Source organism: Cyphomyrmex costatus, unplaced genomic scaffold (genome assembly GCF_001594065.2).
Source record: "Cyphomyrmex costatus isolate MS0001 unplaced genomic scaffold, Ccosl1.0 scaffold193, whole genome shotgun sequence".
NCBI classification, from domain to species: domain Eukaryota; kingdom Metazoa; phylum Arthropoda; class Insecta; order Hymenoptera; family Formicidae; genus Cyphomyrmex; species Cyphomyrmex costatus.
Genome location: NW_017275965.1, coordinates 4,635,529 through 4,696,456, shown reverse-complemented (window position 1 = coordinate 4,696,456; position 60,928 = coordinate 4,635,529). Strand labels below are relative to the sequence as shown.

The window sequence follows — 60,928 nt, the reverse complement described above, 5'->3', positions numbered from 1 at the left end:
ATTATATATAATTATATATTGTATTATTATATAAGATATATTATTATACCGATAATTAGATAATATATACTGTGATTTTATTTCGCGGAAATATGATACTAATTTCATTCTCGCATAATAATGACAAAACTAAAGATACAGAACCAAATATCTCATTTTATAGTAAATTTAAAAATAAAGCTTGATTGCCTAGATCGAAATATTAAAGTAAGCATCACATATATAATTTCTGATCTAAAATAATCAGAAATTGAATCACATAATTTCAACGAGTGGAATTGCGAGTCGCACTAATTATACCGATTTTCATCTTTAAGGATATTACTCGTTTTTTTTAATAACAAAAAAAATAATGATTTTTCTACATTATATTTGAAGGTAATACAAAAGACAATTTAGAACCTGGATAAAAAATAAGATTTCAATAAGTACATGATATTTAAAAAAAAATAATTAAAATAAAATGAGAAATTTTTCATTTGAATTATAAAATTGTATTGTTAAATATAAATATTGGCCTTTTTTTTTATTAAACCGTTTCCATATGTATATATAATACATTAATTTTTCAGAAAGTAAATTTCCAATCATTTTTTTTTGTAGAATGATGATGACTATACACCCGATACATCTTTAAGCGTGAGACTGGACATTTCGTATCACCTGCATTACTCGACCAACGATCCAAGATTCAGAACACCAAAGGCTTATATTATAATTTATAAAGATGCGCAGTTTTTACGGGACTAGTGGTTGCAGTGGTGTTCTTCGTTCTGCCAGCTAACTTTGTAGCGTCAGATATCGAGCAATGTAAACGAATTAGCGAGTTATTTAATACCGTGCCTCTAATCTGTACAACTCGGCGATTTCAGGATAAAATAATTAGTCTCTTTAAAAATACGATTTATATACAAATTTTTTGTTCCTTTATATTTATTTATATTTATTATATATTAAAGCTAAATTTTACTTATATACGTTCGGAAGTTATGTTCGATATTTGAATATTTATTGATTATTGAATTTCTAGGACTTTTAGAGTGAAACTCTTAAAGATCTCTTTAAAGAACTCTTTAAAGATCTCGAGCTCGAAGGAAGTTCGCAGCACACGATTCAGAACAAAATTATTGTCCGAGACGATTAACAATCATTCAAGCAAACAGTGACAACTTTCGGCTATTGTCTACCCTTTTCGTTCGCATTGCTCAATAACAAATATTCGATAATTCATTTAATACGATATATAGAGGGCTCATAATTGCTCGCAACGCGCTGTCTGCTTCGATTTTCCATCTTGCTCCGATGCATCGCTACAAACACCTTTTACATAGACTATTATTATCGATATTTAATGTTGCCGATGCTGTACATGTATGTATGGGCAATAACGCGTGCTTAAGACCGCAAAATTAATAAATTCAATAATCATGTACGACACACGTTATCAGGTTGATAATTATACTCAAAATTTACTCATTCGACATTCATAAATATATGTCATATATTTCGTACACAATATATATTTATTTTTATACATATATATATACATATATATATATTATATATGTATATGTATATATATATATCTTACACTTAATATTAATCCATTTTGATGAGGCATGATGAATAGTCCAACAGATATAATTTAAGTTTATACTTTCAGGGCGCGGTCAGTTGGGAAAACTTTCAGTATTTCGACGACTTTCGGTGTTTCATAGCATTCCCTCGCTCCTTAACAAGTATCTATCCATCTAGACTTACGAGTCTAGATTTTAATTAATTAATTATTATCGACAGTGCTTCTCGATACTTAGCTATAATCACTTACTTCTCTTCGTGCTCTCTTTCTATCTTTCTCTTTCGCTCTCTCGCTCGCTCTCGCTCTAATTCTCTCTTTTAGAATTTCGAAAGTCATACTTGTGTTCAACATTATTATTTGCAGACGTCAAATACGCGCGGACGAAGCGCCAGGCACTTGTATGTAGATACAGAAAGTCTAAGTATATGTATAATGAGTTTCTTCTTATAACGGTGGGATATTGTGATTTCTAGTGCATTGATATTGCATATTCTCTGAATTAACAAATCGTAGCTATAAACATTAGCGAAATTCAACTGGAGATAATATTCAGTTTTCGAAGGACTCGAGAGCTGCGAGTAGAAATTAATCTAAATGGAATTCTCTTTAAAAGATTATCTTAATATAGAAGATCTTCGCGTTAAAAGAATCGTGTGGATACAATTTTTCCAGAATTCTAATTTATAAAGATAAGTTATATTAGATATTATTTTTTAGTCTTATAATTATACGTACAAATTTGATTTTTTAAATTCTTAAAAGAGAATGCATCTAGGTCTAATTTTCTGTCTCTTTCGCCTTATGAAACTTCAGTTATTTCTCGCTAAGTTTATAGAAACGATTTCATGACTTCTTCGCTCTTGTCGCAAGTAAATATATTGAGGTGAAATTTTTTACTCTTTCTCACTCTCTCGCTTGCTTTCGATTCGAAGAAAAATAACAAGATATCAATCATCCAACTTGGATGTCAAATGTTGGAATACAATGTTAATCCACGATATTATATATTGCATCTCGCAGAAGAGAAATGTTTATTCCTGATGTTTATTTTACACTATCAGAAGATACTTTTATTCAAGAAACTGAACTTTCACAGAAACAACTTAAATGTGATAAGCTATCTTCCGTTTTCACATTTAAAAAATATGAATATTTTATCTTGATACTGACAATATCTGTGAAATAGACATCTTAAAAAATAAGTAGAAATATTAACAATAAAACACGTGACAAAATTCCACTGCATGTCAACGTGAAAAAAAAGAGCCAAGTCTCTTTTTTTTTAATACAGAATGATAATACTCGACAGTTTCATCATAATTCTCTTACACATATGCGACAATAAAAATAAATCACATTTCTCAATAAAGATTCAACTTTCTCTGCTATTATTTAAATTGAAATTACAAGTTGTATATCAAACGTAATCGTGGATTAACAGTTGATATAATCGCAATGGAAATTCAAACATTCGAATTAGATTTACGAAAAGAAATCCCATTAAGATGCCCTCAATTACATTTTCGACAGAGCGACAAGAGCTATCGTGTTAATCCCCATTTTGTTCGTTTAAAAAAAAAGATGCTACCTATTTGCGGAAAATCTCTTTTTTTCGATCTACGGAATTAAATATAAACATGAAATACAAATCGTCCCTCTTTTATTTTCCTAATTAAACGTCAATTAAACGTTAAACAGAAGTAAAGCGCGCAGCCCCCGGATTGAGAGTATTAAGACGCTCGAAATTCGACCAAAATCGTTTCTCATAGTCGACTGTGGTCTATAAAGCGTTATTTTTATAACGTTAAACTATTTATTAAGTCGTGTTCTGATTCGGTTTTGCTGTGCATTCTCGCGAAGTCTTTCTCCTCAGAGTGACATTCGTCGTACAGTGTGCAGTATACATACTTAATTAGGGCAATATTCACACTTACAAATTAGAAGACAAATCTAGAGCTCCTAAGGACTTATATATCTAAAAGATTTTATCTAGTATCGCTCCCTGTCGTCTAGTTCGCTAGAACCGTGAAACGCCACTATTGATCCTCTTAAAGCACTCTTAAAGCTGACACTTTGAAATCTGCACTTTCGCACATGCCTTAAGTAGTAACGATCTTAAAATATAACGATGCATATCCTTAAGAAGCTAAGAATTTCTTATACGCTTTAATGAGCTAAAATTTAGCTGGAAAGTTTGAAAAGTTTTGGTATCTTCCACTCTCAATGCACACATCTCCCAAACTAAATGAAAATTTTAAAAAGAGGACACTTTCGGTATTCAGTCTATCCATCTCAATACATCGTATCAATTTCTTACAAATAAACAAAATTTGTCATACATGAGATAAGATTAAAATAACTTTGCAGATTTATATTCTTCAATTATATTTTGAAAGGTTTTATGCATTAATACAATCGTAATTCGTTAACTGTTGCTCTATGCGCGTATCTTCTTGCATTTTATGTCCGCGAGTTTGGGAGACTGAGATCTCGAAAGTAGACGTACTCAACTTTTCAAGACAAAGTGGCTTACTATTTTAATGTAATGTAGTGAGACATATAGATTTTTACAAGGTACTATAATTATATTATAATTTGTGTGTGTGTGTGTGATTGATGTATAAATATAAATTATCGCAAGACACGATCATGTTTCGATAAGGTGGAACTAGATCCTCCAACAGCAAGGCGGACCATGTATCTACAGGAGGCCCATTCAATATCGTCATCGAGTATCTCATTTATCTTACATTAAACTTTGCATCTTGTAATTTGGCGCTACGATTCTTTTCTAGACGTTAACTTCTTTCTCTCACTTCGGCCCCAATGTTGCCTCCAAGTTTTTTATATACTTCAGTTTGGCATACACAAAGAATGCAAATATAATAACCGTTACAAATAGCGAATTCTCTAGCAAATCTGAAGTTGGCTTTTCCTTGACCAAAGGCTTTCGCTAAGGCTTACAGAGTTTTATGAACTTTGAAAACTAAAAACTTACAACAAATCAAACTACAAAAGCATAAATGAATAATAAAAAATCTTTCTTATGTTTGGCAGAGCAATTGAAAACATCGAGTTATAAAATATTGGCCTCCTAATACAATATCCGTTAAAAAAATGAACCTTATATTCGTCGATCTGTTTTTAAGAAAAAAAAATTATGACACACCTTGCACAATAATATGTTCTTATTTCATTAATCTCGCATTTTACTATAAAATGTATCATTTATATTGCCGAGAAAAGGAGATCATCTACAGAATAAATTACCGTAATATATTTACAAATGAAAGGGACTAGTCTTCTAGTCCTGTGTCTATATTCTGTACACATCTACCGACAGTTGTCGGTAGACGTGTACAAAATATGGGCTCTGTTTTTGTTCAGATGCAAGAAAATATCGAGCGGGTGTTCTCGCTCACGCAAAAACGCGAAGAGACAAAAACACAGAAATACATACATACATGAAGAATGTTATAGAAAAAGAGTGCGTTAATAATGTCTAGTATACCTGCGCTTGTGTTGCAATACGTTCCTTTTCGTTCTCTATAGACGAAACAATATATCAATTAATTAAACGGATATAAATACGTGTCAAAAGTTAAATGAAACGCCGATATAAAGTGATGGACGTATTACTTCGAACGCTGTAATGCAGGTTTGTCCATTGGTTATTAACGCATTCGACTAAAACTTCGAGACAATTAATTCTTGCGACAGACTCAGTCTCGTTTTGGTATTCATTGGAATATTATCGATAATATTACCGCGATTAACTTATTCTTTCATGATTTGTCTTAAAATCTAATTCCCCCGTAAATGGCCTTATAATCTGTCTATTCCGTCATATCACTTAATTACAGTTACGTAAGATGACAAACCATAAATATATTACGTTGGCATTTCATTCGCGTATAAGATACATTTTCAACAATGCGAATAATAAGCTTTTCTTTTTTTTTTTTAGGTTTTACTTTTCTCCTTATTTCTATATGAAACATATGTTGCTTTACCCGGCTAATCAGTTCTCCTGACTACGCTCTCCCAACTATGCCTACGACCTCCAAACAGATTTTTTAGACAATAAAAGCCCATTATTATAGATTTCTTATACGGCGCTGATGCTCGCATTTGAGTGCGCCGGAAAGAAAATCTTTAATTTTCCGTCCTTTACTTTAACAACTAGAATAAATATTACTAATTTAGATCAAAGGGATCCTCTCTTTCCATACTTTCCGATATAATGCTAACATTCCTTGTAAACCTAACATTAGAATCATTAATAGTCAAAAATAGCACTTCCGCTTTTTTGTCCAATCGACGGTTTGGAAAAAATTTTCCAAGCATATTCTCTCTTCAAGTATTGTTGTATTGTTAATACTGATTTACAAATGTGGATCATGACTGACTGATTGTAGGAATTCGATTCTTACGCGAGCGCTCACATAATTATAGTAAAGAGATCTTGATATATTAATGATTCTAATAATACACAATACTTTAACGCGACAATTGATACATAATTATATGTCTATATTAATATATACGATTTCTATTCATATATTAATAGAATAAGAATTCTATTAATATACGATCCTAACCACATACAGGTTGGATTATAGATTAAAAGTTGCTTTTTCAAGGCTATTATTGATTATATTGTGTATCCAAAGGCTGCAGAATGAGATTATGTTGCTTTCACCATAAGGCTTGGAGTAGGGAGTTATGTTGCTTTCAAGGCTTATTTAATATTACTAGAATTATTGTGCCAACAAACGACATAGATTTGCACAAGAGTCGCGATTATTACAGTAAAAATACAAAACTTCTAAAGTTTGGCATTATCAAGCAAAAACAATTACTTTTTTTAAAACTAATAAAAAAATCTTACTCTTATAATACTCCTAAAACTAATTTTACACGTTACTTCACTGCTGAAGCATAATTAATGCTATAATTGAATAAGCTTTGAGGTTTGTATAATTTCGTATTATATCGACGTTCGAATAATTTCGTATTATATAGACATGTTCGATTTATTTTTATCTCGTATCTTCACATGCTCTAATGAGACATTGTCCTGTATCTAACGCCACATGAATTCGACTTGCTCATAGCCTTTTATTTAATTGTAAGTAGATAACATCCCGGCTTATTTCGGACACCAGACACGGGCATCCATTTACTTTCATCCCCGGCATTTTCGTGTGACGTATTTAACACAGATCTTTTTTTTCTTAATAGACTTTCAACTATTATGATCATCACGGTTTTTTAAAGGGAGAGCATTTAACACAGATAAAGTTGCTTTATGGGATAAAGTTGTATCCTAGTTTATCGATTCATTAATTAGTAGTAAGCATAAATTATGAGCTGTGCAACGTGCAGACAATAACGGTCTAATGAGAAATTAAAATGAAACGAATCAAATGTACATCCTAAAGATTAGCAACAGTAAAATAACGATTATTAATTTAATTACTTACACTAAATTTGGATCCTAAAGCTTAGTGTCTATCTGAGAGTCATTCTCAGAATTGAAGAATAATATAAGAATAAGTAAATTCTTCAGTATTTTTCTATGATACGTCATATTGCTTAGTCAAAGCATGCGATTCTTAACAGTATTTCTCTCAAATGGACACTAGCCATTATTAAACCACGTATAGAAGTCATATAAATAACGCATGTGTTCTACATAACACTCCTCGACTACCTCTACTACATATAGCTGTCTTTATGTACTGAAAGTTAATTTATGTACTGAAGTTCTTATCTTCTACTATGCTGCTCAGCCGAAGTGTACACATGAGTTATTCCATCGGTTTTCAAGAATAATTTAAAATGATTTCATGAAATTTTCAGAATAGTTAAAAATATGTTATATAAAAGATAGTATTATTTAATGTGGACATTATCTTTTGGTGTTGTAATTTAATAGATATGAGACACGACATGATTCGCAATTGATTCTTAAAGATATTACAATTTGCAATATTAATCGATTCACTTTTTGTGCCAATGACTTCAGCACGATTATTCAGCACAATTAGATGTCTAAAATTTACAGAATATACAGAATGGAGTTTCACTCCTTGCAAAATGAAAGCTATACATACATGCAACAAGATAACAGTCTCGTAAATAGCGATTTATATAATTAATGTTTTTCCAGGCATTTTGTTTCTTTATCCTATCTTTTTTTTCACACAAATGCTAAGGAAAATTTATTTCCTAAAAAAATAAGCGTAATATGCCACACAAATTTCATTGAATCAAAAAGTGCTATTGTATCCCAGTAATATAACAAAAACTCGTGTTTAGTTTGTTAGTTAATTTGAGAATGCAAAATTCTTTACATTAATCTAAGCATAATTTTTACAAAGTAAGAATTCGGTTAGCTTACTTTTCATCTAGGGATGCATCGTATATCCGAAAAATATCCGGTATCTGACATATCTGATACTTTATCATCTAGTCAAATGGTCAGATCAGTATCCAATAATATACCAGCTGAAATTTTATATTGAAAGTTTATGTCATTAATGCAGAATTTTATTCTTTTCAGTTAAACTTCTTTCACGGTTCATCTTTTCCTTTTCACGTTAAGAAAATAAAAAAAATTATTTTTTAACACTATTTTTTCCCTTACTTTAAAAGCCCTGTTCGAAAGGTATCCGACCGGATAAACGGGGAAATATCCGGCATCCGATCGAATAATTGTCCTACCGGATATATGACTAAATATCAAATATCCGAAAAGAACATGACATCCGAGATCCGGTTATTTTACGATCCAGTGCATTCCTATTTTCAATTATTCCTGCAGATGATTTTCCATCCAAACGTGCAAAATATTCTTAATCTGACTTACAAACTGCATTAAAAGCACCTCTCATAAAAACTTATTCTATAAGTTTATAAAATCAATCGAAATTCGTTTTTCCGTAAATAAAACATACAGTGCCACGCATACAAAAAAGCTATCGTATAGACTTACGATAAAGAAAAAAGCAAAGAAGATGAAGTACAGGAAAGAAAAAATGAAGAAAAGATACGTAAGAAAATTTATCAGTTAAATTGTCCTAATTGTTAAAGAATTTGTGACGCAACGTGCTGCGATCCCGGCTGCCTGATGAAACTCCTTACACTTGTGTCACGAAGTCGCAATTATGTACAGTTTCTTCATAGAGATAACAACACTGATCTGGGTGATAGTTCAACTCGACATAAGAATTATGCAAAGTACATAACTCGTTTCGTGTCGGCATGAACTGTGATTGCTCGCGCCATTGCACCCGGTGTCCTATCCTCACTACAACCCGACTGATGAGATCCTTCTCCGCTATAAAGTTAAAACACAATAAGATTCCTGCATATATATCATACTTGGGTATCTCACAACAATACGACAAAGAAAGAGATAACTTGACGCACCTATCGTGCTCTTTCTCGACCAGATGATATCTAGCCCGAAATGCTACGAGATGAGCATAATACGCAGGCGCTGGTATACTAACGGATCTCGTACATCTGACATAAGTGTGACATAATTGATACGTGAGACACTGTAATTCATCGCTTTCAAAGTGATTATCATCCCATAAAACGTGATAATGTGACGGTCTCGATGTACCCTAAAATAATACACTTATTATTAGAACACATGTGCAATGGAAGCTCTCATTAGAGAATTATTATTAAAGAACTCACTCTCACTCGCTCTCTCTCTCTTGCGCGCGCGCGCGCGCACACACACACACACACACACACATAAAATCATATGGGAAAAGTGGCTTGGATTGGCTGACATACCTGAATACCCTGATGACTGCAGAGGTAAAAGTCGAATTCCGTCGGATGAGTTATACATACGTCGACAGTCGTACCCGCTGGAATATTTCCACTTTTACCACTTTGCTCTTTTTTATCCGCACAGAACAGACGCGTATGATGTCTCTTCTGCACTACGATAAACGTTATGCCGGGTCTATAATCGATCTCGAGTTTGAGACATGCTTCACGAATAGCAGTCAATTCGTGTTGCAGAACGGTGAGAAATTGGCCTTCGGAGACGCCGTCGCGATATAGAATTATTCTATGCGGCTTGTACCCGCCTGTGCTCTTATAAAACATTATAAGCAATTCCCTTAAAGAAAAAAGATAATATTTAGAACAAGATAAAAGAAGTAATCAGGACAAATTATAAAAAATTAAAAGAATTGTGACAATTTTGTACAACACAATAATTTCCTTAATATATAGTTTAATAATATTTATTAAGAAGTCACTTCATTCTTTAACAGAGTTTGAGAATCTAAAAAATCCAAGATTTCTTTTTAAGTTAATAATTACCTAGAATTAATATTTATTTTAGAGATATATTATATGACATTTATATATGTATATAAAATATACAAATTTGCCAAAAAATATTGAAGATTTTAAATAAAATATAAGCTGTAGAACATATTTCCCCCCCCCTATCGCAGACGGGTAATAAATTTTCAAAGATAAGGATTTGAAATTATCAAATCAAAAATTTTAAATATTTTCTTTTGTGTGTGTGTGTGTGTGTAAATAAAAATGTAGAGATTAATATATTAATTTATTAAAATAAACTTCGTTATTTACAAAATTTTTGTTTCGAATTAGTATACCTTTTCCCAAAATTTTCAACGAAAAAAATCTTGCGTTACATTTTAGATATTTTTATCTATTTCCAAGAAAATATTTTTTACTTTTTGATTTCAGACCATCTTTACTTCTGAAAACTTGTCACTTATTCACCATATCGCGGCAGAAGGATTGTTCTACAACATACATTTTTTTTATATATATTAAAAACCTTTAATAAATTTATAAATTTATAATATATATATATATATATATATATATATATATTATGATATATATATACATATATTACAATCTGCTATATACTACAGATTTAAAACATAATCTGAAATTTCTTTAACGTTTGTTGTGAAATTTCATACCATAAATTAATTTAGGTATCTCACCTAACCATGGAACTCAATTCCTGGATAATTTCTTGCCTGTGCTGCTGAACTCTAACAGTTGCTGCATATCGAGATGGATGGGCATCCATGCTGCCTACTACAGCAGCTATACTGGGTTTTTTGTTATCTCCCGCCGGCGGGTGAGTTACATCAGCTCCAAGAAATATAACCGGCTCGTTAAACACTTTTGGTCTTATGCTAGGTACTAAAATGCTATTGATGCCTCCTAATTTGACATTTATTTTAAGACAGAGATTAGATAATGTCTGCGGTGATGTTTTATTTACGTTTTTTGCTTGTACACACTGAGTTGCCATGCCTAATAATGTATCTCCTACTCTTTTCACTTCAGCTAAATAAGAAAAAAAAGAACAAATTATTTATCTCAATTTATAAAAATTATACAATATTTCAGAATAATCCATAGATTAAAGATAATTGATGTCTACCAATGTAAATTAACTCTTTAAAATTTTTATTTTAATTCAATTAACTCTTTATCTTTTTCTAATGATAAAATCTAAAAAAAAAAAAGTTAAACCAAGATAAAAATTATACATTGATAGACATAAACATTAATCTATATTCACACACATACGTACGCATGAATACGCACATGTGTGATACATATATACATATATATGTATATAGCATATTTATATAGCATATACAATTACCATATACAGGAGTTTTGCCTGGTAATACAACACAAACTAGCTGCAGTTGCGAAAAAGTCGATTTCAAGTATCGAAACATTGGTTCGACTTGATCTGGTCCAGTAGCATATTTACAAAAACATGGTTGTCCAATGATGGGCATACCAGCATCATTGCTAATTTTCTGTAGTTGTGTTGTGAATGAACGTAACGCATCTTCACGTACTGTTCTTTGAGGCGCAAAACAAGCAATTGCCCACACTCTTATCTCCACTCCAGTGAAGAACTGTTTGCCACGCATATCCCATACACCTTGATTGGGCATCGCCTGCTGCTTTGTCTTTAGGAAGAAATATAACATTATTGAATATTTCAACAGTATGTTTAAATAATATAAAATTATATCACAGTAGATGTATCAGTGTTTCCTTACGTAAACGTATCTTGTTTATTTCATTTTATCTAATACAATTTGATTATATTATATAGTAAAAATAAACAAATAGAATTGTTTCTAAAGAGCAAAGAATTGTTTTGTCAGCATGGAACAAATAGTGATAGCATCAAACTTTTGCACGTGATATCGAACTGCAAATGTAACATTAGTTACATTTGTAAACCGTAAATTACGTCTACAATATAATAAAAATGATACTTATTACATTTATCATTTACAATTTATTATAACAATTTGAATATTCGTTACACTAACAGCCCAGATATCAAATCAACCAGGTCTAGAACCTATGCATTCATTTGACAACTTTTGGCCACATGTGTAGAGATATATCAAATATGATCTTATAATCACTAAATATATACATACGTTAACAATATTAACATCTTGCAATATAAATTAATTTACAAAATATGTTATAAGTATCATGAACACTATTATATGCAAAACAAAATAAAGATTAAGTAAATAAAAAATAAGAATAAAAAAACTAGCACAAACGTATTTTATATTCTTTTCAGCTAAAAGCTTTAACAGATTACATATAAGAACTATGATATTTAATAATCATGATGACAATTTGAATATTCGCGCTACAAAAATTTATATCTGTTAAAAATAATTAAAATTATTAGCTTCTGCAAATGTGATTTGGCTATACCTGACTGATTTAGTTGAAAGTTTCTCACCTGTCCACTGAGGGAACTTACGCGCCCTCCATACTGCAGTTTGGGCGGAGGTAGTACACGACCCCTGACTTCCATCATACTGTTTGATATAGTCAATCCGAATTCTTGTACATAAGAATCATTGTTAAAGTCAGCCCTTCTAACTAAATTGTTAATTTCTCGTTCACGATCTGGTGCAGAACGCGCTGTCGCTTTGATCATAGTCGAGGTCTGCATATCAGTTAACTTTTTAATGCAGCGTTGTCCAGCAACAATATTGCAAACCTAATATCAAATAAAATTAAATTACACTTTATTCGTTAATAAAATGCAATACACTGTAAGTTAAATCCAAAATTTTTGCATACCTCAAGCGGTAAATATGTGTGTTTATGTTCTTGACCGACTTGCAAGCAAGGAAGGTGTGGGTGACGCAATTTCATTTTGTATTTATCTAAGAAGTATTTGGCAACTGTACACTCAACTGTTTGTCCATTTTCCAGTTGCAATGGAAATCTATAATTAAATTAAATTATATTATAATTACATTAGCTGTAGTGCATAATTGATGACATTTCTCTGTTTCATATTCAATAATATTATAATTTCATTGTACACTTACGATTGCATTTGAGCTGGTTTACGTGTAACATTACACACTCGATATTTTCGCTTCATAGCTCCGCAGTGAGTTATTTCAATCTTGAGACCCTTGATTTCTTTGGTAAATTTCACTCTTTGAGAATCCGTGAGCGGCTTTCTTTGTTCATTGATATCTCGAATATCCAACACTTCACACATAAATTCTATAACTGGTTGCGCTTTGTAGAAAGCAGTGGCGGAGACTAGAATACAAATAAAAGTAGATGAATAGGTCATAATAAAGCATGATGTAAATCGGTAATCTTTCTTTCGCTCACCATCGATATTTAACATCATTTTCCATTGCGACGGTCTCACCGACTGATGGAATCCAAACCATACTTCCCTACCTCCACCTAATGGATGATAATATCCTTCTGGCGTACTAAAGAACGATCTACCTACTGGAGTGTATGTCATAGATGGTAAATGCCTCATTACGACATCTAAAGCAAGAACAGCGTCATATGGAATTTGTCTAGTTCGCCCTTCTAAAGCCTCTTCTAAAGCAAATAGCGAAACCTGTGCCAACCATTTTATGACCACTCGAAAAACTCTGTCTTTTCCCTCACCAGGCAGTGTGACCTATAAAGACAATTATAAATGCAATTATAAATCATTGTTTTAAGTTACGTTTTAAACCTTTAAAAGATAGTAACTTACCTCTAATTCTACTTTATCATGCCCAATAGGCAAGGGGTCCCTTGTGTACAAGTTATTTCTGCCATCAAACACAGGCTTACGAGATTGAAATATTTTAGTATATGCATGAACCATTGTTTCTACAATTTCTCTATTAACTTTCCGAGGGCATTTATCAGGTTGTATGCTAATGTCATAGTGATGTACATAGCCACGTGGCATACTAATTTGAAAATGATTAGCTCTCAAACCGATCGGTCTACCTTCTCGTCCTATGTTTGGTCTTCGAGGGCACGTAAACACTATAACAAAATATTAATTAATTGTAGAAAACAAACTTTTCATCAATTTGTTATTTATATATTGGAGTTAGAATTAAATATACTTACTTGGCAGTTCTGTAGGTTGAGGAGGAGTGTGTGCTTGTTGTGCAGGAACAAGCCCCATATTGCTAGGAGCCGCGACACTACTCGCCGCTACTCCTGCTGTCCCAACAGAACCGCCACTAGTTGAAGGTCCAGGTGGGGGGGCTAAGGAAATAATATATAGTATTTCTCAAAAAATCAATATCACTTTTATATATCTTATTTATATAAAATTGGAAAAAAATATTGCATATTGCACTTTTTATTTTATTTCCATTTATGTTCCTACATTTATATTTTTATCCTTAATTATTACTAGAATATATGGCAAAAATTTTGATATGCAATTTTGTTTATTGTTTGTAAAGTATTGTATTAAACAATTATTCAAAGGAGTTATAAGTATTAATACTTAAGAAGAAACTTCAAAGTTAACAGATTACAGTATCTTCCATTTCTTTTTTTATGTCAGTGATTGTAACAAAATGCAGAAAAACATCTTTGATATATTTAACAAGATAATTAACAAACGATATACTTCCAACAATATTACATTATTGAACAAATAATATACTGAAGTAATCATAAAGATGTTATATATATATATATATGTAAAATTTGCTTCTATATATTTACATATCACAATAGAATATAACATAATTAAATGATAGAATTTAAATTAATGTTAAATTGTTTCTCCATATTAGACTCACATATATAGGGTAACCCTGACGATATATAGTTTTCAATATCTGTTTTTGATAACATATTTATCGATTTGTTTATAAACTTATAAAAAAAAATTTCTTGCAATTATAAATTTTCCAAAAATTGCGATATTTACAGCTTTTACAAGCATTTCATTAAAAAAAAAATATATATTATATATTATATCATATGTTCCATTATTATTCTTGCTTTGAGTATTTTAACAATTATTTTTAAAAAAACGTTCTTTTTTTCTAACTCATTATTAACAAAATTAATTCTTTCATAATAATTCCTACATCTTATGTTGGTAATTATAAATTTTACATATAATAACTTTTACACATTTTAAATTAGTAAGGTGCTGATAACTGTATTGTTTTAAAACAGGATTTTAACATTTATTATCAGTACTAAAACTCTACAGTATATGTTGCTGCGTGTTATAGATTTTCAGCACTGACAATGAATCAGAACGTAAACTAATAGTAAGATTGAAGGATTAATGTTCCTGTGATTAAGCCAAAGTTAAGCCAAACTGCCACCATATATGGCCAAATTAACATTGGTGACATTCACTTTATCTTATTTAGGTTGAATATTACTACTAAATGCCTAGTATCATATTTGACGTCAAAGATATACGAAATACAAGACTAAATACTGATTCAATATGTCAATCATAATGAAGGATAATGAGTCTCCAGAAATTCTCTATCCTATGGCCTTTTAATTCAGTATTCGAATTGCCATTCACAGAAAAGATACACACTTCAATATATTGTAGAGTTCAATGAATGAAATAGTATTCTTTAGTTAATATTGCATCTCTCGCACGATAATTTTTCAGACGTACTGGTTAGTTATCGAAGAAAATGGTCAAGTCTAGAAATTTTCTATTCTATAGATATTTAACAGGAAAATTCTATTTCCTTCGTCAACTAATGATTGTGATGATTTATATTAGTTTTGTATTTTATTTATATTGTATGGCAAATAAAATAATATTCTAATAATTATAAAGACAGCTCATATTAAAAAAAAAAAACCATCATTTTTAATGCTTGTTTCTACCAATGTAGTTTAAAATTTCTATCTTAATTCCATTTTTCATCTTTTTCTAGTTTTAAAGCTGATATTTATAATCAATTTTTATATTTAAATAATGTTTTACAAGATGCTAATATGGCCCTATGATTAGTTCGTAACTTCAGACTTGAAATAAGAACGGTCTAAGAATATCGGTTTAAGATGATAAAAAGATGAAGAATAAGTTGAATCAAGATTAAAATCAATCTATGTTAATAAAAACAAGTATAAATGTTTATTTCTGATTGAAATAAATCAATGTAGATCATCAAAGAATTATAATAATTGTATACATTGTTACCAAAGCATAACAAGCTATATCCGCCTTGATCATAACTTTCATAATTTTTGAAGTTTATACATTATATATTCTTTTTAATGTTCTGATGCTTAATAAACTTTCCAATAATGCTCCTAGCTTGAAACAGTCTTCTAGTAATGTGATTCATGTCGGAAACATGTGACACAGCTGGTTTGTAAAACTCGGGACAAATTTTCCACATGGATTTCGGATGCAGATACAAGCAGAGGAACAGTGACAACGAATTGTCAATTTTCTAACAGAGTATAAAAGGTCAGTAGGCCTTTCCCATCACCATTTGCTCCAACACCTAAACGTTGCATTCTTTCACGGTAGATAAGACCATAATCTAGAAAGAGACGCTAGATACCAGAATTAGCTAACGCGTGGAGGCCGTCGTGTCGCGGGTGAGTGACGACACGCGTGCCTGTTGAACGAGGTTCATCCGAGGTCATTCGGCGTGTCTTCACGCACAGGCGTCGCAACGTTTCTTCACGGAGTTTTCCGGGTCGGAGGAACAATCAAGGAGAAGGAAGGCGGACGTTCTGAAAGCCGTAAGCAAGCATGCAAGCATGCGTGCGTGCACCGTGAGCGGGACGAACGAGCCCGCGAGCTCGCTTGCAAGGAACATCCGTAGGGATGGCTCGAACGTGTTTACGAGGATTTCCGTAGACTCTAGCGGGGATACGACGGCGTAATGGCACTCACGTTGTCCTGCGGGGTACATTCTCGCTGCTGTCGAGTGTAAAAGACCAGATAACCACTAATAAATAAGTAAAAAAATTCAACACAAGACCCCACTGGCCACACCACACACTTCCCCACAACACACACTGCGAACGACACCACCAAACGAGACTGTCCCTCCGCAATGGCGTCCGCTAACGCGGCGCCTATTGGCCATAGCGCGGCCAATTGGCGCACAGCGAACGACACTCGCGGTCGACAATCCGCGGCGCTTCGCTCGTTCGCACGTTGTTGCGCGCGGTATTCGCGAATCATTTGAACTATTCCGATCAGTCTCGAAAATTTCTGTCTGATCTTCAGAAAACTTCCATTAGTAATGTTTGTCACGTGCGTCATCTCTTTCTAGAAAAAAAAAAAAAAATCGAACACCTGCCGATATTGATGAGACTACAATATATCATGACTTTTCTATAGTATGCCTGTTCGATTAACGAGAATAACGGATAAAAATAGCGATGAGCACCAATCCGGAAGATTCAATCGACGCGTCACTGTTCTCCTTATCATTCCTCATCTTTGCTATTAACGAGATATCGCTGTCGTAATCGTGTAATCTAGCACGCATCATAAAAAGACCTGGAAGAACTGTACCTACGACTAAACCATTATTAACTATGCTCACGTTTCTATGAATGTACATTAACTAATTTTATAATTAATTAATATATAAAATTATAAAATTAAGTAATTTCATAAATATTAAAATAATATAAATACTGCTAGAAAAGAAAGTTTGATGGGTTTGACTCTACTGTACTTTAATAAGTACAATAAACAAGTATAATAAAAAAAATCCTTTTTTATTGAGTGCAATGATTTAACTATTTAAATAATAGAAAAATCACAAAAATCAAGTTTTTAATGATTGTAAACGAAGTTTGCAGCTAGTATGCTGACTTTAATGACTTGAGATATAAATTAATAAAAACAAATAATTTCCATATTACATCACATATTGCACAGGATGCACAAGTAAAAGTAAATATTGATAATTTAATATGCTGCTTGCATATTAAATTATCAATTTTTTATCGCATCATCAGTACTATGTTTTTTTATTTAATAATTGTAATACATTTCATAAACTCACATGATATCCCTATATTGATAGCAAATACTATTACACGAATAAAGTCCTTTACATTATCATTTGTAAATAAAAAACTTTTACAAATAATAATCGATAAAATAAGAAAAAAAAAGAAAAAAAAATATCAGAATACATCGATGATCACGACGGGCGTTCGGCGTTGTGCAAGATCGATCCGTTGCCAACCTGCCGAATCTGCCGCAGAGTTCGGCCGCAATGGTGGCAACATTGGCGCGGCAAGTTCCGGGCAGTGACGCCGCGAGCGCCACTGCGTCAAGTATTGTGTGTCGCGTTTACGAGTATCGTATTCACGTCGCGACTTCAAGATGTCGATTAGTTTTTCCGGGGCCATCAAACGCCCCGGCGGGATAACGAGCTTGATCGTAAAGCAGCTGCGGCGCGTCAATCTAATGCCCGTTAACAAGATTGACATCCGTTTCGATCCGTTCGACCGTCAGTCCAAGCAGACGAGGTTAGTCTCCTGAAGTTGGCCGCGCGGCGGACGCGCATCACGATTCTTACGATTGCGCGGGAATTATCGAAACGGGGTTCCGCGCGCGAGACATGTGTCTACTTATTTTTTTTTTAATTTTCAGGAAAACACGTTTGCATAATTTCTTTGTAAAAAGTCGAGCGGGAAGTTTGTAAATATAATCGAGTTTTTCGTATAACTGGCTGCGTTTATTCTGCAACTTTTGGAAGTTTATTTCGCTGAGGTCTGTTCCTCTAAATCTAAAAATACAATTCCATAAGCACGAAGGAAACTTTCAATAATTGCAAAATAAACATTGTACTAAACGCTGCCGTTGTACCATTTTTTATGCAATATACTTTGATACGGTTGGATGCACGAAATTTCGAAAATAAAAATAAGAAAGTTTTGCGAGTTATATATTGATCTTTTCAAATAACATTTTATTCTAATCGCGAAGAATAGGAATAAATGTACAGTTTCGAGCAGGATCATGTCTTCTTTCCCAGAGACATACATACATATTTTCTATTAATATAATTTAATTTTAATTTAATTTACTCTTCACCTTTTTTGATTCTTAGAAGAAAAGGATGAAATAAGAATAAAAAATAAACTAAACCGAAATTGTACATTAATAGAAATAGATTCATTAAGCCGATTTTGGCGACAGTTCGATTAATTTAACTGACAGTATTGCTATTCCGTGTGTCGAAACAAAAAATTCAATAATTTTCCTCATGATAACAAAACGGTACCGTTTGATAAGTTAATCAGAAATGACGAAGATTAGTCGAAGTCACCCTTCGATATCCCAATAACGATTAAAGAGGATTAGATAGAACGAAAGGTCCTCATAAATGAAATATATTTTCGCGTACCCTACTATCAGCGCTATCTTGTGAGTCTATAATGCCACATTTATCAATATAACAGTTTTGCCAAAATATCTAAAAATTTATAACTAGAAATCTTTCTATGAAAAAAAAAAAACCAAGTTACTTTTATATCTGCCCTTTAGCGAAATTTTCAAATATTTCAGCAAAATTGTTCTTTGCATGAAATGTAGTTCATGCTATATATATACTGCAAAATATACACGTATATATACCGCTTTACAGATTGTAGCCAATGTAACACATTCTTATTAATTACATTTAAGTATATTAAAATGACATTTTATTTTAAACATATATTTTTATGAAAAAAATAGAAACGTAATGAGGCATCAGATTCGACATATAGTTTTGATCGCACGCGCACCTCCACTCTATCCAATCCTCTTCAATAACGATCAACCACCACCAACCCGCGAGTCAGGTTGGTACTCGACGACGTCATCCCCACGCACGCGCACCCCTCGGCGCCAGGTTAGCAGACGATATGCGCAGCCCTCCCTATTTATAGAAGCGTGTCTCGATCGTGTGTGCGTTGCTAGTCAAGAACGTTGCTAGAAGCAGTTCCAAAGATTCACGAGGTCTTTCTAGCTGCCCTGTTGTCGCTCGGATAATCCGCGTTAACAGGTAATAAAGAATAGGAGAAAACGAAAACCTTCCTCCTCTCCCTTCTCCGTCCTACCCCATCATGATTCCGCAATAGCGACTTTGACGTTTGCCTACAATCATGGCGTTTGGTGCGTTCGACACTGACACGATGTTTGCGCGATGACGTGAATTCCCATTTCATATATTGAATCACGAGAAAAACCCGCCTTTTAGACGATCTATCTATAATTCCAGTCGAACTTCGGAAGAAGGTAGAATCAAATAGAATCCTATCCACAATTTATAATAGTATGTTTTGATCACGTGTATATTTTAAATATTTTATATTATGTCTTGTTTTGTCTTTAAACGCTTGTCACGTGCATATATACACATAAATTTAATTTCATTAATATTAAATTACGTAAGTAACATAAAAAAATTTAATTATACAATAATAAATATTAATTTTATTATAAAATGAAATAATCAATAATTTATTGTAATTGAATATTTTAAATGTTAGTATTTAGTATTTTAAATATTTTGAGTTCTTTTTCAAATACTTTTCGCGTATATATACGAATTTAATTTCATTAATATTAAATTACATTTATGTAATAAATGTAGTAAATAATTAAGTATTAAATCAAATTAATCTATTATAATTTTAAAATAATTTTATTATATTAAATAAAATTATCTTCTAAATTTTACGCAAATTGCAGGTCGTCTAAATAAAGCTTTGAGTTACTTTGATTACAATGTGCGAATACAATGCTCCTATATTTATTTCAACTATCTTACGCGCTCGTGTATGCATCTATTCTTTTTAATTAGACTAGTTTACATCGATTTTGATTGATAATTAAATCAAATTGCTGATACACAATCCATAAACATAAGCATCGGAATATATCTACGAGACATCATATTTAATTTTAAGAGAGCTTTTAATTGATTTAGTCACTTTTGCGAAAATTGAGAAAAATGAATAATCTATTGTTATCTCCCTCTTGTCATACAGATTTGTGTACAATCAGAAACATATTTTTAAAAAATGAATATACGCGGACTTTTCTCCCGCTTCATAATAATGTTTCTCTTTTAATTATTCATTTAAAACGAATGTAACTTACCATTACATTGGCCACATCCATATGCTTTGCCGAGCATGGAAACGGCTGTAGTTATACGAAGGGTACTTAAATCTGGCATTGGAAGCGGTAATTGCTGCTCCATTTGTGCCATTTTGCCTGTGAAAGAAACGGTACACACATTGAGACACACAACGGGGAAGTAATATCAGCAAATCATGTTTTACTATGAAATTGCGAAACAAGATTGCCAAAAAGGAAAAATAAGAGAAAAAAAAAACAAAACGTAGATTAAGCGATGAAAAATTTAATTTCTACAACCTTAAAAAGCATTGTACAGATTAGACTTTCTTACAGATCAACACGTGAAATAATAACATGCATAATGTTTTTATTTGCAGAGATTTTCTATTTTACATTAGCGCTCCGAAAATTCGTGCAACGAACCCGCAGTGCTCATTAAAAACAGATGTGTGTGATCGTTCCGAGCCAATCATCACGTTCAATCTTCGTGAGTATAATAACAAAAATATGGAGAATTGTTCACGTCATTGTTTACGTTTCAGTGCATATCGCTATAGCTCAATTCATTCATGTGAGTGTTCGTATCGTACAAAGCGGAAAAATATTAAAAAAGGAATACGAAAAGAAAGATGCATAAGATGTGTGATTAAATTGCTTTCTTATTCAATAAGGCCCAGTTTTACAACTCACAGTTAACTCTTAACCGGGGTTCAACTTATTTCTCGTCTCTTTCTAATTGTAATTGTAAAATTAGAAAGAGATAAAGAATAAGTTAAATCTCGGTTAAGAATTAACCATAAGTTGTGAAACTGGACCTAAATCTTTATGAAATCGTCCGTATACTCAAAGTTCTATTCCGCGCTAATAAATCGGAGTTAATATCGCAGTTATTTATCTAAATTATTTCGTCTAGATTTTTTCTTTTATATATATCTTTTCCCCATAATTTCGCACAGATACAAACAAGTAGGTCACACCTGGCTTGTTTATTTTTTCAGAGTCAGGTGAAAAAGTGGTGTTAAAAACGGCCCTTTTAACAAGCCTGAACATTTTACAACTTTACAACAAGCACATCACTAGCCTGATTCCGCCCGATCCGGCTGAGCTTGAGGCTAAACAAGCACTCCTGGAAGAGAGGAAAAAGAAGAAAACGCGGCCGCATCATAAACAAAAATTATATAAGAAGCATAGAGGAGTGTATCATTTACTTTAATTTCATTGGCGACTTATTGGACCGCTTATTGGTAATAAATGAAATATCAAATTATGTTTACACGATGTACAAGTTTTTCCAGAAGTCTACTCAAACAAAATATTTCTAAATAATGTATTCGATACGTAGCCGTGATTTTCATCCTATTTTATGACATCGCAATTAATCTTCTGTAGCGTAAATTATTTTTTTTGTCTGAATTACATTTAATACTTGTTTAAATATTGTAAAAAAGCCTATATAGATATTAATAATTATAGTTTATATTCTTGCAGGATTTTACTAAACACCAAAAGGTGTCAGATTTATATTAAATAATAAAGAAATTTATTTCGTGCAATCAAAATATTAGATTGCAGTAAACCGATTGTAAAAAATGAAAACGCTAATTTTATTAATTTAAAATGCACGGGAAGGAAGTTAGCGTAACGACGAATGAAATGATAGGAAACAGTAGAAATTACCATTTAAAACTTCTCGATATGTTCTACAATCATGTTCCAGCCTTCACCGACGTGTTTGACGAAGACTCTTGGTATGTTTTCGTCATTTGTTTTGTAGCAGGTACTTTTCTGGTGGCATTTATTCTTTCGAGATTCATAACTATAAAACCTGTTGAGTAAGATCGTGTATAGCGAATTCAGTTTGCAAGATGTTTTGTATTTCCCGTCAAATTACATTTCTTCATGATTTTTTTCGCGCACCGCAATCATGTAAACCTTTCAATAAAAGGTATAATATATAAATTTAATATAAACTCACACCATATAATAAGAATGAAAAAATTCTTTGCTAATTACTATTGTAAGAACAGGTACAACTTCCAAAAAAATGTAATATGTCATAAATCGTTTGTGCTGATAATAAAATGTTATTAAAAAAATATTGTCTGGTCGTTTAAGTTAGGAATTATATATTTAGCTAGTCTAACAACTTGTCTTGTTTCTTAACAAAACTTATTTAAAAACTTAAAGAACTGGTCAGCAACTGACTATGATTTTTGAATGATGAATTTTAGGTTATTTTTTATTTATTTACAGTGACAATTTAAAGAAAGTTATTCTTTTTGTATATTACTTATTAGTTCCCAGTACAATTATTTCTGTAGAAATTTAATATTTTTACTCAATCACACACATGAATATTTTTAATTCTTATACGAATTTTTATTCTCATTACTACTAATATCTAGTATATTGGACAAATATGAATTTTATATTGCTCTGAAACGTTCTCGTGTGATTAATAGCAAAATTAAAAATTAACGCAAAAAATATTGCTCAAACAAACTACGAGCAGTTTCGGCAGACTCGTGCAAATCTCGTTTCTCAAGTTTGCCAAGTAGTTTTGCTTCTCCTTTCTTCTGCCCACCTCTCTTCTCTTTCTCTATCTCTTCTGCCTTGTGTTTCCTTCTATCTCGTCCATGTGTGTGCATTTGGTTCCTTTCATTCTTTGTCTGTTCTGACTGTACCCCGCTATCGTCTTTACGGACATATATTCTTTCTACAACATAGATCTTTTTCTTTTTCTCTTTCATCTCTAAATTTCAAACCGGACTTAAAAGTAAGAAATCAGCACGTATGTGAAAAATAATCGCTGGAATATAAAGATTTGTGTTCGCTCGTGCGATTTTACTTAAACAAATTTACTTCGCAATTAACTCGCACAGAGTTAGACGTGTCGAGGCGCGACATGTTTTATGCTTGCGATAATAAAATCGTAATGTAATATGATTTTATTGCGAACGGAAATATTAAAACATACCGGCTTCCATTTTCGCTTCCATTTTAACAATCCTATAAACTGTACGTATACGTCAGACTCGACATTCCATAATCCCAAAGTGATTCTTTATCATTCTTAGTAACATTTGGTTCATTCCTGATTTGTATTCTCAACCTCTATTTCAACTCAATTAGCATTAAATAAGTTAATTGTCTTTAATTAACAATTTATGAAGGATGCCGAATTCAGAATTTGGAAGAGTATAATTTTCAAATAGCTATTTCAAGCAACCCGTATGGTGTCTAAAAGAAGAATAGATACAAAGAAAATCAAGCAATATATCAAAATATAAATTAATAAAGCATCAAAGTGCGTGGAGATTAAAGCTGCGCAAACAAGGCAATCTGTGCTGCAAATGCACAAAGTAACTTTAACTCTTTCAAGGCAATCTTTTAGTCACATAAACAGAACAAAATCCTTAGTAAGAGGAAAAAATTCTTTAACTTTTCAACTTACATTTTTTCTATAAGTTTCAATTTTGAGAAATGCTATTTAAATAAATTTAGCAAATAAATTTATAAACATTATAAATCGAACCGTTGATTCTATGCAAAACAAGCAGATAGAATTGCTATTTAATTTTCCAGAAATATCAAACATTTTTCGAAATAAACCATCATCAGTGTCTTGAAAGGGTTAATAGTGAGGCGATGAGAGAAAAGATGTAGGATTGAAACTGTGACATTCTCGACGAGTTCAATTTCCGTCTACGATAAAGGAATCTTGTGATTCGGTACATGAAAACATTTGCAAGAGATCACTCTCGCGCGTCTCATAGTCTAGGGAACTTATCGAACTCGGCGAAATTCTGTCGAGGTTTCAAATCCAACGATGAGAGACTCTTCTTATTTAAGGACTCGGCACGCTCACCTCGTTTCTGCGTGTATCCTCGGGGTGATAGATAAAATTTACGACATGTAAGGATTGTAAAGCGTTTTTCGTAAAGCTTGTAGTTCTTCACTTCACACCGGCATTCTCGGTGGTCGGTTCGCACGCAACGGAGCGACGACAACGAAGACGGTGATGACGATGCACTGACGATATACTGTTCTGTCCTGCGTGCGTGCACGCGAGACTACGTGGTCGCGGCAGCCGTGCTGCCGCGGCTATCACTCGCGAACACGGGAAATTGCATCCCTCGTTGCTGCTCCGACGTCAATGTCCGCACACGTGACCACGATTCTCTGCAAGAACATTCGCACATCAAGACTTGTCACCGAGCATTCATCGAAATACGGTGCACTTGCGAGATTAGTCGCGAGATCCGGAAAGACGCGGGCAGGTAGTGGCGATTCTTTAAACCCATTTTCTTTTTTCTCCCTGTAAATATCTCAATTTTCATATAGAAAATTTAATTTTTATTTAAAATAACGAAAAGCTCTCTAATATATAGAGCATTATTTATTAATCTTCTGCTTTCTTCACATGAGCGAAACTTCAAACTTAAATTATTTTTGCTCAAATTTCAATTTTTATTATTATAAATAAATATTTTAACATTTGAGTTAAAAAATTATTTGGTAATATAACAGAGACGTTGAAAACTTTGATTTTTTTTAGAGCCTAAATCAGTAAAAAAACTGGTGCTGAATAAAAAATTGCAAACAGAGGAAGTAAAAATATGTTGCAAACGGAAGATTAAATATTTGTTTAAAATAATGTAAAGCTCTATATTTATATACAGAGTATTATTTAAATATTTAAAAGAACATAAATTCAATATTTATAGCTTACGTACAAATCTAAAGAAGATTATGAAAAATAAAGGAGATTTATTTTTAATCCTTGGGAATGCAAATGAGAGAATCTGAATCTAATTTCAGATATAACAACGCTCGTGATATTTCTTTCATAACTTTAATTTGACTCCGTCTAATCATACTGTTGTCACATATCTGTGATAATATTTAATATCAAAGAGATAATAACGACAGATAAGATAATCGTATTTTTTTTTGTGAAAAAAATGCAATCCTCCTTTTTTGCAAAAAAGTAACACTCTAACAGACAAGATATTCGTAAAGAAACATCTGTATATGTATGTGTATATATACATATATATACATACAGGGTGTCCAGAAATTTGAGAGTAATATTACTGTAGTGTGAAACTTCGTGCAAAATTATGTAATAAAAGTGCAAACCACTTTTTTCCATAAGATAAGTTTTTTAAATATAAACGTTTAAAATTTGACTAATCATAAGCGTTGATCAAAAAGTTATTTGTCGTGTGACGTACGTGCAATGATGTTAGGTATTAAACAAAACATTGTCACTGCATGCACATTGTGTGTCACATGGACGGATAATTTTTCGACCAACACTTATCACTACTCAAACTTTAAACGTTTATACTTAAAAGACTACTTTACGAGAAAAAGATGGCTTGCATTTTTATTACTTAATTTTTCACGAAGTTTTACGCTGCAGTAAGATTACTCTCAAAGTTCTAGACACCTGTGATATTATATATATGTATATGTATGTATATAATGATTACGCCTAAATATATGTATTTATATAAATTATTATATATTTATATAAAATAATAAAATATACTTAGGCATGAAATAATCATCGACTGTCAACGGACAGTAATGACATTTCTCCACGCTATTTTCACCACGCTACTGGCGATAACATTATGAATGAAGACAAAAGCCGAGAGCACCGTTCATCAATAATCCGTGCGTTTGAACAAGTAGTGATGCGCTTCTCCATTTACTTGCCGACTTACACGGATTATTCGATGCACAATTTAGTTCCTCTCGTTCAAAATATTCATTTACGATCAATTTCACTTTAGTAAACTGGACCTTTTTATCGTGATACACTTTATACAGTACGAAAACGAGTTCCAGCTATAGAATAAGAAAATTGCGGTATATACATTAGACAAGATGTTTCGTAACAGATTGCATCATGTTACTCCAAACATAGTATAATCGATATACACCTAATGTGTATGTACTGTACATATATAACGCAATACTATGCTATGCAACACATGTGGTTCAAATGTAGAAATGTGAGAATCAACGTCAAACGTCGAAATAAGAAGAAAATGTTAAATTCTCATGTGTCTACATAGGTAACCAAGTCGTTTTGATTTTAGTGAATCGAATGGTTCCTCGCAATAGACAAACTCCATATCATGTGCTAGTTTGAACGTATGTTGCCCTTGAAACGGATACGGAAGTTTAATGAGACGAAACGTCGCGACGCAGCGATACTTTTGCGGCCGTTGTTCGTATATCGCAGAGCTTTATCCACCGCCTGGACACACATAAAAAAATATCATTCTATCGCTGAGAAATGTGATTATGCAATTTATTTTTTCCTTGTAAGTAAATGGTTATCTTTAACACAGAATATTTTCTTGATAATGATCTTAAAATATTTATAATAAATATTATAAATTTTAGAAAAATTTATATGTATTCAAAACAAGAATTTATTTTGTTTTAAAAAATATAAAATTTATCGAAGAAACGACTTTATATAATAAATAGATCGAATTTGTTTTAATGTAATAATCTTCATTGAAATATTACAAACTTACTCTAGAGGATTCAAAATGAACTTAAAAATTTGCAAATAGAAAATATACATAAACTTCTAAGATACTCGAAATGAGTAATTATTTGCGTACATAATATTTTTCTATGTGGATAAAATATATACAAATAAGATTGTCGTTTCTCATGAATCGCTGCTGGTGACAAATTAGCAATCTAAAGGCAAATGATAGATAGTGAAAATAATTCTGTAATTCATACTTGATTGTTGCAGGATCTTCGCAAAATTATTTTTAATGAATTCGGTCATTCACACTACAATGGATTAATACATATTAAAGACTGTATGTATTTTATATAAAATATCATATCTAAATGCAGTAGAGCATAATATAATCAACTTTGACAATAGAATAATATATGTGCATTCTGTTAATTAACGTGACAACATTATTGGATATTTAATTATGTAAATATTTCGAATATTTATATTTCACATTTAAGTTTGTTAGTTTCATATTAGTTTTATAGCAGCTTTTATAATAGTACACACTAATTTAGCGTAATGACCGAACTCGCTATTTGATTGAACTTCTTAAATATTTTAAGTATCAATGATGGAATAATTTACTTCTTCTTTGGAGTAAAATCTTATTCTGAAGAATGAAAATTAAACCAATCTTGAAAGAGTGACTCAATTTTTAATCTTTAAAAATAAGATTTCACTTTTCAGAATGAGATTTTCACTCTGAAAATTTCTGAGGATAAATATTCAAGGACAATTACAGCGTTATTCCTTCAGACTTTGAAAAGTGCAAGTGTATTGGCATTTAAAGATACGGCTCCGATTCTCTTATTGTCGCTAAAGAATATGGATGTTTCAAAATCGCGTTTCATCTCCTCCCTCAAGATCAATCCTTAGCGTCGTGCGTGACGCGTACGCACCACTACATGCAGACGGAAGAGACGCGGCTTCCGCGTGCGTTCGCGCACACGCGGAACCGCGTACCACGCGCGTTAGCTACGGCTCACACTCCGCGTATGCAGTTCCGTATCTTTTTTTTTTTTCTTTTCCGTCGAACCGCCAGCGATGAGACAAGAAATTGGGTCGTTCGACCGGTCGCACGAATGACGTTTCTTCGCGTTAATGTTTCACCGAGCGATAATAAGCGACAAGCCGGGAAAACGCGTTCGTACGAGCTCATAAAATGTCCAATAAAATTCACGAAAGTCCACATCGCCACGATTTTGTTCAACATCGAAGCCAGATGTTTTGTGCATAATTAATTTTAAATCTTTTCTAATGGCAATCATATAAATGTGGCAAAGGTTTACTTGCTCACAAATTTCAAAGAAGTAATTAACTTTTACAGAAAAAAGCCACTTTAGTGGTATTGAAAATATGTATATATATCGTATTTTAAGACAAAAAAATACAATAAAATATATATAACGAATAATGATAACGAATCTTACTCAAGGAAAAACTGAGATTAAAAAACCTCCGTTCTCTAAAAGTTAATTAATTAACACAGTTAAGAAATAAAAAAAAAATTTAAATTGAATACAATTTATCATCATTCATATTTGTATATATACATATACACGACATGTATACATAAAATATATATTTATGTACACATGTATACGCCGTGTAATCCCGTAATCAAACGACATATGCACGCGACATATGTATACTTGTAATGTATACGCGCAAGTCTAAAGTTTCATTTAATAGGGGAGACTGACTAACTTCAAAGTTATCACAATTTTATCGCTTCACACACGGACGACGCATTGCTGCAACAGCAACGATCATGACGACACCAAGTTAATCATGTACGAGAACGATGATTCATACTGTTTGCACAGAACGTACATTGACACTTGTCACTCTCTCGTCTAACCTTCAAATTCAACCCTTTTTTTAACTTTCGTGGACGACACGACGGTCTCGCTCGCCGCGGTCGGCGTATCGGAATGCCGCGCGCGACGCAACGCGCGGCGCGGCGCGGCACGGCGTGACGTGACGTGATGTGACGCGCGACACGACGCAGCACGATGCGCAACCACGCTCGCTCCGAGGACGACGGTCTGGGACGCGAGGACCAAAACAAAGGGACGCGTCGCTAGAGAGAGAGAGAGACACGCGGACTCTACATCGAGAATAACGAGTAGCAATTTCGAACCGTCGAGTCGTCGCGATGTCCACGTACGCAGCACTCCCGCGTCTTTCGGCACCACTCGTCTTCTCCTACTTCTCTCTTTTTCTTTCTCCTTCTTCTGATATTGTTGCTCGAGGCGTGCCTGCTCTGCCCGTCGTCGTCGCTTTCACTCGCGACGCGATGCCGCCGGACGCGCGATCTCCTCGGCGCGGAGCCGCCAAAAACGATCACCAAGTGTCAAGGTTGCCATTGTGCACACGTACGTGGACTACGCGCGAGAGTATTACGCTCACGCACACCATCTTACATCATTCCACGTCACCCCTCTTACTCCCCCACGTTCCCTTTAAGCCACTACCTGCCCGCCCGCTCTCTTCTTTCCCCCACCGTCTTGGCACCCGTCGCGGCCGCCGCGGTACCGCTATCACAACAATGGCATTGGAAAGAAATTACGATACCCGCAGCTTATTTCACGATGACACTGGCCACGACACGTCGCGGCTCACCGCAACGGTTAATCGGATTCACACGCAGACAGGAAACTGGGCTCCTTCACGCGTCCGACCCGATGCGTTATTCGCCGCGGCTTTTGTCAGCGAAATTTCGCCGTGGCGCATTCAGCGATCAGCGTTTCGCGAGGGAGTTCCCCCACTACTTGTACGATTCACGCGGCTGCGCGCCAGCAGAGCGCAGGGCCGGCCTGAGTCGCCTGAGCCGCCTCAGCGGGCACCCCGTCATACGACCGTGTTTACAAACAAACGCTCCGGCCGGGACGCCGCTGCTTCGATCGCTATGGACGCGTTGCGTCGCGGCGACTAGACGACCGACAATTCCAATTCACGATTATATCGCGCGTATCTCGGTTAATTCAGTGAATTTCTTGTCTGGTTATTAATTACTTTTGTCTCTATTAAATGGAAGTCTAAAAATATATGCATGTTTCACGCCTAAATACCTTTTGGTCAACTAAAATAGAAATTCATACACTCGATTAGGTTCAAATAGACTTTGATTTGCTCTTTAAATATTAAATAAAATTGTTAGATAAAGAAATGTATTTTACAAAATATCAAATATAAAAAAATCAAACCAAAGTTAAGGAATACATAATTTTATGTATTTTACTCTTATTAGTAATTGCTAATAACTGAGATTATTTTATTCAATTTAAAGACTTTTGTAAATGGTATTACAATTTTATTAATATTTTGGAATTGATTATTGCGTCAATCTATTATTTTTAAATAATTCGTTTTCTACAGAAATTCTGTTGAAAATGTTTGCGCTTCTCGCGCTACAGCCGTACCTGCATGATGTCATGATCAAGCAGCCAATCAGAAATCACCGCGATTAAACGTACAAACACCTGACGACACATTTACGGCGTCACTTTGAGCAATCTTTGCCTTTCTGACCTAACCTTTTTTGTCTGAGAAAATCAAACCAAATAATTATGCTATTTATGTCGTAACTTATATATTTTATTAATAGTAACTTGATGATATGATATAGCACTAATTTATTTTTTTTTGTCAATCAAGAAATTGATAAAAAAAACACAGCTGACGCCATATATCGATTATCATGTAGGTCCAATAAAACGCTTGTGCGTCGTAAACAAAGGCGCATGATTGGACCGTTTTTTCCCGCCATTCCGTTTCTTACTATTTAAATTCTACATTTGATTTTTTCATCAATAAAATGTTTTTTTTACGGAATTACTTATTTTTAACTTGTTATGAATAAAATTTGAAAATTAAAAAAAAATTCTTTAATACAAAGCGTAACAATGTCTCTTTACTCGTTAAAAGGATCGAGTAAATAAATTAGGAAAATAAAGTGACCGAATATTTCACAACAAAGGACGTAATTGAGTGAAAAAACTTTATAATCTTATCTTTTATATAAGAGAAATATGGTATTAATTTAAAAAATAGAAACATGTGATAATTGGCTACTCGGTATTTCAACCATTTAAATAATTTCAAACACAAAACTTTGAGACATTTGAATACTTATATAATACACGAATTTGGTACATATATTCGATTTTATTAAATTATTTTATTTAAGTGTTAGTAGTTTAATAAATCCAATAAATGTATACAAAAGACCCAATATATCAATTTTCGTACATGTGTAATTTTGATAGAATAATGAAATTCCTTGTTTCTATATTTTAATCGATGTGTTTGCTAATCTCTTATTAATATACAAAATTAACATTGCGGATTTTTGACGGCTTGGAGAAACGTTTACATATACATCCAAAAGTGTTACTAAAATTATATATATAGGTATATCTAAATTATTTCGAAGAAAAATATATCCAGCAAGATTTTTTATTGCGTATTCATTGCAACATAATAATAATGTAACGCATAATTTCGAAATAAAAAAAGGCAACGCCTGAAATTAAGGATGCATACAAATTACATCCTTAATCTAAAGCCATGCCTTCGTCGTCATCGTCCTTTTTATCAGGACTAGCAGCCGATGATTGCTTCTTATTCTTGTCATCTTGTCCCTGTTGAGCTTGTTGTCCCTGATCGCTCTTCGCTTCGGACTCCAGAGCGCTGACGAATTCTTCGATGTTTCCACTGGCTGCGGCACTGACGGCGTCCGGTCCCAAGCCGAATTGACGGATGACAGGGCCCGCCTGGCCCGACTGCAAAGCAGACCAGAACATTGATAGCGCCTGGGAGAACTGGGGAGACGATAGCGTGGTAGACAGGCTGTCCCCAGGTGGCAAGTGCACGTTCATAGCACTCTCCAAGTTCTCCGTCGCAGAAATCGCCTCCGATGAGATAGTGCTGGTCAGCTCTGTCGCTACGCCCCTCTGCCGGACAATAAGCTGCGCTGTAGCTGGATGAAAACAACAGACATACCCAGAGAAACTTCCCCAACTGCTCAGCAGAGCCACAGTCTCCGACAGCCAGGAAAAGTTCAGACAAAGGATAGTATTGCATAGTGAGAAAACCATGCCTCTGTCTTTTCTCTAATCTTGCTCTATCACAAATTTGCAGGTTAACTAATTAGTTTGACAACCAAATTAACATAGTCGAATTAAAAAAATTGTTACATGTTTTCTTTTTTTTAACTTTGCCTCAAAATGCTTTGAATCAAAATACTTTGTATTCAGTAACTTAACAGTAAAGTGTTAATAACATAATTTCATAGTATTGTAGAAAATATTATATATGTTTAACAGTCTTTCAAAGAAATAATACTACATAAAATTGTATTGGACTATGTAACATTGAAACTTCACTTATAGATTATTAAAACTTTACCGAGTTTCAAAAGTAAAAAAAAGCAAACACAGTATTGTAAAACATATTAATTAGGACTTATAAATTATGTCACTTTTGTACTGATATTATTATCTACGAGCATATAAACTAACACATAAACACGGCTATATTAAAATATAATACCAATTCAATTTAGAGACATTAAATATGAAGTCCGTTATTTCATCACAAATTTTTTTTGTAATGGTTTTGTTGGTTTAAGTTTACATATAATATTTTTAATGTTAATTTTCTAGCATTGCACTATATTATAGACAATTACTAATTATTCTCAAATAATGAAGCTACAAAATTCGCTTTTACTCAAAGAAAACCATTTTAAACTTGTAAAATATTGAATAAGCTTGAAAGCTATTCTGCAACTTCTGTTATCAAGAATGGCACTTTATATATCCCTGACATTGATAGTAGCTGTAAAAAATATACAATTAGTATTATACGATAAGATAATCTATTTTATGATAAGCTATTCTTTGAATTTTCTACATTACACTTTGATGACGTATTAATAACTTCCACATAGAATTTATTCGATTTATGGTTGCTTGGTTCCATCATTTTACTTATTGTGTTTTCAGAATACTATATATTTTTTTATATGTAAACTATGTAAAAAAAATACTGTTATCCTTCTGCACTTTTGATTTTATTCTTGTATATTAATTTTACATAAATATTAATTTAAAATATATAATAAGTGATTTTAAGATAAATATTTGATATCTTTTATCTCTTCATTTGATTTAATCTTTTCATATTTGAAAAAAAAAAGTTATCTGTGTATAAACTAAATCATAAAGATTGAGTTTATCCAGTAAATATTATTATTAATTAAATTGATTTATCTTCGATAAAAAAATTTTTTATTTCAAATTATTTATAGAAATATCGTAATATCAGATGTGTGAAAAATTTTTTTAAATGTAGATATAAACATAAACACACAATGTGTAATACATATTTCTCAAAGAAATTAAACATAAATTTTGCAAATGAGAAGGTAAATAAGCCTATGTGAGCCGTCACAAGTTGTAATGTGTGTGTAAAATTGTATTCTTCAAAGAAATTATACAGACGTTTCGACAATTGATTTCGTCCTCTTCAAGTGCCAATATTATTAGGTGTACAAAAAAGTTCTAAGCTTTTGTTTGTAAAATTCAATCTTTATTCGTATGTAATCGCACGGAAATGGCTTGCTGCGTAACGCCAAGCTGTTCTGCAAGCTCCTTTTCAGTTTGCGCAGAGTTTATATCCAGCAGTGCTTGCAATTCGTCCGTTTCAATCTTTTCAGGGCGTCCAGCAAGCGATTTATCTTTAAGACTGAAATCTCCTTGGTGAAACTTTTGATACCATCTTTTACATGTAGCATGACTTACAGCGTTCTCTCCATATGCAGCACAAATCATTGCAGTGGCTTCAGCAGCATTTTTCTTCAGATGAAACGGGAAGAGGATGGAAAATCGAATATGCTCTTTTGTTATTACCATCGTGAACACTACTGATTTTTGAGATTATGTGCATCAAACGCCAAACCGTATGGCATTTTAGAAGGCCAAATGTTAACGCTTTAAAACCGCAAAAGGGCGGAAAGATATATAATTTAAATTGTTATTCCGGTTGTATGAAATCTAAAGCTCAAAACTTTTTTATACACCTAATATAATCCAAAATTAGTACTGTGATAATAAAATTAATTGATTACATCAAAATTCCCTGGCGTCATCTTTATTTAAAATTGTTCTAACGTCGTTTATTATATCTAGCAGGATATTCAAACTATGATGAAAGTCACTAATAATAAAATAGAAACAAAAAAGAAAGAGATTATAGCTATTATTATTAAATTTAATGTAGTCACTAATGTGTTTCAAGACTTATTTAAGAATAATTTCTCGATGACTCTCCTTTGCAATAAGAAAACGCAATCGGTCTTTCTGCTTTGAGATCTCAAAATTAAGTGAAAGGTCAAAGAGAATTAAGATTTTTACATAATAGTGTGTTCACATTTAGAAGAATAATACGAAACATGTGATAATATAAATATAAACATAAATATAAATAAATACAAAAATAATAAACATAGAAATAAAAATAAATATAATACAAATAGAGAGAATAAAAATAAAAATAATAAAAATAATAAATAAAGAATATTACCTAATTGACATTTAATTGGTGATTTTGCTAAATAAAAAACATCAAATTTTTGTTAACTTTTATAACGTTTAGTAATGTAATTTTCATATTAAAAAATAAAAAAAATAATGACATGCACATGTTTGTAGCAAAGTTATTAACTTTCGGTAAACATTTATAATGCAATTCAATGTATCATGTTTCATCATTATTATGATATTCTTGAAAGCCATTTATAGAGTGTTCTAAAATTATAAAAATATTGCTCTTACAACAAATTTAAAGAAAATGTTTTTTTTTTTTAATGAAGATATTCTAATTTTATGTATTCTAGATTTTAGTAAAATGGTTTTATGTTTTTGATCTTTTTTTCCTTTAAATTTAATTTATTAAAAATTGCAATTATTTATTATACAAAAATTAAAGATGCTTTGACATTTTCATTAAATGAAAATGTGAATTGATTATAAAAAGACCAAAAAATTTATGATGGAAAGACCATTAAGAAAATTTTAGAACACTATATAAATGGATACTTGTAACCAATACATTCAAAATTTATGACAGAGGCATCTTCTACTCACAGAACGTTAGCATCTTCAATTACCTGCTATCGTTTATCCCATATAGAGTCAAAATTTTTCTAATTCAATTATTAGAATATTTAAAAAATAGTGTGTATGTACATTGCATTATATTTGCATTAATTATTTGTTAAAAAAAAAACAATTTTCAATCAAAGTTCAATTCAATCCAACGATTAGATTAATTCCGTAAGAAATAAAAAAAGTAGTATGATATTACCTGCACAGCTGGCTCCGTTCGAGATGGCGTTGGAATTTCCGATAGAAAATTCTGCAAATCACTAAGTTGTATTCTATTACTTGGAGCTGCTGCTGTTGCAGCTGGCGTGGACGGAGCTGTTGTTCTTGTTGATGATTTATTATTACCTAGGAAAATATATCATTAGGATATGCTGCTTTATTTAAACAAACAGTTTAAACTTACTTGAAGATTTAGAGTCCGTATTGGGCCCAGGAGTCAACGAATGAGGTGGTCTAGTTACATTCGTAGTGGCTGGAGTGGATGAAGTCGTAGTGGAAGCCCTTGTACTCTGAACACCATGTGGTCTATTCATTGTACCTAATAAACTACCTAGACCACCGATTTGACCAACACCACCAAACAATTGTATAAGCTGTTGCTGCGACATGTTGTTCAATAAATTCTGAAGATCTCCTTCAGCGTTGGTACCACCACTCCTTTGGGATCCTGGAGTCGGTGGATTATTTAATACATCATTAATTTTTCTACAGTGCTCTTCATCTTTATCAGTTTTGAGATCCTATACAAGGAAAATATACAATGTATAAAATCATGCTAAATAAACATATAACAGACTATACATTCATATGTGGTAGCTGAAGACAATCATATGAAGGATAGATATGTATGGTCTGTTACTTTTTCTATCACACATTGCATAATGGAAGAAAACCATCTGATAAACTGCTTTCTGTTACTAATGTTGTCCTCATGTCTCTAATGAAAGCATCTATTATATAAGTTTATAATTTAATCAAGACATGGAAAGTTACTTTTTAAAAATAACAAGTTACAGTATTATTCACATTACCGACTAGAAAAAGTAATTAAAAAAAAAAACTAAACTTGTGACTATAACTTCATTACTGGTAAAATATTACTTCCATTTCCTGTATTTAATACACAGCTGATTATAAGATAATATAAATATCAAATTTTTGTTAAATTATATGAACATAAGACAGATATAAATTAATTTGTTCCAATAACTGCAGTAATTTTGCAAAATTGTATTTTACTTACCTGTAGCCAAAAAAAGAATTTTTTATTTGACGACTTAAACCTCAAAAGATACACTCTGCCAGTCTTACACTGAGGAACATGTTTAAATTCGCAATCATCAGGAAAGATAATTAAGTCCTGAAAAACATATAGTACTTTAGATCATGGTGCATGTTATTAATACAAATGGCAAATCAAGTGTGCAATAAAATAATTAAGAAGTATAGTTTCTCAGAGCACAAGATTGAACGGATTTTCCATTCACAAGATTTCTTTTTAATTTATTAAGAGTAAGAATAATCATCGTACGTCTTCAACTACACCGGTCGTTCGGTCTTTCCAGCAGAAATGCATTAATGAGTCGTCAGACTGATAGACATAGAGCTGGCCCTTCCGTGTATCCGGATAAACCATTTTTCCTTTCACGGTCATTTTACCAGCTTTAAATTCGACAAGGTTTTTCGAGGCACCGCGCGAAGCATTATTACCGAAAAGCGCACCGCTTGACATGTTTGCTAATATAAAAAGAAAATTGCCGTACAACGAGACTTTCCAACAGCCAATTCACTCCACTTGCTCCTACTTTACTTTACTTATGATACGGTGGGTGCGTTCAGATCTTCAGAGAGATTAGTACAATTGTGTCAATCTATCTTTGTCTTAAACCTAATAAACGATGAAGATAGAATGACACACACATGGCGCTAACAGCGACATCCCGAACGCACTCGATATGAGCATTATAAGACATGCCGATGACATTGCATTTGATTGCATTTCAAGATGGCGGTGCAAAACAAATTATCCTAGAGTCCCTAGAATACAGAATCCGGTAACTAGCAGACCTTTTTTCATTGGATCAGAGTCGCAGCTCCTAATAATGGCGGAACCAATCACCAATGTTTGTTTTGTATAACTGCAAAAGAGAATTATGGCTTCTGCACACTGGACGCGGAACCGCTTGGTAAAATGTGACGCGCTAGCCAATAAGCTTACAGCTCCTAACATGTTTATTGGTTATCGCATCGCATTTTGCCGCGCGACAAGCGTTTCTGCGTCCAGTGTGCAGGAGCTATATACTATATGCAAGAAATGCAGTTAAAATAACAAACTCGAAGTCATGACCTTTTCGGTTCGACCGGATTTACACTAAGGTTGAATTAATAACGTTTCGTGCTTTTCTATTGATAGATCGTGTAATGTCAACTCAAAGTATTTTCCTATTCCCAAATTGATGCAAACTCGGTAGGGCCAAAAACTCTATGGCCCGATTTTTCATTATCTGGTTAACTTGTGGTTAAGCTTAACCTGATTGTTTCACCCAATGAGCTTTATCCATGACATCACCATAGATGAAGCCCATTGGATAAAACATCAGGTTAAGCTTAACCATACTAGCCGTAATCTGTTAACTTATGCCGTAATCTGTAAAAATTGATCTTATTTTATCTCCTTATGTCCCATGGAGCAGTAATTCCGTAAAAGTTACCAGTTTTTACTAGTCTTAAACGTCCGATTAGTCCATTAGAATTGGCTAATCGCATCTATCGTCAAACGAAATGATAAATGCAATTGATCAATTCACAATGGTTACATTCAGCAGATCATTGGTGTATTCTTTTTTAAATTATCCAATAGCAGTTAGCGCTCACAGATCTGCTTAGCAACAGTTGAGGGTACGGTCCACTTTGGCGATACAAATACTTCGAAACTTTTGATTGATCAATCAAAAGATAGAATTCTATTAATTGATCAATCAAAAAATCTTCGAAGCATTTGTCACATCAAATTGGCCGTAATCTGAGGGTGCGGTTCATTTGACGCTACAAATGTTCGAAACTTTCGATTACCCAATCAGAAGAAATAATTTTACTAACTAACCAATCAAAAAATGCTTCGAAGCGTTCGTAGCATCAAATGGACCGTAGCCTTGAGTCTGTTGAACACGACCTATGGATCATCTTTCTAATTCCATTATACGTGCATGGATCCACATGTGATTCGAGTGTTGTTTAATGCCGGTGTCACTGCTATAGGTTAAATTAAAGTTCCTCAATATATCGGTTATATCAATCATTTTTTCAGTATTGTGACGTAATTGTTAAATAATTACAGTATGGTCGTGTTTACTTGCAACCATTGCGGCGATTCATTAAGAAAGCCCAAAGTGGCTATACATTACCAGCAGATATGCCGGAATGCACCCTTTGTAACCTGCGTGGATTGTCTGAAAGATTTTCGGTAAGAGTTAATTGATAAAGAAGTAGCTTTTTTCTCAATGTAAGGGCAATCAATCTCAGATTCTTCTGAATAAATATCTAAAATAAAATTTTCTTATTCCAAATTATTATGTTTGAAACACATCAATTTCAAAAGAATCAATGAGGACAGATCTTTCCTAAGAATTTAATAAGTTTTCAACATTAGTTGATATGTATCAGTAATTATATTAATATTTTTAACTTTAAGAGGTGATGAATACGTTGCACACACTAAATGTATAACAGAAGCTGAAAGATATGGCGCAAAACATTATGTTCCAAAACCTGGTGCAAACAAGGGTGAACGCAAGCAGCAAGAATGGATTAACATTGTTAATGATTTGCTGCATGGGACAATGGAACTGTCAAATGCAGAAAGGAACTTTCTGAATACTTTGTCAAAATATGAAAACATACCAAGAAAGAAAGCTAAATTTCTTAACTTTGTGCGCAATGCAATAGGTAATCGTGTAAATGCGACAGTTGTGGAGAGTACATGGAGCAAAATGGAGAATGCGCACAAGCAGAGTCAACAAGTAGTTACAAAGGCACCAAAGAAAGATCCTATACAAAATCAAGAGCAGAGTAAAGGTAAATGTTCTTATATAGATTTGTTTATTTAATGGAAGAATTTATGAGGCTCAACTCACTTATATCAAAATTCACTGTCAGTACTAAAGATGTACAGTTTATATTAATTATATACTATAATTTTCAGCACTGAAAGTAAATTTCAAAATATAATTTTTATAATAGGTCTAGTTTTTTTGTCATTGTGTTGGATTGCACTAAAACTTTCTATGTCGCTTTTGCCAGACTTTTCAGGGTATCAATCATGAAACTTTTTCCCTAGGATGAAAAGTGAAAAATTTCTCTATTAACTTCAATGGTAAAAATTTTCACTTTTTACTTTTCATCCTAGGGAAAAAGTTTTATGATCAATATCCAGATGTGTTAATTTTTTCTTTTTTTTCTCTAAAGTGAAGAAAAAAGAAAAAAGTGAATCATGAGAATTTCAGCTAAAAGAAAAACCTAGTATTATATATAATAAAGTATTTATAAAATACACACAAATCAAATATTTATTTTTTTTTATAGATGAGACAACACATACTCAAAAGGATTCTAACAATTCATTTGACAATCAGAATCTCGCAGAAAATCAAAATAATGAAAATATATGTAAAGAAAATAATTCTATGAGTCATCAAAATGAAAATGATAATGCATGCGAGATAACCAATGGTTACCTACATGAAACTCAAAATAAATCTAAAAAACGAAAATTGGAATTAACCAGCATTCAATCAGAAGATCAAACGGTTGCAAAAATTAATAAACAATCTAGTTCAGATAATGGAAACAATGTTGCTACATTCTATTGGAAGAAAACTATTTTAGATATTTTACAAATTAAGGGTGAAATTCCTTTAAAAAAACTACGAAATAAGGTTATAAAAAAATATATATGTTATGTTTTTAGCTTAAATGATGATACCTTTAAACTGACTGAATATGCAAAAGCTATTGCAAAGTTTGACAAAACAATGGAAAAGTTAAGAAAATCATCTGCAATATGTATTTTAAATAATAAAATTAAATTATTGTAGTTAAATTTATCTTTATACAAAGTCGGAAAATACAAAGTAAATTTATTTAATAAACATAAAAAATACATTTTACTTTATCATAGTAGTTTTTTTAATGTTTTTATAAAATGTATGACGGTAAATTAGTGCTGACATTTTTAATCTACATTAAATTTTTGTTTTGTAATTAAAATTATGCATAAATTTCATAATTATGTGTAGATGTATAAAAGTTTACAATAAAAATGACTGTTATTTCCTTTTTATTATATAAAAGTCTACTTTTTAAATACATATACAGTTATGACAAATTTATTTCTTACAGTAAATACTTTTAAGTCGGCAGCATACATTTGTTTTCCTGCTAGATTGTTGCTGGTCTGTTAGCTAGATTAGAAACTTGTCACTGTATTGACTGCGGTATTGTTAGCGCCAACATCGCAGTATAAGTGATAAAATCGATGGTAAAATTCTAGCAGGGGAAAACAAGCATTGTATACCGCCGCCTTAGGACAGCTATTGGAAGATATGTGATCTTATTACATACATGAGCACATACATTGATATTCTTTAAAACACGAATCTTTTATAAACAGAATTTAATATATACAACCTTAATTTTCTCTCAATATATTGACATCAAGTGATTCTTGATTAATGTGAATCAGATGGAAAGTCATGCAAGAATTTTTCAGAATACCACGCATGATCGCTCATAGTCGCTAAGAGACCCTTTGTAAGTACTTTGGCGTCATTAGTTCCAAAATAGATTGGTTGTTGATCGTATAACTGTGTCACTGTTCCTCCCAAAGCACTACAAGAAATAAATAAATAACAAGTACTAGGTAGTATTAATAAAAAATACTTAAATTATAAATACCTGAGAATTGCAGTGCCTGCACATATATCCCATTTCTTAATAGCAGTTGTATGAACATATGCTGTCGCATTACCAACAGCTACCTCCAAAAATTTGTATCCTAAAATGAAATGTTATCACGTGCAAAATTATCATTTGTGTCTTCACTTCTACTTATTAGTCTTTAATAGCAAATTATAGAAATAAAATTGTGCAATTGAAAAAACTTCACCTGCACCAGCAGCAGAAATAATTTTAGCGTTATCACCAAAGGCAATTTTAGATGTATTTTTTACTTGTCCAGCGTGTGAAAGAGATACAATTAAAATAGGTGTTTTATTGTCTTTTACCTGTTGAACAAAGATTAGCTAAATAATGTTTCAAAATTGATTATAACTTTTTTTGTTAAATTACCTTGGGCAAATTTTTCAAGTTTCTTGATACACCATGATTGCTCCATGTCCAGAATAAACTATAATTTTGTTTTGTCTCAAACGGTTTATATATAACACCAATAATTGGTTGTCCTTTGACGGCTATGCATACCATAGTAGATACATATTGCAGTAAATTTTCTAAAAACATAAGGCATCATGCAAAAACTGTCAAACATGACTTATAAAAGCTACATCGAGCTAAAAGTATAAAATGTCCCAGAACCACTGAATAATTAAAAAAAAAAAGAATTTGATGGACCTGGAATATCTGGTACAAAATTTTGATGAACCACTCAATAGTTTTCTAAAATTTCTTTATATGTCAAATTACTGCACCTACGTATTAAAATTATTTATTAAAGAATAAGCTTTACTCGCAATATTTTAATATTTCTGAGATTGTTCATAATCTTATAGTATTATGGAACTAGACATGAATATCTACATCATATTAAGTCCAAAAAATTACTTTTATTGTTTGATCCTGACAACAATCAATGCTTCTTCAACATCTAGCCAATAGATAGTCGTAACAATGTTAATTCCAAATTACAATTGCAGGTAATACATTTTCTTTGTACTCATTGTTTATAAATTTAATCTTTGGTTTAGCTTTCTTGTGAAATTTGTGACCAATTTATTGATTATAATATGAATATATTCAAACATAAAAATGCACAAATATTTTGCCATAAATAACCTGAAAAGTAATTTTGTTAGAACTACTCGAATTTATAATGGTAAAATTATACCTTTACCTGTGAATTCTTTAGTGGCATCTAGAGGATCTATCCAGATTGTTATATCATTCACATTTACAATATCGTCACTTATATCATAACCATCGATACTTTTAAAAGAATTCTTAATATCTTCAACTACAATTTTATCACAATCTTGCGATGTTTCTTCAGATATCACAGTAATCCCTGGGAATGCTTCTGTCAAAGAGCGATACATAGCGCAGTGAGATCTATAATCTGCTGCTGTTACTGGATCATTTATGCCTTTAAGGGAGATACAGAGAAGAAAAATCATTATATATCACTGTTTTATGTCAAAGTCCATCAAATTAGGAAAACAGATTATACAACATAGAAGCAACATAATGCAAGAATTAAAAATAGAAACATAATGGACTATTATCTAATATACCATCCATTACATATTAAATTATATATTAATAGTTACCTTCCTTTGTCTGACCTTTGCTCTCTATTTTAAATTTAATCTGATCGTGCACTGCTACTACTTGCAATCCCCCAATCTCTGCCGTTCTTATCGCAGCGGCAAGAAGCTGCTTTAGAGACACATCTTTATCATCCCTATGCCGGTTCATACAGAAATAAATAATGCCTAAAAAAATGAGCGCGCACAAAAGTATCTTTTGCGTACGCACACTCATTTCGCCGTTTATTGGCGAATTAATTTGTGACCAGTCAGTTGTGAAACAACAAGATTTACAGTGCGACTTGGCAAGCCTTCAAATATGAAGCCTGTAAAAATAAACACACGATATAATGCTTACAATCTTTCATATAAAATGTTTTCTATACACACATGTCTATATACATACATACACCCACTCACGCGTATGTGTTTGTGCATGTACATACATGACAATAAAGAAATAAAATCAATGCTTGTTAAATAAAAAAAAATCAATACTTATGAAACTCACTAATTGTACACACACACATATGTAATATTAGTAAGTTTAAACATCTATTGTATAACTTCATTAAAAAATGTTCATCATAAAGATCATAAAAGAATTAAAAAGCAATGCTTTTTTTCACTGACACAGCGTGATTTTTTCATAACCTCTTCTACTTTACGAACATATATGAGATTCAAACACGGGATAACGTTAATACAAACATGATTTGCAATAAATTTGTTTTAAATATTTATTCCAGATGGATTCTTTTTTTCTGCAGAACGAAAAAATCAAAAAGTTTCCTCCGTAAATATAATCTTTTTTTTTGTTAATTCTTATGGATAATCAATCGCAGTAAAGAAAACTATATTTTCGCTATTCTTGATCACACAGTAATTTATAAGAGATAAACAAAAGACAAACAAGAGTATATTTACTTTGATTGCACTTTTATATTTTGTTTACATTTTTTTTCTTTCTCTACATATGAGTCTATTTCGGTTTACATTCAGAAAATGTGATGGCTAAAATGATCAGACCAACATTTAATCGTTGCTTAAAAACTGGACATAATGGTTCATAAACATATATGTGTTCTCTGCGCTCTTATATTCTACTGTTTTGTTACTTCAAATAAATAAATATGTATTTTAAAGGATTATTTAGGCAAACTTACTAATAAGTATCTACCAATATTCAGATTTTACGCACAAATTCTAATATCTATACCGTTCATCTTTAAATATGCTAAAATTTATGATCTCGATGTTTTGCAGATTTCTCGAGAAATCTACAAAACATCGAGATCATATGACATTTTCAATATCTACCTACTTCCGAATTTCTTCCTTCGATGTCTTTCCTATATCTTTTTCTGAATTTTTTTCTTGACGCTTTTCCTATATTTTTCAAGTTTTGATTTATCCAACCTTAGAGAATCAGAATTACTGTGAGATGAAGAGGGATGGGGGAAGCAATTGTGGGATTCTCATTTGAGAATCAACCAAGCTGTGACTATGAATACATGACAGATTTTCAGATAAGAGGAAAAAGAATCAAAGGAAAGTGGACAGACAAAAGAAGCGACAAACGAACAAAGTGGACTTACCGAAGGAAAAGCTGGATGAGAGGATCAAGACTTGATACACCACGTGTTCGATCTTTCTTTCTTTCTCTCTCTCTATCATGCGTCTTCAAAATGCGCAATTGCGTTCTGCTGGAGCAGAAATCCATTATGTTTGTACACACACATGTATATATACACACATATATATATATGTACATATATATATGCATGATATGCACATATACAAGTACACTATTAAAGGGGTAGATTAAAGCCGGGAGATACCTTCTGCGCAACATGCGCGCGTCTTTCGGAGATTGACGCGGAATCAGAAGGGACAGGTGAAAGGACTGGGAGATGAGGAACGCAGGAGGAATCCGTAATATCGTACGAACAATTAAAGGAAGAATGCAACAGAGTCTCCGGCTTTCAGGATGTTAGGGTTCCATCTCGCTTCTCGAAATATTATACATTTTGTCTCATAGAGAAGACACGTGTGAATTACGATCGTTACCCTGGCAAAATTGTCTTAATTTGAGAGTCTACTTTGGTATCTCTGTGTCATCATAGTGAAACTGAATTTCGTTATTTGCAGATATTTTTCTGTAATAAATTGAAATGAATTAAACATAATTCTTGTCATTTGTACATATATAATTATATGTTATAAAACATACTTGTTTTTTAATTATATCATAAGTTATATAATTACATCATAAAATGTTTTTTTTTTTAACAAAAAGGCTTTAAAATAAAAAAACCAGTTTTTGTGACATCTTTTTAGGAATAAAACATTAAAGAAAAAAAACATGATTTAAAAAATTTAACTTTATTAAATTTTTCTTTCAATAGCCTTTTTTACCAATGTATAGACTACAACTTTAATTTCGATTTAAATTATAGAGCTTACTGGATTAGAAGGTTTCTAAGTTAAACCACGGATATAAAAAAAAAAAACAAATTAAATGTTTACAGATACTTAGTATTGTTCTATAGCTGTTGTTTGGCAAAGCGTATATGAGACCACATTTACAATAACCGCCCAAGCTGTATTACAGATCAAGTTCGTTGCGACAGTCAATCTGAAACGTCAATTTTAATATTAACGGATCAGATTGGCTGCGTTTAACAGAAAAAGCAGCTTTGCAACTATAATTGTAATATTCTTTAATATGATTGGTCTTACCCTTAGTTCCTCACTGGATTTAAATGTATAAACCAATCATATTGAAGAATTTTACACAGTGGCAAAGCTGCTTTTTCTGCTGAACGTAGCCATTGGCTGTCGCAACAAGCTTGCGACTTTTGTAAGTGAGGCCTGAAGTATATGTTGTATCAATTTATCCTTATTGTTCATTGAATGTTAAACAAAGATAAAATGACAACTGAACATATAGCTCTGACAGTCGCGTTTATGGCCAATATTTCTAGTCTTATATTCAGCTAGCCTTAAGTTCAGTCTTGAAGTGTCACGAACCACTCAGATGGCCGCATTAACATCTTAAGATACATTACTCAAGCAATCTTAAAATAAAAATTGACTATGAAAATACCAGCCTATTATATGTGATACATACCGATACATTTATATATGTGTATCAAAGTCAGCAACTTTATTCCTTTCTGCACATTCAATCATTACGATGATTTATAATCATAAATGATGCTGCATTTCTAGAAATTCTTTGTCTGATCTTTTTCTGCCTGTTTTTCATTTTTTGTGATTATAATTTATGGCACTTGTGATTAGACTTTAACCTGATAATGTAAAATTTGTATTTTTTAGCTATGATTAATCACTTTTAAATAAATTACAAGAGGTCTTCTATTAAAAAGTTTTATTTTAAATTAATAAAAAATAAATAAGAGATTTGAAAACGCGTTGAGATATATTTATTCTAATCCAACTATAGATTGTGCGATTAAACGTAGAACACAATATTAGCCAAATGCGGCCGTTTCGACTTTTCTCACAAATGGTCATTCTTTTGAAAAAATTTTTCATTACATTTTCGCATAATTACAGCTCAATTTTGCAGTTCGAATATTGTCTTTGAGCACCTGAATAGTTTACGGAGCATTTGTTTTATTCTTTACATAATTCCAAAGGAAAAAAATCCAGCGAGTGATCAAATCACACAATATATATGGGCGGCTAATTACTAAAATTTCCATTACGCAAAATGCACGTCCAGGGAACTCTCCGCGAAATTTTTACCGTGTTTGTAATATAGAATTTTCACTATTTCTATATGTTGTTTAAGCGAATATATCAATATCCATAGTATTATTAATCGCATAGTTTTTCACTCGACAACTGTCAAATATCTGACAAAAACTTCATTTATGACAGATACAAAATGCCGCAAAATTTAAAATAAAATTTCTTATGCCCGTTTCCATCAATGTAGATTAACTTTAATCTCGGTTTAACTTACTGCGTTCATCTCTTTCTAATTTTTAGAATTAGAAAAAGACGAGAAGAGCAAATTGAATCGATATTAAAGTTAATCTACATTGGTGGAAATGGACGTTAATTGGAAACCTTTACCATCATAGAACTGTCAGTTTAATGATTAATCATAATTAGGAAAAACAAATTCTTACATTAGGCTTGTGTTCGTTTTTTCCGCGTTGTGCCCACGGTGCAATAAACAGATATGTTTGTTTCATTTCAATAACTTATTACACTGTGTGCATCAGTTCAGACAGTGTGGAGAAAAAGAACAGGCCTATTATTATTAAATAAAGTTAAGTCAAATCGACAAAAAGTAACTAAAAAAATTAAAAACCGAGTTACATAAGTATACATGTATAGTGTTCCTATTTCCTAAATAGAGTCTCACTATCTTTTTGGTTAGAGACTTTTGGTTGTCTCATTCTCTTACTGAATGTCTTTCTTTCTCCTCCATTTTTCTTTACTTGTTTGATTGCTTCCCGCGAAAAAACGTTAGCTAACATATGAGATCTGTTCTTTTTGACTGAACTTTTACACCAGTTTATCTTTTTTCCTTTTCTCTCCAGGAGAAGAGAAAAGGAAAAATGATGAACTGGTGCAAAAGTTCAGTGGAAAAAAAAAACAGGTTTATAGAAGGGATGAAATACACCAGCCACGCGAGCGCCTTCGTGAACTTCGGTTGGCGCGTGAAGCTGCGTACTCGAAAACAAACGCGGTTCTGTACTTTTATTTGTCGGACTTGAAGCACTGAAGTCGACTGTGAGGCTGTAAACACAATGAAACTTGCAAACGTTTCTGAGTGTATGGAAAAGGAACGGTAGACGATTTCCTTGGTCGGTATCGGTGAGAAACGACCGATACCCAAAGTCTCCCCCACCTTGCCCTAAAGTAGAACATTCGGAGTGTCTGGGAATCGTGCAGACGGTGCAGCGTACATATGCTTACAGTATACGGACATTATACAATACAGGTACATTTGTGCTCAGGACGGAATAATCTTCCAATTTTTGACGCGGAAAAGAATTACTTGTTCTCTCTCTTTCTCTCTACTTTCCTTTCACTCCCTTCTCTCTGTTAGGAGAGCACCGCAGTAAGCTCTGGAGGCTTCGAAGTGCCGGTGAGCGTCGGACATATTCGCTCTCCTCCATCAACGAAAACTTTCATCCAGGTGTGGAAATCAGCGCGAACGGAACGAATTGGGAAGTGGACGAGCATTACGAGGAGAGTCGCGCCGGTTCGCGCGCATGGTGTGAGATGAATAGTCATCGGTAATCGGACTGCTGCATGGAAAACAGGAAAAGAAAAGGAGATAGACGCGACGAGATGGCCGCGACCTCGAGTGCGACCTTTCAGAAAATGCTGAAGGCGTTGCAAGATAATGACAATGCCAGGGGGAAGCGGGAGGCTTTGTTTTACATTACCAGGTAAAATAGTATAACATGTTTTAAGAGAGACAAGGTAGTGTAACCAGGTATCACGATGAGATCTCCACGTTCGACACACGAGGTGAACGTTGTGATCAGGATGAATGAGGCAACAATCATTCAGTTAATTATAAAAATTGTGGACATCACGTCTGATTCTGGCTGCTTACCTTTCAAAAAAACACAGTGACACAAAAATGTCATTCTACCTTTGTTGTTTATTGAATACTAAGATTCTAGAACTGTGTTCATATGTCAACCATGTTCACCATGTTTCCTAAAAGAAAAATAGCCTTTATTACGTTCATATTTTCTGCACCTTGTTTCACCTCGTGATAGTCAGAATTCAAGAGAAGAAAGGAAAATTTGCAAGAAAATTCATAGGAAAGGAAGAAGAAAAAAGTTAAAGGTTTTATTAACAATATTAATTAAAATATAAAATTAAAAAATACAAATTTTTAATATTCACTATAAATTTACTAGGAAAGATTTATCTAATTTAATCAAAAATAGAACGCAATAGCATTGCATTACTTAGAAATACATTATATATATTATGCATTTGTATTATTAAATAAAGATATTGAGAATATATTTGCATGTATGTATGTGGTAAAAAATATTGTCCTTAATCTTGCAATAAAGATCCTACATTTACTTTATAGTCACGCTAGAAAATTAGAGACCAGTGGTATTATTAAAGAAGAATGGTACAAGGATTTGTTAAGACTGATTATAGAATCATTCTTAAAGAGCGATGGAACCGATCAACCTGAGGCATTGACAGCATTCAATACCATTATGTATGAGTTTCGTGCACACTCTTTAAATCTTTTTGAATCAATGCTACAAACTAATTTAAAGATAAGGTTTGTCTAGTTAAATTTGTCATAAACATTTATATACATTATATAACATAACAAAGTTTTAATCTCTCCCTTGATTTTAGATTAATGATATTTGCACAGTTAAAGGGACTAGATGACAATGTTATTTCTGCAGCTGTTAATGATGGACAAGCTCTAAATTTTTTTAAGAGCTGCTTCATTAATGTACAGCCTACTTTAATGGAATGGTTAACACCAACAGCATGTGTGGATAACTTGCAAATGTTGATAAAGATTGAAAAACAGATTGAAGACTCAAATGAACCTAAGCCAGAGGAAGAAGTAAATTATGGTGCACTTGCTCTTTTGAGAAGATTGTACAGAATGGCTTCTATAACGTTTGATCAAAGTATTCAAAAGGTATATGCACAATTGTGTTATAAACAATGTTTGAAGTTACATTCAGGATTAGAAATGTTCGTTTTTTTTTTTTTAGTTTGACACATTACTGATGGATAAGGTTGTAACGTTGGCCTATATGGGACACAAGCACCAGCGTGGTCCTGCTTTGAAACTTTTGCAACAAGCTCTTACAACTAATTCGTCAGCTCATATTCGTAAAGAGTATCCTGATGTATGGGCACAATATAAGACTAATTTACAATCTGCATATTACAAACGCATGTTGCTATTAGTAATGGCATGTGAACTCGATTGGACTATACAATGGAATACTACTATTCAGTTCCTTGGCACAGATCTACATCGTGGTGCCAGCCTTATAAATAATTTACTGAGTGTTGAGGAAAAGGCCTTTAAGTCTACTGATCCTGTTATACGCAGGTGAAATTGCAACTCTGCAATTAAATCCTAATGATTAATTATCTATGACAAACTAATCAATTTTCTATTTTATTCCAGACAAGCTTTCCTTTCATGGAGATTGTTGATTGACAATTTTGCTTTAGATCATCAAGAACTTGCTACTACCAGAAGAATAAAATTACTTTGTATTCCATTAAATGCAAAGAATAGTAAAACAGAGTTGATTGCATTGACAAAACTAGAAGTTTGGTGGCATTTAATTGTTAAATTGTATAGAGATATTGGGAAATTTGCTAATCCCGTTATTACACAATTTTTAAATTATTGCTTTGGACCACTTGGGGATACACCACTGCTTTCTTCCAAATTTGATGTTGTTGCTTCTCCAGGCAAAAGATTTTTTAAAACAAAAGCGATTGCTGTGGATGCTTTGGGTCAATTACTTGTCGCAAAGGAAGATCTTGCTACAGTTTGCTCTCCGATGTTAGAAGAAAGACTTCCACATGCTATATCTTATGATGTGTTTCGAGAATGTTCCAAAAGCATTATTCATAGTATAGCAGAGGTCCTGCTTATTCTTGCCCAAATTACAGATAAAGAAATGAAATATCGTTTTCAGCTTGGTAAAACATTATGGACAAGTTTGATGATATATATAGGAACTGTTAAACTTACAACAAAGGTTAATTAATATATACTTAACTTTTCTATTCTTATGATATAAAGGACATGTGTATAAAATAGGAATTTTTATTATTATTTTATATATTGAATTTTACAGGACCATTTGTATAGAGATGTGATAATAGTTGTAACTGAATTGGGAAACCATATAGATAAACTCATGGTGAAGGATATAATATTTGATGTAATTTTGCCAAGTCTTAATTGCATTATCGAGAAAACTGAATTTCATGATAATGCATTGCCAGAACTGGTATTAAAATTTTTATCGCCGCCAATACTCGACGAAGTGGTGTCATGTATCTTATTCAAGTAATTTAAATTGTTATTTAATATGTTTATATGTAATGCATAATTTTATATTATGTAAAACGCTTATATATTTGTATTATAGGAATTATGACAGTAATACAATCAAGTGCCTTCTGGAGCGATGTGTTAGTTCAGAATTTTCATATTCTTCAGGTGTGCTTGGGTTTTTGGAAACAATAATGGAAAATTTGAAATCAATAAATATTGTCTCTAACAAAAAGTAAGTTTAAATAGGTTTAATAATATATTTAATTGTTTTAATTATCAATGTGTTTCAATAATATATTTAATTGTTTAATCAACAATGTTTCAGGGGTCTTAAAGAAACAATTTGCTTAGAATTATGGTCTATAATAGCAGAAATTTTGACAAAATACATAAGAAGCACTGAAATCAATGGTGAAGATACCTTTAAAATTATGAAATCAGTTTTGTCATTTCCTATATGTCTGGAAGATATTTCGCAGGTTTGTATCATTTTAAATGTTTTCTTTTAGTACTATACATTTAATTGCTGTAACTACTTTTTATATATTAATAGGTTCAGATCAATAAACCTGTAATGGTATGGAAAACTATGTACAAAGAAGTTGAATTGCATTCGGATTTAATAACTACAATGAAACCAAATGAAATTTTACTCGATACTGCAAACATGATGCGGAATTGTTTAAGTAAAAACATGAAATGTTGTATTTTTGTTGTAAACTGTTTAGACATCTTATTGAGTACAGTTAATTACGAGTTCTTGTTGAGTATGTAGAATAAGTTATAATTTTATGTAAAAATTAATTATGATGCTCAGAACATGATACTATATATTTTTGTATAATTTGTTTTAGCTCAAGATGAAATTCCATCCATTTTACAATTAATAATAGACATCATAACAGTTTCTGTTGATGTACACCTTCGTAACACCATAATCGCTTTGAAAGCATTAACAGCTTTACTTAGTACCGTATATGGACATAATGTGCAAAGAATAGTGTCATATCTGTATAGTTGTAAATCAGTGATGGAACTTATACTTTCATCGAAAATAGTGCTCTTAGTTAATGAAGTACGACATTAATATTTTTTACTAAACATTTGATTTTTATATTATCTGGTTATTTATTTCTGACAATTTTATTTGTAGGTTGTAGTCACATGGGAAAGCGTTGTTAGTATTTTCAAAGGACTTAAAAAGTTAGATCATGAATTCTTATTGTCGTACAAAAACGCAATTGGAATAGCCTTGAATCATACTAATTTCAAGATAAAACATGCAACACTATCTATTTTTGAAATTAGAGACCACTTGGACAGTGCCGCTAAATGTGTTTTAGATGAAATAAAAACACTAAATGAAAAACGTTATAGACTGATACTACCAAAGACTGATACGAAGCAAAAGACACAGACAGGAAAAACAAAGGAGATGCACATAGCTGGGAGTTTTTTGAATAGAAAGTCAGTTATTACAAAATCAGTATCCAATAAATCACCTGAAAAGAGTGATAAAAATACGCCTGTAGTACCTGAACCTGACTCGCAAGTAAATAATATTTTTTATTTTACATTATAAATGTTCTTATATTTATTTAGCTAATATTTTTTATATTTTCAAATTTGTTATAGGATTATGTGTACATACAAACAGATCTAAAGTTTGATGTTAATCGCTTGACTGAGCATCAAAAAGAAAGTTTGAAGAGGAAAAGGGATGATATACCGGCATTATATAACGATCTTTCTCAATCATCTTCGCAAAATTCTCAAAACTTGCAACAATGGTTTGATATCAAAGCCAAAGAAATTAATGAAATTGATAAAGTCAATAATAAAAAGACCGACTCTACAATGCAAAAACCCAATGATAATGATGCTAACAAGGAAAACAAGGTTACAACTAAAGAAGTAGAACTTCCTAATACAACAGACGAAAGAGTTGATAATATTTGTAGTAACGAGTTGGACGGAAATATTAAAAAAAATACTGTTGATGAAAATACTGAGCAAAACGAAAATGTAACGAAAAAATTAAAAACCGACGAATCTAACGAAAAGCAGAATACATTAAAACAAACGAATTTGTCTTCACACATAGCATCTACCAATGAAAAAAATACTACATCAAAAGTAGACGAAGATGGAGATGCTACAATGGCAATAGTATCTGTTACAAAAAAGTTGAATTCTGAATCTCGGAATGAGTTTCCCGAAGATGATAAAATGCATGAACAATCATCTCTGACGTCAGACAATACTAAACGACAAAATCGTAATAGTACAACAAAATCGACTTCGTTAAAAAACGATGAAACTACTGAAACTCAAAAAGATGCAAGTATAACAAATATACAAAGAACAAGAGTGAAAACTACTCAAGGGAAACTTGATACAAATAGAAAACAGAAGTCAGATGATAACATTGATATTAAGGAAAATGTTAATGAAAATAAAAAAGGCATTAAACGTAAATTTGTGGCGGATACTGAATCAGATACTGGAAATGTTCAACGTAGGAAACGAAAATTAATTATATCTAAAAACGATTATGATGGTGAATCATCGAGAAGTAATGACATTTTTCCAAACATAAAAATGGATAATGTGAGTCAACGTGTGAAAAACGAAATATCTCGTTTAAAGATCGATATGGTATTTGACTGTCATGCAATAAATCGCCGTCGAGTCAAACATTCAAATGAAGGTAAAACATTAGGATTAAGGAAATATAGCACACCTGATAATAAGAACTTCAAGTTGAAATCCGTGGATGCAAAATCTGCGGACGGATCAAAGAGATCTCCAAAAACGCCAGAAAAAAATACAAAAAATATAGATGATCAAGTTGTCAAGAGACGAGGTAGACGAAGCAAACAAGAGCTTAATAAAAATGATTTGGCCATTAATAAAAATATTAATATAGAAGTTAACAAAGACATTAATAAAGACGTTAATAAAGACAAGGATGTTAACAAGTCTAATGATATTGTTAATAAGGTACCTGAATTGAAAAATACTGACACAGGTGTGTCTTGTTATGTTTCGACATCCAGTCAAATTAATATTAGTGAAACTAAGAAACATGATATTAGTGAAAATGAAAAACGTAAAAATAATTTAAAATGTAATTCAGATGTGAGTCATGCGAAACTTATTGAATCTAGTGAACAGAGTCAAGATGAAATCGAAGATGTTATCGAGAGTTCGCAAGCTCCTGACATTAGCGTAAAATTAGATAAAATATATGGCGAAAAACAGTGTTTTATCAGGATTGATAAAATGACAAATGTTCACGCTGCTAAAATTTCTGATACGATTGTTGATAAAAATTATGTACCTGAATCAGTTCCCATGGATTGCGGTGACAATGATATATCTGATGCAGGTGAAAAATTAGAGGAAGCTAATCCTGACAGTAAGAGGGAGACGAAAAACAAAGAAAACATAAATAGCATAGATGAAGACTTGATTGAAAAAACTGATAATTCTAATACAAAGAGTTTAATTTTAGAAGATCAGAAAACAATCGACAACTCATCATCGATTAAATCCACGAGTATAATTACCTTTTCTTCGCCAAGAAGCAATAGCAAAATATTTTCTAAGCCGAAACCTTTCACAGGACGTGCTGCTCATATGCTGGGTTTAGTTACGAATCAGGTGCGACTCGAGAGTGATAATCCTACTGTATTAGAGGATGAATCGTCCATAAAGAAATTAAAAATGAAAGACACAGAGAATGAAACATCAACAAATAAAAAGATATCAGTGATTAAAGAAATAGATAAAATAGGTGGGCCTTCTGGTAGTCGGCAAGAAAAGATTTTCAGCAATATGAGATCGACTGATTACTCCGCATCTTTATCAACACACACGTTCACTACTTTGAAAAACGATGGAGAAAAGCTTTCATTTAAATTGAACGCACCAGACTGTTTATCGACGGAAAATTTAGGTGATAAAGAAAATGAAAGGAATGTATCTCTATTGCGTGAAAAGGAGGATTTACCAATACTGGAATGGTCAAGCGCTAATCCACCTTCTTTAACCGCATCGCCGAGTGCTAGTATTCTTAAACGTAATCGGTCAAGCCTACCAGATTCTAAATCTGGTCAAGAATCAGATTCAGATATTTCAACTTTTAAGGTATTTTTTGTACAGTTTACATTATTATACATTGTATTTTGTAAAGAGTAAACTAAATTAAAGATTGTTTTTATCTCATATTTCATCTTTATTTTGTATCTTATATTTTAACTTTTTATTAAAATTATAGATTTATAAAATATATTTGGATATTTTTTTAGTTACAGCGAAAGCGAGTTAGTTTTGCAGATCCACCGGTGTCAAAAGAAATGGGCTACGAGATCACTACTGTGCAAAAGACGATTAAATATTCCATGACACGTAGTCCCACGTCGAAAAAGGATTCCCCGATTAAGTTCAAGCAAACCAAACATAAACTTGTACCACTTGATATAGAGAAAATAAATGAAGATGATATGCAGGATGAAAACAGCACTGAAAGTGTGGAGGTCGAGAAACAGGATGAATCACTGACAAAAATATCTGAAATGTATTCAGAAGCTATGGGTATTGATGAGCAAATATCTGATAATTCTCTAGGAAGTAGTAATATTATTGAAACGAGTTCCTGTGCGAAAATCGATGTTATCAAAGAATTAGAACTAGCGCGGAAAATTGAGATTACGGACCCAATTATCTCAGAAAATCAACGATCTTTATTGTCTGAAAATTCTGATAATACTTCGCCAATAGATGGCGGAACGGAAGATACTGAAACGCAGCAAGATATTTTTGACGTGATAGGTGCAAAGATTGATGTCATGATAAATGATCAGACGAATAACGATCAGACGAGTAACGACATAAATACGATCATCCAGAATAAATCGGTAGATTCTATCAAACTGAATGTAACTAATGACTCTGTGATAGAGGCTTTACCCATCAAAGGTGATAATCCGATAAATATGGAGGACACTGTAGACGTCCAGAATATTACCGAATTAAATTCCACTGTAAATGCAGACGAGATATTCTGTGAAAAACCGATACGTAGTAGTACGCAAGCGATAGAAAACGTGGCGGAACAAGATACTTTATCAGTAACGGACTCCATATTTGAAAGTTTATCCTCAACACAAAACGTTCAAAACCAAGAGTCTCCCAATAATGTAGAACTTGATCCTGAATTTTTGGATTCCACACATTCGATCTATCCAACACTATCATCATGCATGGAACCTATTGACACTATCATAGAACGATTGACTTATCCTCTTTGGAAGAATAATCTAATTACATACTTTTCGAATAGAAATATGCATACAATTGGTGATTTTGCTCGGTTATCAGAACGCGAAGTTGACAGAATACCTGTGAAAGGTAAACCAAAAACTGAATTTGTGAAGAAAGTATTGGAGAAGTTTGAAAGTATGTATAAGCTGCAAATAGAACCTTCCAATAATAAATCAAATGAAGTGGAGCAATTGCCTAATAAGGCGATGGACAAAGAGCCAACTGTACTAATCGCTGCGGTATCTGATGGTGAAACAGGATCTGCGATAATTAACAATGACTCCTTAATTTGTAGTACGCTACTTCAGCCCACCGAGGATATCTTGGATAATCTATCAAGAGAGGATTCTACAGAAGATTCGGATAAAACGGAGTCGATCACTAGTGATATGGATATTTCACTGGAATCTGTGGTTCCAGATAATCCTGATTTGTCAGTCTTAGATACTTTTAAGAAGGATGAACAAACAAACGCAAAGATACCCATTAATGCTGAAATTTCAAAGCTTGAAACGTTTATAGGTAATACCGAATCTGTGCTCATTCCTTCATCATCCACTGAAAGCATGTACGTCATATTTTACATTCTTATTTTATAAATATTATAAGACATAACATTTTAGAAAATGGACAATTTAAAATATAAAAAATTATTATATTTCTTTAAGTGGAATTACGAGTCAAGTAGCATCATCTTCAAATGTTAGCTTGGACACACCAAAAGATTCTACCGTATCTTCAAGTGCAGTTAACGAACTTTTAATCACACATTCTTCCATTGGTACCAGTACCGACGAAGTCGGTTCCACTACGTCGACTATTCAAAAATCTACGAAATCTGTTGCATCTCAAATGACGCTTGCAGAATTGCTGGACGAAATCGACTTAAATCAGGTGATGAAAAGTGCAGTTAGAAGATGCAGTCCCGAAGCAATTCTTCTGCAATATAAGGTAAATTTTATTTTTCCCATATTGATTGTACCAATTGTTCATCAAATAAACAGTAAATTAACTTCCAGGTGAAGATGGCACATTTAAAGGAGGGAGAACTGTTGAAGGAAACGCTCAAAATACTCGGCTTGCAGAATAAACAACAAGTCAATGAAGCATCGTTAAAAGCAGCCTGTCGTGCGTGTGGCGTTAATAAAGTCCTTCTTAAATTGCCTGATATTTTTAGTCATGACGAACAATTTTTTGATAAAGTGCTTAAGGTATATAACAAGAAGCTTAATCTAGCCGAGGGTCTGAACAATTTAGACTTTGATCAATTAAAAAGCGCAATTTATCAAAAATGCAAGTCGTTCCAAATTATTGAAATACTGTTGGAGAAGCTGAAGCAGGAGGAACAAGAAGGTATCAAGCGATCCATGCCAGAATCGAGTTTGAATGCTATGTTACAAAGTTTGCCGATGGACGTGATCATTAGTCATACTGTAGCGAATGAAGAACTTATTCCTGCGTCAGTAGTTCTCGACATTGCTTTACAGAACAACAGCTCAGAAAATATAGCGAAAGCGCTAAAACAATCTCCCGTTATGACTAAACACGTTCTAGACGAACTGTGGACATCCCAATTCACAATCTCGCATATCGAAAATGATGACTTACCCAAAGAAAGTCTACTCAATATTTTTAAGAGCATATGCTCTAAATTAACTGCGCAAGAATTGCTAAATACGTACCATGAGGCTATGGCGAATAAGCTTACCGAACTGAAGAATACAAAGGATCTTAGAGATGAGAAAGAATAAATTGAAATCAACAGATATTCCAGTTTTAGTGTTAGTATCAAATAATATACTAATGTTTGTACAAATATTAATGCTTCTCATCCAGAAACTATACATGTAATTTTTATGCATATCTATTTATTTTATTTCTAAGACTCGTCACTCGAGTCTAAAACTGATTTTTATTTGTGTAAACCACATAATATGGCTTGTCTGTGTCAATTTCTGTTTTATATCTTGTTATTATTGACTAATTTAATTGCTTTTACTTGCAAATATTTATCGATTTTATTATATGCACATTATATAACTTGTATTTTGATTGTAGCATATGTACATTACATATTGTATTATATCTCATAGTATCAAGTTATTTATTTTATTGCGTATAATTCTTACGATCAGGATAGAGGAGAGATATGTCATTAAATAAAACCGATTTGCTTATTTAGATTAGTCAATAAAATTATTTTAAAAAATTATATATATTTTTTAAGCCAGAGAAAATTTAGTTTTCTTGAATGCAAAAAATGCTTAATATTTAATATAATATTTTAATATTAATAATAATGTTAGGATGGTTTACTTTTTTTATCTATTTTATATTTTTTATATATCTTTTTATTGATTCTATTTTTTTTATTTCAGATTGCATTTCTTAGGCACAAGTAACATCTTTTTTAAGGAAAAAATTTGCCATTTCCAAGGATTGTAATACATTCAGTTGCATCATTTTTCATGAAAGATCTTTTCAGAATTTTAAATTATGTTATATAAAACAAGTAATGAACATCAGATATTTGCCAATTGATAATACGAGAGTTAAAAACTATTTTTGAATTAATTGTACTATAACTGCAGTACAACTTGTGTACATATACATATACATATACTTGCATTTAAAGATTTTTCGTTACTTTAATTAGATAAAGAAAGGGAGAAAGATCTGCTTAAAATGTAAGGAAGTGAATATAAAAAAAATAATATTCAGACATTTCCATTTTTTTTAAGTTTCTATTCCACAGTTACTTATATCAATACACTAATGGCAGTACAACTTCTTAATTTGTGGACTGTTAAGTGACTATAATTCATTTTTTAAAACATTTTTGTCAGCTTGCTAAAAGTGTAGCCATTATCTTAAATAATGTATGATACCACATGGTTCCTAAATTAATATAGTTATTGCCATTCTTACATGTAAGTATTCTATAAAACCAAATGTGTAATTATCAGTAATTATTTATTCTTTAGACAATATATATTTTCTCGTCTGAGTTATGAAATATATGAAAAATTTATATATATAGCATATTCTTTTTTATTATTACTACGGTAAATATTTCCGTTGTTTTTGTATGTGTCATAGGAAAAAAGTTATTTGCTTGAAAAGAGTAAGTTGTGATTAACGAAATCTTTTCACACAATTAATAAAAGGACGTTCTATATCCTATAGAAATATCAGAAACGTCTTATTTAATGCATTTCACGTTGCTGCATTAATTTACATTACATTAGATTCTGTACACTTAATAGATATAATTTATATCTTTAGCAAACAATTATTGATAAATTTAAAAAAAGATTTTTTACAATGTAATAATTCTATAAAAATAATGTATTTCGTGAGATCGAGTTTAGTTTTAACGCTTACTTTAATTTTAAAATAATTAAAATAACTTTAATAGCTATAGATGATTAGTTAATCAATTTTTAAATCTTATATACTTTGTAAATATACATGTGTGTATGTATATCATTTATATTGATAAACGATCAATATATTCACTGATTAACATGCTTATGTGCGTTATCATTATACCTAATACACAAGCTTGGCAGATATCGAAGAAGTTTGTCAATAATTTATACAAGAGCATTGATAAAGTGAAATATATTGATTAATTAGCTTGAGGATAAAATATGATATCTTGTAGTATTAACTATATCTGTGATTGAAAATACACGCAGTTCTAATGATTAATTCTAACAATTATACGATCTGTTAATCGATAAATTAATATGAATGACAAATGTATTTTTCACTTCTTTGATTTTCATTATTGCAGTAACAGAAAACATAGAATGTAAGTATGTTAATAGTAAAGGAATGTAAATGTGTGTGCTATAATAATAAAATAATATTTTATACAAATTAAGTTAGAAAAGATTTTTCTTGTTTATTTTGCACTTAATATTTTAAATAAAAATGCACAAAGAAAATATTTTACGAAATGATTAAGTAACACAGTTTATGATTTATTTTTTAATATAACGCTTCAAACGATTTTATTTTATATTACATTTTTCGATTCAATAATGTCAGTTTAATATTGATTTAATAAGCATGATTAAAATCTTGCAAATATGGCGAAAAATATCTTACATGTAAAGTGATATTTTTTGCAATAAATTCTTTGCAGTGTTAGGTATCACATACATATATATATATATATATAATATAAATTATATACATAT

At 32.1% G+C, this 60,928-nt stretch overlaps 7 protein-coding genes across 14 annotated transcripts; 4 read left to right on the top strand and 3 right to left on the bottom strand.

The window, feature by feature from the left end:
- Positions 1 to 8,552: 8,552 nt before the first annotated feature.
- On the bottom strand, positions 8,553 to 14,127 carry AGO1 (protein argonaute-1). The gene is made up of 11 exons (XM_018538538.1): positions 14,057 to 14,127; positions 13,689 to 13,969; positions 13,304 to 13,610; positions 13,006 to 13,228; positions 12,752 to 12,899; positions 12,372 to 12,668; positions 11,280 to 11,586; positions 10,603 to 10,954; positions 9,395 to 9,728; positions 9,017 to 9,216; positions 8,553 to 8,924 (listed from the first exon to the last, which is right to left on the bottom strand). The coding sequence occupies exons 1-11, from the start codon at positions 14,112 to 14,114 to the stop codon at positions 8,816 to 8,818; spliced, it is 2,616 nt and encodes an 871-aa protein (XP_018394040.1). The 5' UTR covers positions 14,115 to 14,127; the 3' UTR covers positions 8,553 to 8,815.
- A 4,103-nt stretch (positions 14,128 to 18,230) lies between these two features.
- Positions 18,231 to 22,608, top strand: mRpL53 (mitochondrial ribosomal protein L53). The gene is made up of 4 exons (XM_018538539.1): positions 18,231 to 18,439; positions 21,422 to 21,531; positions 22,043 to 22,288; positions 22,533 to 22,608. The coding sequence occupies exons 1-3, from the start codon at positions 18,294 to 18,296 to the stop codon at positions 22,255 to 22,257; spliced, it is 471 nt and encodes a 156-aa protein (XP_018394041.1). The 5' UTR covers positions 18,231 to 18,293; the 3' UTR covers positions 22,258 to 22,288; positions 22,533 to 22,608.
- Positions 22,599 to 23,017, top strand: LOC108772895 (uncharacterized). The gene has a single exon (XM_018538540.1). The coding sequence runs from the start codon at positions 22,662 to 22,664 to the stop codon at positions 22,878 to 22,880; it is 219 nt and encodes a 72-aa protein (XP_018394042.1). The 5' UTR covers positions 22,599 to 22,661; the 3' UTR covers positions 22,881 to 23,017.
- Positions 23,018 to 32,078: 9,061 nt separating this feature from the next.
- Positions 32,079 to 37,606, bottom strand: Rpn13 (regulatory particle non-ATPase 13). Of its 3 annotated transcripts, none has more exons than XM_018538378.1 (5): positions 37,312 to 37,606; positions 37,024 to 37,140; positions 36,184 to 36,520; positions 35,980 to 36,125; positions 32,079 to 32,564 (listed from the first exon to the last, which is right to left on the bottom strand). In XM_018538378.1, exons 1-5 carry the CDS (start codon positions 37,510 to 37,512, stop codon positions 32,166 to 32,168), a joined length of 1,200 nt encoding a protein of 399 aa, XP_018393880.1. In that variant the 5' UTR covers positions 37,513 to 37,606; the 3' UTR covers positions 32,079 to 32,165. The 3 variants fall into 3 exon arrangements, with proteins under 3 accessions (XP_018393880.1, XP_018393882.1, XP_018393881.1); XM_018538380.1 differs by having other exon boundaries at positions 32,079 to 32,393; XM_018538379.1 differs by lacking the exon at positions 32,079 to 32,564 and adding an exon at positions 34,081 to 34,469.
- Positions 37,607 to 38,932: 1,326 nt separating this feature from the next.
- Positions 38,933 to 40,873, top strand: LOC108772867 (cell growth-regulating nucleolar protein). 2 transcript variants are annotated; one of them, XM_018538509.1, is made up of 4 exons: positions 38,933 to 39,038; positions 39,118 to 39,243; positions 39,472 to 39,854; positions 40,362 to 40,873. In XM_018538509.1, the coding sequence occupies exons 2-4, from the start codon at positions 39,119 to 39,121 to the stop codon at positions 40,871 to 40,873; spliced, it is 1,020 nt and encodes a 339-aa protein (XP_018394011.1). In that variant the 5' UTR covers positions 38,933 to 39,038; position 39,118. The 2 variants fall into 2 exon arrangements, with proteins under 2 accessions (XP_018394011.1, XP_018394010.1); XM_018538508.1 differs by having other exon boundaries at positions 39,004 to 39,243.
- Positions 40,874 to 41,117: 244 nt separating this feature from the next.
- On the bottom strand, positions 41,118 to 44,952 carry LOC108772801 (putative inositol monophosphatase 3). Of its 5 annotated transcripts, none has more exons than XM_018538426.1 (7): positions 44,917 to 44,952; positions 43,340 to 43,644; positions 42,907 to 43,155; positions 42,126 to 42,286; positions 41,944 to 42,061; positions 41,733 to 41,832; positions 41,118 to 41,666 (listed from the first exon to the last, which is right to left on the bottom strand). In XM_018538426.1, the coding sequence occupies exons 2-7, from the start codon at positions 43,551 to 43,553 to the stop codon at positions 41,507 to 41,509; spliced, it is 1,002 nt and encodes a 333-aa protein (XP_018393928.1). In that variant the 5' UTR covers positions 43,554 to 43,644; positions 44,917 to 44,952; the 3' UTR covers positions 41,118 to 41,506. The 5 variants fall into 5 exon arrangements, with proteins under 5 accessions (XP_018393928.1, XP_018393927.1, XP_018393926.1 ...); XM_018538425.1 differs by lacking the exon at positions 44,917 to 44,952 and adding an exon at positions 44,643 to 44,701; XM_018538424.1 differs by lacking the exon at positions 44,917 to 44,952 and adding an exon at positions 44,246 to 44,309.
- Positions 44,953 to 48,239: 3,287 nt separating this feature from the next.
- On the top strand, positions 48,240 to 58,471 carry LOC108772653 (telomere-associated protein RIF1). The gene is made up of 16 exons (XM_018538223.1): positions 48,240 to 48,302; positions 48,411 to 48,756; positions 49,422 to 49,625; positions 49,706 to 50,003; positions 50,080 to 50,426; positions 50,505 to 51,090; positions 51,190 to 51,404; positions 51,487 to 51,624; positions 51,718 to 51,871; positions 51,946 to 52,159; positions 52,247 to 52,467; positions 52,546 to 52,944; positions 53,028 to 55,544; positions 55,706 to 57,288; positions 57,389 to 57,671; positions 57,740 to 58,471. The coding sequence occupies exons 2-16, from the start codon at positions 48,617 to 48,619 to the stop codon at positions 58,469 to 58,471; spliced, it is 8,031 nt and encodes a 2,676-aa protein (XP_018393725.1). The 5' UTR covers positions 48,240 to 48,302; positions 48,411 to 48,616.
- Positions 58,472 to 60,928: the final 2,457 nt, after the last annotated feature.

Coding starts and splice junctions, on each gene's coding strand:
- AGO1 (XM_018538538.1), bottom strand. CDS start 14,114: ATGGGGCTTGTTCCTGCACAACAAGCACACACTCCTCCTCAACCTACA. Junction 13,229..13,303: donor AATGATGTTAAATATCGATG/GTGAGCGAAAGA, acceptor TTTGTATTCTAG/TCTCCGCCACTGCTTTCTAC. Junction 9,729..10,602: donor GAATTGAGTTCCATGGTTAG/GTGAGATACCTA, acceptor TTTTTCTTTAAG/GGAATTGCTTATAATGTTTT.
- mRpL53 (XM_018538539.1), top strand. CDS start 18,294: ATGTCGATTAGTTTTTCCGGGGCCATCAAACGCCCCGGCGGGATAACG. Junction 18,440..21,421: donor CGTCAGTCCAAGCAGACGAG/GTTAGTCTCCTG, acceptor TTTTATTTGCAG/AGATTTTCTATTTTACATTA. Junction 21,532..22,042: donor AATCATCACGTTCAATCTTC/GTGAGTATAATA, acceptor TTATTTTTTCAG/AGTCAGGTGAAAAAGTGGTG.
- LOC108772895 (XM_018538540.1), top strand. CDS start 22,662: ATGCACGGGAAGGAAGTTAGCGTAACGACGAATGAAATGATAGGAAAC.
- Rpn13 (XM_018538378.1), bottom strand. CDS start 37,512: ATGTCAAGCGGTGCGCTTTTCGGTAATAATGCTTCGCGCGGTGCCTCG. Junction 36,521..37,023: donor AATTCTTTTTTTGGCTACAG/GTAAGTAAAATA, acceptor TTCCTTGTATAG/GATCTCAAAACTGATAAAGA. Junction 32,565..35,979: donor GAACGGAGCCAGCTGTGCAG/GTAATATCATAC, acceptor ATTGTCCGGCAG/AGGGGCGTAGCGACAGAGCT.
- LOC108772867 (XM_018538509.1), top strand. CDS start 39,119: ATGGTCGTGTTTACTTGCAACCATTGCGGCGATTCATTAAGAAAGCCC. Junction 39,244..39,471: donor GATTGTCTGAAAGATTTTCG/GTAAGAGTTAAT, acceptor TTTAACTTTAAG/AGGTGATGAATACGTTGCAC. Junction 39,855..40,361: donor AAATCAAGAGCAGAGTAAAG/GTAAATGTTCTT, acceptor TTTTTTTTATAG/ATGAGACAACACATACTCAA.
- LOC108772801 (XM_018538426.1), bottom strand. CDS start 43,553: ATGAGTGTGCGTACGCAAAAGATACTTTTGTGCGCGCTCATTTTTTTA. Junction 42,287..42,906: donor TGCCACTAAAGAATTCACAG/GTAAAGGTATAA, acceptor TTATGTTTTTAG/AAAATTTACTGCAATATGTA. Junction 42,062..42,125: donor ACTTGAAAAATTTGCCCAAG/GTAATTTAACAA, acceptor TTTGTTCAACAG/GTAAAAGACAATAAAACACC.
- LOC108772653 (XM_018538223.1), top strand. CDS start 48,617: ATGGAAAACAGGAAAAGAAAAGGAGATAGACGCGACGAGATGGCCGCG. Junction 51,625..51,717: donor AATATTGTCTCTAACAAAAA/GTAAGTTTAAAT, acceptor ACAATGTTTCAG/GGGTCTTAAAGAAACAATTT. Junction 57,672..57,739: donor CAATTCTTCTGCAATATAAG/GTAAATTTTATT, acceptor ATTAACTTCCAG/GTGAAGATGGCACATTTAAA.